The 72,089-nt window shown below is 44.0% G+C and overlaps 1 protein-coding gene across 2 annotated transcripts; it reads left to right on the plus strand.

The window, feature by feature from the left end:
- Window positions 1–15,865: 15,865 nt before the first annotated feature.
- YWHAZ (tyrosine 3-monooxygenase/tryptophan 5-monooxygenase activation protein zeta) lies at window positions 15,866–38,748 on the plus strand. 2 transcript variants are annotated; one of them, XM_035125206.2, is made up of 6 exons: window positions 15,866–16,023; window positions 18,936–19,239; window positions 30,476–30,599; window positions 37,070–37,233; window positions 37,321–37,416; window positions 37,704–38,748. In XM_035125206.2, the coding sequence occupies exons 2-6, from the start codon at window positions 18,946–18,948 to the stop codon at window positions 37,761–37,763; spliced, it is 738 nt and encodes a 245-aa protein (XP_034981097.1). In that variant the 5' UTR covers window positions 15,866–16,023; window positions 18,936–18,945; the 3' UTR covers window positions 37,764–38,748. The 2 variants fall into 2 exon arrangements, with proteins under 2 accessions (XP_034981097.1, XP_060133666.1); XM_060277683.1 differs by lacking the exon at window positions 15,866–16,023 and adding an exon at window positions 17,049–17,069.
- Window positions 38,749–72,089: the final 33,341 nt, after the last annotated feature.

The raw sequence follows: 72,089 nt of genomic DNA on the forward strand, positions 1-72,089 counted from the left end.
TTCCAACTCTACAGTTCCATGATTCTGTGATTCTATGACTCAACATGCTTACTGGCCAACAAATGTTGCATGGGATTGGGAAGAAAGAGGGAAATGGGGTGGAATGGAGTACTCTGGAAGATAGTTTGATTGGTAGCTGACACCCTAAAAAGGAGCACTTCACAGTGCAGGTATTATACAGTTGCCAACTGTGGGCTGGCCCTCATGCCAGAGCAAATCATAGGGAAGTCAGATCCCATGGGTGGTAGTAGGGTATCCAAGGTGGCACTGTGGTCCAAACCACTGAGCCTCTTGGGCTTGCCAATCGGAAGGTTGGCGGTTCAAAGCCCTATGACAGAGTGAGCTCCCGTTGCTCTGTCCCAGCTCCTGCCAACGTAGTTCGAAAGCACGCCAGTGCAAGTAGATAAATAGGTACTGCTGTGGCAGGAGGGTAAACGGCATTTCCGTGCACTCTGGTTTCCATCACAGTGTTTCCGTTGCGCCAGAAGTGGTTTAGTTATGCTGGCCATGTGACCCAGAAACCTGTCTGTGAACAAATGCCGGCTCCCTCAGCCTAAAAGCGAGATGAGCTCCACAACCCCATAGTCCAGGTATGTCCAAAGTCCATTTCCCGGGCCTAATCCAGCCTGCCGGATGGTTTAATCTGGTCCCTGTGTCAGTTTATTTCCTGGGGTAAAATCCTAAACAAGCCTCAACCACTTCAATCCTAAGAAAAGGTTAACGACTTTGGTTGGCCCTCACAGCCCTTCACTTCATCAAATCTGGCCCTCTTTGAAAAAAAGTTTGGACACCACTGTTCATTTGACTGGACTTAACCATCCAGGGGTCCTTTACCTTTTACCTTTTACCAACATATTGGCTGGGATATCTTGTGAGTGAAGGGGAAGAATTGAACTGTAACACCACAGTCTGGCAACTCTGGATCAAGCCACTGCAGGGCCCAAGATGCAAATGCTAACAGCATGCCCGGTTTGGCTTTGGGGGTGGGGAATAGGGTGCTGGATTGTACTATGGGATTGAAATATACTCGGAGTCAAGAGTGAATTTCATGCTCTTTATTCAGCTCACAGTCATCAAGGAGAAGAGGAGAAGAATGGCTCTTTTCCCAAAACCATCTGCTTATATACATTATTTACACAATGGGCCTTGCGTGATTGGCTACTTCAGGGCTACACCTGTGGGCCAATCAGGTTGTGGATTGACTTCTGCCTGCAGCCTGATTGGCTGCTCCTACAGGCCAATCAGGTTGCAGATTCACTTCTGCCAGCCGCCTGATTGGCTGCTCCTGCAGGCCAATCAGGTTGCGGATTCACTTCCACCTGGAGTTGGATTGGGTAGCTCCTGCAGACCAATCAGACTGCTGATTCTGAATCCTATTGTTCTAGGATTCAGCTCAGTACATAACAGGGATGTTCATGAGTTCATCCAATATGCCAAGGCTTTGAACTATTTCTAGTTCATCTTCAAGTTCATTCTCTTACATTTTTTTATGCTTTAAACTCTCCAGGCATTTAAGCTTCAAGAACATAATGATGTTGGAAAATAAATTACACAATATACATCTCTGCGTGTGTGAGATGCTTTCTTAATCTTCTTAAGTATATTCTATACTTCAGCACTGCAACTTGTAACATTATGAACGCTGGGAGGAAAATGCCAAGGAGCATTTGGATGAACTGTGAAAGGAACGTGAACCAAACTAAGCTCATTTTGTAAAAGGAGAAACCTGAACTGGAATTGCATCCTTTTGGGACACACCGAACTAGAACTAGTTCCCTTTTAAAATGAACTTTCCAAGCTCTGATACATAGTTTCTTTGTTTCCCTTTTCAAACCCCATTCCTCTCTTGGCCCTGATGCCCTTGGAAATCTTTAGGAATGAAATGTGCTGGATACTTATCAAGCGGAATACGTTTATTCTCTCGAGTCATGACTCGTTCAAAGGAGCAAAGCCTTCTTGAGCCTAAGCATTGGTGTGTGTGTGTGTGTGTGTGTGTGTGTGTGTGTGTGTGTGTGTTTCACCACCATCACTACGTTGCATTGTACACTTTGGGACAAGGAGCTTCTTTGATGATGAAGTGCCCTGATCGAGCTGGAAAAGTTGCCAGCCACTCTAAAGCCTCAGCAAGTGAGAAATGCTTCTCTCAATAGCTGCATTGAGAAGCATCAGCTGGCCAGCAAGCAAACACGCCTGCCAGAACAACCTGCAGCAGTCTGTCTTGATTAGAAACTACTTGTGCCATGAAATGGCTTTTGCGCAAGCTGCCCAGCCACGTGCCGCCACTTGGCATGCTCGCAGCCCGCGAAGGGTTCTACACAGTCGCTGCAGCCACAGGGTGTTTCTGCCCCTGTAAAGATCCTTTCACACTTAAGGCAATACGTTATTCCCACTGAGCCAGGAGCATCGGTTAGGTAGTTTAGAAGAGGACAATGGGGGCACGGGGCCCTGGAGCAAATTGGCATACGATCGATTCAGAGACCTGACAGGCCAGTAGTAATGGCTGCTTGGGTGGCTTTAAAAGAAGTTGAGACAAATGCCGGAGGATAAGACCATCATTGGCTGCTAGTCACCTTGAGTATCAGAGGTGATATTTTGCACTCATGATCTCATACCCTTCCTAAAGGTAAAGGTACCCCTGACCATTAGGTCCAGTCGTGACCGACTCTGGGGTTGCGCACTCATCTCGCTTTATTGGCCGAGGGAGCCGGCGTATAGCTTCCAGGTCATGTGGCCAGCATGACAAAGCCGCTTCTAGCGAACCAGAGCAGCACATGGAAATGCTATTTACCTTCCCGCTGTAGCGGTTCCTATTTATCTACTAGCATTTTGACGTGCTTTCGAACTGCTAGGTTGGCAGGAGCTGGGACCAAGCAACGGGAGCTCACCCCGTCACAGCGATTCGAACCGCCGACCTTCTGATCAGCAAGCCCTAGGCTCAGTGGTTTAACCCACAGCGCCACCTGGGTCCTATACCCTTCCTAGTGTCCCTATTTTCAAGGGATGGTCCCGGAATTACAAAAGTAATCCCAGCTTCTGATTTGATCCCAGAACATACATATTTTCCCCAACCAGTGCTGCCACTGCCAAGCTCAGGGGGGGAGATGAGCAGGCACTCATCTCAAGTAGCAGTGGTTGCTGTGGCCGCAAGGGAGCACCCCATTACTTCTCCATGGCCTCTTCATGGCTGCCACTGCCAGCCTCCTCCCTTAGGCAGCTCGTAGTGGCTGTTGGAGAAAAGGGTGAGGAGGAGGAAGAGAGATTACACAAGGTGTCTTGATTTTTTTTAAAAAAAATGCTTTGTGTGTCTATGTCTAACCTTGCCCCTTTCTAAAATTTATTTACTGGTATGTGTTTTTCTTTTTGTAAATCTACCAAAGAACAAAATTTAATAAAATCGGGATTAAGGAGTTTCCTTAGGATGGTGGACAGCGTGTGTCCTGTTGTTGTTGTTGTTGTGTCCTGTTGTGGTGGCGGCGTGACTTCTTCTGATAGGAAATGTTCAGGGGGAGGGGAAAATGGGGGGGTCAAGGAGGGTCAGTTGGTGAGGAGTGATAAACGTCCCTATTTTCATCTGAGCAATGTTGGAGGGTATGTGACCTCCTTGTGGGCTTTCGGTAGGCATCCGGTTGGCCAATGTGATACCAGGAAACTGGATTAGATTATCCTTTTGGTCTAATCTTCTTCTGTTCAGATTCGGGCCACAGACCACTGGTTCTCCTCCCTCCCTCCCTCCCCTAGAGAATTCTAGTAGCAAAGGTCCAGGAAGGTCCTCCTAGTTTTCCCGTCTCTGTATACCAAGGTGAATGTTTCTGTGCCCTGGGGTGAGAATACAGCTCCTCTGAGATGAGTTCCTTCCAGGAAGCAACCAGGTACGCTTTCCCACAAGGCTGTTATCTTACACCTATACCTTCATGCGCCTCTTGAAACAAATGCAGTGCCCCTTGATGCTCTTTCCCCCCATCCACTCAGAGAAGCATTTAATGCATTTTCCGATAAGAGTGCTACTCCTTGTTTGCTGCTATTATTCACACACTCCATGTGTGATCCCTGAAGGACTTATTAGCTAAGTTCTCTCAGCGCACCTTTGCCTCTTTCTGGGTCTCTATGGTTTCTGACTTGCCCTCTGCAAACACCTTACACACAATTCAGAGAGTGAGCAACTCACCAAAAGGCTCCATCAAGAAATGGAAATATTAGATGAGACACAAAAAGCTCAATATTTAAGATTGCTCATCTTTATTTCCCACGGGGCCCTTGCACAGCTTGGATCTTATGCGTCTTGTCAATTATTCCCGTACCCAGTTCTGCAATGCCAATTATTTGGTGCTGAATTTCTCCATAACGGGTCTGCACAGAGGAAAGGTTTCATTCCCCATGGCTTTGTGTTTGGGCTCCAAAACATGCAGCAGACTCAACATTGTTTGGAAGGCCATCGAGCCTGGAAGAGCAAGAAGCCAAACTTTCCTGAAGAAATGATAACATTTTCAACCTTCCCAGGAGCTGAGTGTGGTTTTTTGAGGTTAGATGAGTTTCAATGTTGTTAGCAGACTTGGCTGTTCGAGATATACAAGCACTAGAGATTTAAAAAACAAGTGAGTCCAGTGAACACCCCCTCACTCAGTTCTGCTTCTTACCCTACATTTTAAAAGTATGCACTATTTGGCATTCCACCTTTTACTTATTCTAGATTTCAGTGTTGATAGCCTTCGGGTTGTTTTTCCTTTATCCCCCACAACCTGACTTCGATTGCCACTGGCACTCTTCTAAGACTTTCTCGCTTCTTTCCCCTGTTCCTCCTTGAACCTCCTTACTGGAATTGACAAAAAGTAAAGGGGAGACCATCTAAACACATACTTGTGTTAGAGGCATTAGCAGAGGGATAGCAAGAAGCGTGTGGCCTTAGGAGCAATCGTAGCTGAACAAATTTCAGTGTTGGAAATGCATTAAACTACACTTCAATTGCATCTTGCATGGAGGTTCCAAGCGTTTTTCACGCATACACAAACCCCCATATTTTCAAACTGCCCCCTTAGAACTGCCCCCATACAAGCATCTGTAGTACAGTTGCAGAGTCAGCGTGCTGAGCAGGCCTTGCCAAATAAGCAAGGCAGAATGCTTAGGGAAGCTTTTAATGTTTGATGTTTTATCATGTTTTTAATATTCTGTTGGGAGCCACCCAGATTGGCTGGGGAAACCCAGCCAGATGGGCGGGGTATAAATAATAAACCCTTCTTCTTCTTCTTCTTCTTCTTCTTCTTCTTCTTCTTCTTCTTCTTCTTCTTCTTCTTCTTCTTCTTCTTCTTCTTCTTCTTCTTCTTCTTCTTAGCTCTTTCCACTCCAGGATAACCTTGCATGCATTTACCATAGTGCCATCAGCTTTCAACTGCAAATAGCTGAAATCACACAAATTAAATGGGCACACGACACAACTGTGCTGCATGTGCCTGTGTATACGCAATCCTATAGATGTCTACTCAGAAGCATGGGAGTAGCCTGGATTTATGTTAGGTGGGGACGAGACTCCCTCCTGTTCTCATCCTCTGGCTCTGTCTATTGCTCACTCAAGTTGTCATTTGTGCCATTAGAATGCACCACGACATCATCCAGGTGATGTCAGCGAGCATTTAAATTTCAAATATTCTGATTATTTCTACTTTTAGTTAAGTATTTTTGCTTACTTGATTGGGGAGGGGGACTATGCCCCCCCTACACCCATGCACAGAAGTCTCCATGACATTGAAAGGCAACCACCTAATTCTGAAGAATTCACAGGCATGATCCTTTCAATGGTTTCATATTTCATCAAGCATCTTTCTTTGGTGAGTGCTATTCTGTTCCCAGGACAGCCTTTGCCAACCTGGTGGTCTTGCGATGTGTTTGGACTACAACACACCTGAGGACAGTGGTTTACTCCACGGAGCTTCAATTCTCAGCACCCTTAACAAACTACCATGTCCAGGATCACGAAGGTCACGAAGAGTCGGACACGACTAAACGACTAAACAACAACAACAATGTCCAGGATTCTTTGGAGGGCGGTGAAGCCATGACTTTAAAAGTGAAATAAGAGTATTTTAAATGCATGGTGTGGATGTGACCTTAGATTTCTGAACCCTAAGGTAAATATGAATTAAATATCCCATGGCTAAGGCAAAATTTGGATGCAGATCAAGGCCAACGTAAGTGACTGTAATTTCTGGTGCATCTTATTATAGCCAAGCTATATTTTGAGTTCTCACAGGTGTCACATTATCTCACATTAATTTTTTTCCAGTCTGCAATTCACTGTTTTGTTTGTTTTCGGCATGTTATTGATGATGATTTCCCACCAACAACAGAAAAGAATAGCGTGGAATCACTTAACAATAATGCAGTTAATTAAGTTGTTTGATTTGGGCACAGTGAACAGCCAGTTCAATAAAGTTGTTTTTGCAGAATCTGAACTGCAGTAGAATGGAAACAGCACTGCTTGTAGCAGATACAGGGCAGAATGGAAAACGATGCCTTTAAAAAATCTGTACCAAGAATTACTTTGTGTTGCAATTTTATGTAGAGGCTGCATTTAAATTATATCTGATTATATCAGATCTGGTTGTGAGGGCACAAGTAGTGGTGATAAGTCACTGCAACTCCAAGCTAGCTTTAGCAAAAATAGCCAACTGTTCTTTAAGCCTTCTAGCTTCCTTGGGATCAACTATCTGCTCTGAACCTTGGTCTTTGCCCTGTGCTTAGCTCTGTTACCTTGTTACCTGTAAAAATTGCTTGTATTTGTATATGTGGCACGCTATTTGCTATGAATCATTAGGCAAACCCTTTGGTGTGAGCCTTATGCCACAACAGCTCCTCCACATACTTCAGACACTTCTCAATTATCGCCTGACAGCGTGAGAAGGATAATTCACGGTAAATTCAATAACATGTTTTCTGGTTGCATTGTCTGCTGCGTGCTACTACTCTTATCAGCAGAAGTGCATATATGTTAATTATCAATCTGTACGCTAATGATCATAGCTAGAATCCTGGCAGATTTATCAAGATTTCGGAACAATAAAATAAGTATAAATGTTTAACCAGCAAGTGAAACATTAACCATTTGATGGACGATAACTTTCGTTGCCACTTTTGGTCAAATTCCAGAACATGGGTGCCTTGAGAACAGTTTGTTTCAGTGGGATTTAAGTGTCCACAAGTGTGCAATCCTCCCCTTTAAAAAAAAATTGCGGCAAGAGTTAAAAAGAAAATGTTTTCTTTTACGAAACTCAGGAATTATTTGGTCCTCCGTAAGAGGAGAAAGGTGTAACAGCCACTTCAAACATCAGCATGGATCTTAATATGGACTGATCCACACATTTAAGCACATTAGATTCACATCTGAAGCACTTTCTTTCCGCCAAAGTGTTTTGGGAACTGTAGTTTTCCCCTCAAATAGCTACCATTTCTAGAACCCTTAACAAACTACAGTTCCCATGGGTTTAGGAGAAGGTCATGCTCTTTAAATGTGCATTGAATATGCTATAAATGTATAGCTTGGATCTGCCCAAAATTAGAGAAGGAAAATTTTCCATTCTTATCTCCCCTCGGAGGTCACCTGCATCTCAAAAGCTTCTCTGGAGGGTCGTGGCAGACTCCTGAGCAATATGGAAGGGGACACAGGGAGGTTGCACAACAGGAGAAAAGGGGATAGGAAACTTTGCTTCTGGCGTAGTCGAAACAAAATTTAAGAAACCCTTCCAGTAGCACCTTAGAGACCAACTAAGTTTGTCATTGGTATGAGCTTTTGTGTGAAATGTGCAAGCACACGAAAGCACATACCAATGACAAACTTAGTTGGTCTCTAAGGTGCTACTGGAAAGACTCATCTTAAGATCCAAGCCATTGGGTTTTATGGAAGCAATGGTTTATAAATGGTTAAGTGCGGGTCACTTTCATTTCTTTGGAAAATGCAGCAGGGATATACTGTATATTGGGAGTACAACTTACCTAAGTACTATTAATCCATTTGCAGGTGTGAGAATGACAAGGAGAGGTCCTGCACTGCATTTCTGTGTTTTCTGTATATACATAAATACATTGTTTTATTTGTATGCTGCCTTTCAGTTAGTAAGCCCGTCTAGGGAACTTCTACTAATTTATTAATCCTTTTTGGATTTGCTCACTAAACTTCTCCCTATCCCAGTCAGGTTTTTCCAAGTGACCAGACTGTTCATAGGCCTGGACTGAGTGTGGAGTGTGGTGGAGTCTCCTTCTTTGGAGGTCTTTAAGCAGAGGCTTGACAGGCATATGTCAAGAATGCTTTGATGGTGTTTCCTGCTTGGCAGGGGGTTGGACTGGATGGCCCTTGTGGTCTCTTCCAACTCTATGATTCTATGATTCTATGAGTCTGAAACAGACCATCTAGAAACCCTCTGAAAAGCTTCACTAGTTGGCAACTTGATTCTGCAGACAATACAAAATACTCTGGCAGAAGGAACTGAGAAGACCATCCTGTTGATTGCAAAGCATATTGTGAGGAACCCTTTATTGATGTTCAGTCCTTGCCAGAGCTTCCCCAAGAGGAATTTTTGGAGCTCAAATATGATTCAAATTGCCAAAGATGATATCAACCAATTCACTCCAGAAATGTTTTGGTTGAAATATCTCCCTGTATACTCCAGAACAGGAGAGCAGGTTCTGCACATTGTTATGCCATTGTCCTCCATATCCCTTTGCGAAACTGGTTTTTCTGCTATTCTGGCTATTCAAACAAAGCAGTGCAGCAGACTGGGGGTTGAAAGTGACCTAAGATTTCTTTAGTGATGCCAAACATCCAAAATCTTGTGACAAGCATGCAACATCAATGCTCACATTCAAAATGACTGAAGTAGACTCTTAGAATGTTTAAATTCAATGTGGATTTTTTGAAAATCTGAATACAGTATATATATTTAAAATTATAAATACATTGCTTCATTTTTATCCTCAAGCAAGTCACAATATCATTAAAAGTCACAATATTTCAAACCTATTGAAAATCCAAATAAAGTAATTTAGAGGGGCCAGGTTTGACAGGGGACGTGGGAATTTTACATCAGCTGAAATGGGTTTAAAAGATCAAGAAACACTGGCCTGATGTGTGGGACAAGATTTCAGCATCCTCTCTTGTCTCGTAAGAATCAATGGAGGAAGTGCACTCCATTGACTTGAATGAGACAAGAGTAAAATAATTTGTTAGTGGCATCAGAAATCCCAAGAGGCCTCAAGCAGGTACTAGGTGACCATAGGTTGTTTGATGTCTTCAACCCTGGAGATAAAGAAAAACAGTACAATCCTATACATTGTACCTAGGACTTACTCCTAGGTGGGTATAGAATTGCATCTAAAAATTCTTATCCCTTCCTGCAAGTGTAATGCAGAAGCTCTAGGAGGCATGATGCTATTTTTGGTGGAGAATTGTCTGCATTACTTCCTTGACCATGCTACTCACTAGATGACTGGCTATAGTTGGCAAATAGCTACTGACTGCTTTTTAACTGGGGATGTGTAAGGAGAGGAAGTTCAAGGAACCTCACATCAGTGACAGGGCATTGCACACAGGGAGCCCTAGGTCTAATCCCTTGCTTCTCCAGTTTAAAACAATCAGATAATAAGCAATGGGAGGGAATTCTGCCTGAACTGTTGCCAGTCAGAGTCTTCTTCTTCTTCTTTGGCGATCACTCGTGGCCAAGTAAGATTGTCTTCCATAAACACAATTTTAACAATGGGTCCGTGGCTGTGGAGGCCAATTCTGGATCCACACGTCCTTCCACAGTGGGGACATTGGTTTCCAGGCGGGAGTTGATCAGAGTGTGGATTTGCCAAGCGTGCCTTCCTCTTAGCATATTTCTCCCTTGCGTCCTGAGATCCAGTTTCTTCAAAGCCCATGACACCTTTGGTAAAGGCTGTTCTCCAACTGGAGCGCTCGCAGGCCAGTGTTTCCCAGTTGTCAGTGTTTATACTACATTTTTTAAGATTTGCATTGAGACAGTCTTTAAACCTCTTTTGTTGACCACCAGCAATACGCTTTCCATTTTTAAGTTCGGAATAGAGTAGTTGCTTTGGAAGACGATCATCAGGCATCCGCATAACATGACCAGTCCAACGAAGTTGATGTTGAAGAATCATTGCTTCAACACTGGTGGTCTTTGCTTCTTCCAGTACACTATTAGTTCGCCTGTCTTTCCAAGTGATGTGTAAAAATTTTCGGAGACACCGTTGATGGAATCTTTCAAGGAGTTGGAGTTGGAGCCAGTCAGAGTACATAATACTGGACTGGGTAGACAAATAGCCTGACCTCATATAAGGCTCCTATGTTCCTAACTTAGGCACACCTCCAAACTGAACAGTTCCTATGCCACATTTTCAGAGACTTGAAGAAGTGTTGTTGCAGGAGTCATCCCTCACTCTGCCCTCTCCAGCAACTACCTTAAAGATAAGTAGGACTGTATAGGAAAATATATTTAAGATATTGCTAGAATATTTCTCTTTTGAGGAAGCTGGCATGTTGTGCAGTAAAGAAAATACGGATTTTAAAAAATGCTGGAAGAAATGGTGGAGATAAGACAAAGAGGTAAGATTTACTTATAGTTTATTTTATTAAGTTTGCTAGTCACTTTATCTTGCCTAAGGCAGCCCAAAGCAACACACAGCCAACCAAAGGTTACTCGAAAGATTGCTGGCCCTTTCTAGTGGGAGCCAGAATCAAAATGGCAGTCAGTGAATGAATGGTGCTATTTCTTGGGGGAATCAGTATTTCCAATAAATTCAACAATGTGTACTAGGACCCAGGAAACCACCAAAGGGAGAAGAGTGCGCACACAAAAAGAAACTCACAGCATAGCAGAATTAAGGAATTCTTTCTTCAAAAAATTAAGGAAACCCCAAGTCGATTCAAGGAAGTGGTAAATTTGAAGAGTGCCCACGGTTTTTCAACCACTGGTGCTCTCTGGAGGCAATGAGCCTCATTTCCAATATATTTCAAAAGTATATTCTTGCCTTAGGTGCTTTTCCTATACCAGAACAAGAAACATGCATGAAATCCCTTTGTCTCTGAGGAAGGCGTATGGTTGGGCACTCTTTATAAAGGCTGTATATGCTTCAGACAATTAAAGCACATCTCCCTCTTCACTGCAAGACTCCTGTGAACTGTAGTTTAACCCAACAGAGCTACAACACCCAGCACCACGCTTAACAAAACTACACTTCCCAGCATTATTGTATGTGGGAAATGCACTTTAAATGTATGGTGTACATGCAGTACAGATAAACTAGAGTTTTCTAGCACCAGCATATGGACCACCTCTTCCTTTGCTTTGCTAGAAAATACAAGATCCCAGGAACAGAAGCACTTTTCCTGGCAAATACGTCTCAATTCCCTGCAACAAAGAACCACTGTGTGTTTCTCATGCAAAACAAACAAACAAGAGATAAGTCTGGAAAGCCTTTAGCGAAATATCATTTTGATGCTACCTACCTACTGCCAAACAAACTGTTCTGAGAAATTCAGCCTAGCGATCTGGTCCCAAATCTGACACACACACACACACACACACACACACACACACACACACACACACGTCTTATGTCAGTAGCAAAATCCACTGAATCAATGGGCTTTTCTTCCAAATAATTTGTTTAGGATTGAAGTGTTAATCGAGGAATCTGTGATCATTACATTCTAAATAATAAAAGGATGTTTAGTTCATAGAATCATAGAAATGAAGAGTTGGAAGGGACCCCAAGGGTCATCTAGTTCAACTCCCTACAATGCAGGAATCTCAACTAAAGCATCCAAGAAAGATGCCCATCCAAACTCTGCTTAAAAATCTCCAAGGAAGATGAGTCCACCACCTTCCGAGGGAATCTGTTTGTTCCACTGTCAAACAGCTCTTATTATAAGGTGGCACTTCCTGGTTTAGTTGGAATCTCCTTTCTTGTAAGGGTCCTGCGCTGCAGAGCAGGAAAAAAACAAGCTTTCTCCATTCTCTATGTCCTCAACCTTGTGGCCTCCAGATGTTTTTGGCCTACAACTCCCATGATCCCTAGCTAGCAGGACCAGTGGTCAGGGATGATGGGAACTGTAGTCTCAAAACATCTGGAGGCCCAAGGTTGAGGACCACTGCTCTATGTGACAGCCCTTAAGATATTTGAATATGGCTATTATATCTCCTCTCTACCAGGCTAAACATACCCTATTCTTCAACTGTTCCTCATAAGGCTTGGAAATACCTGTGAAATACAACTTCATATGTTAGTATATAAGGTGCAGTTATTTATAGACAGTGTTGGATCCAGCCCTTAAATAGGTGACAGAACCTTGTCTTCCATAGGATGGTGGGCATACTGGGATGGATCAAGACGTTGCCTGCCATCCGATACTCACTTAACTGGGAGTAAACACTATTGAGCTTAATGGGACTAATTTCTAAGTAGACATGTATAGGATTACACTGCAAGTTACATCCATTTAGGCCTCATTGAAATCAATGTGAAAAACTACTCAGGACTTAACAAGACCCACTGGGAACTAACCACAACTCATTCGCAGTGCATTCTTATGCATGTTTATTCAGAATTCACAGCATGTACCCCAAATTTCTGGAATTTGTGACTACTTTTGTTTTCAAGATATCATCCCCATTCACTGGAAGAGAACACATTAAGTACATTTATCTACCCAATCCCCAAAGACGGTTGCTGTTCAGTGCTATATAAGTTTTAAAAAGCCCGCTGCATGTCTAACCATAGTCACTGAAGAACAGTTTGCATAAAACAAAGTCAGTTGGGACAATGAGTTGGATTCAAATATGCCCCTCCATGCACAGAAAAGCTGCTTCCATGAACAAAAGGAGCTTGAGACCAATAAACAGGAGTTTTTGCTTATCTCCCCCCCCCCCCCAACTCATACCACCTACCATACTTTTCAAGGCCCACTACAACCCTCTGGAGGTTTTTGGAATATGCAAAAAGGGTGAGTCAAAACCTGAGAGCGAAATTCTACTTATGGAACTCTGGATCCAATCCAACATCTGCAAGATATTGACATTGTATCTGTTCATAAAATATCTACTAATATTGGTGCACATACTATGAAAACCTTGGAGGCAAGCTATTTCTGTGTGCTCTTTTACCTTGAGATAATTTGTGAGTCTTAGCATTCTTTCTGTATTTGTTGACCATTCAGAAAAAGTAGATTCTTTTGTAAATGATGGACTGCAAAAAATTAAAAAAACATCAACATGCTCATTCATTGGTGGTTGATTGATCAGTAGCGTAATACTGATCTTTCAACATCAGAAAATCCAGATGTTGCTTATAATAGTATGGATATGATAGGGCTATGGAACATGGAAGAAACCTTTGTCCTGCTTAATTTATGGTGAATATTGTCATATACAAGCAGTCAGGGTATTTCACTCGACAATTTCTTCCTTCTGAGTTTTCACACTGGCACAGATGAGATTTCCAAAACACACATTGATTATATTGACAGGCAAAGGTTATGTAATGTCCCCATAATTTAGTTCTGTTTTTCCATACATTGGAAGTCCCAAGTACACAGAGATTCCCTGCAGATCTCACTATACTTTCAGTTGGCTTATGACTGGTGTTTGCCCCCACAAACACCCAATAAACTGTGGTATGATAATCCATCATTTTTGACACAACGCATAATCATTTTCACCACAGCAAGCAGTACTTGGGGTAAAGATTTTATCTGACAATTCTTCTCAAATAGCCAATTAAAAGTGCTGATGAGGCCCACTATTTCATGTCTAATCTTTCTTGCAAACTGTTGCATCTTCATCCTAATCTTCTCTAAAAGCTTGTTTGTCATAAACCAATAAACACTGCCTTCCTCAAAATGTTACCACCATCAATGGAAAGTATACAATTCCTTCAGTCTGGAAATGTGTATATATAATATCCAATTCAGTAGTTGTATAAACCACGCTTTATTATTATTTTACATTTTATCCCACACTTCCTCAAACGAGGCTACATATGTAGTTCTTCTCCCTCACCCATTTTTCCCCACAACCCTGTGACGTAGATAAAGTGGGAGATTAGGACTACTGTAGTCCATAATCATCAAATGATCATGACAGCATGGCGTTTTGAACCTGGGTCTCTGTGGTTTTAGTCCAATGTTTGAAGCACCACACCTCATGTAAGCCTCCCACTTTGAATACTAAGTGTATTTCCCACCTTTCTTTTAAAAATGTATTCTATATATTAATTCAACAAAACCTGTCACCTTACAAAGCTGAACAATGCTAATCTTCTTACCAAGCTTACTTCTGTAATGTCAAACAAAAAAATGTTGCTTAGTTTCTAGTGCTATTTTGTCACGAGAACTTAGCTTGGAAAGTTACCTGCACCATGCTTGACATCGTATGTGACTTTACTCTATCACCAGAATTTAGCTTGCTGTTTTGTTGTTCAATTAAACATACATTGCAACATTAAATAATGAATCATGAGGTAGAACGTTTGCAGAATAGGCAATTTCTTTATTGTGTGTAGATTTCACTAAGGGTGGCTTGTTGAAATCAACTGTTTGAACTTCCTCTTTTGCCGTTTCCTTTTCTTTTCCATTATGGACTTTGCTACGGATAGCACTTAAAACTTTCCCATTTTCTGAGATTGTTGCCAAAGGTTACATGGCCTGCATTATGTGATCTCTCATTAGTGTGATTTGAAAAAGAGCACCCATCACTATTACTTGAATCTTGACACAAGACGAACCAGATGCTAAATTCTTTCTCAAGAGTTCTCCAGAGTTGATTTACTAACAAGTTTAGGACAGCATTCTTTGCCTCCAGTTTCCAGGACTATGCCATCCCCGATCACATCGGAAAACTATGAAACTTGCATGCTAAGAATATACATTTCACAAAGCTGAAGCATTTTTGTTTTTAAAACACCTCACTTTTACCTTCACAAGACATGATAGAAAGGAATATACACCTTTTTTTGTGCAGTCAGCACCTTACAGTGCCCTCTGTGCTTTTTTCCAAGATGGCTCCACGGCTGAACTTGAACGTGAAACCGACAGTAAGGCTTGTGGGGGCGGGGGCCACGTGTGCCCCTAATAAAATAAAAATAAAATAAAAAGCACGAGAAAATCGACCAAAGGAACCCGAAACAAAATCTACCCTCTGTGTAGCCTTGAATGACGGGGAGGCCGAGGGCTGGGAACCGGAAAAGCGATTCGGATTGTGGGCATGTGTCTGTGTGGGAGCGGGGGGAGGGCGCTACTTTGGCCCGCTCCGTCTGAAGAGATCTGTTGGAACGGTGGGCTTGCCCGTTGGCGTGTCTCATCCCCCTTGCCCCCACTCACCCGCCCACCCCGGTCGAGAAAGGCTGCATAGATGTGGGAAGGAGCAGCGGCCGGGCGCGCGCGTGCGCCGCCCTCCTCTTCCTCAGCCCCTTATGAGGATGTGGGGCAGAGGAACGGAAGCGTCGGGGTGGCGCGCAGCCTCACCCTGTGCTGCTCCCAATAGCCGAGCTGCTGGCTGCGCGCCGCCAAGGAGAGAGGCGCGGCTCTCCCGCATGCGCGAGCGAACATGCTCTGCAGTAGTGGGAGGGCGGCAAGGCGGCGCGCGTGCCCGTCGTCGGAAGGAGAGGGAGGGGGGACGGAGGGTGTAACAGCGGGGCTAAGGCGTGTCCACTGCCGCCGCCGCGCGGAGGCAGGAAAAGCAGCCGGGCGCGCGCTTTAGGCGGTTGATGCAGCCACCGGGTTGGTAAGGCTGAGTGAGAGAGAGACTGACTGAGGGGAGGGGGGAAGGAAAGTGTGGGCGCAAGCGCGTGCTCGCGCGCGGTTGCCATGGCGCCGCTTGACGTCACGGGCTCTGTGTTGCCCGTGCGTTGCGACGCGGTGATTGGCGGAGACCCCGTGTGTGGCGCTGGGAGAGCGAGAGCGAGGCTGCAGCGGAGCGAGCCGCGATATAGGCACAGTCCGCGCCGGTCACCCGCCTAGAGACTCCCGTCCCGTCGAGCCCGCAGGTAACGGCCTCGCTAGGCTTCGCCTCGCCGCCTTTTCTCCCCCCACTCCCGCATCTTCCCCTTCCTTTCCGGGTAGGCGCTCCGGCGGCGGGATCCGCTGCGGTTCAGGGGCGGCGGCAGAAGAGACCGGCGGGGGGGGGGGTGCGGCGGCGGCGGCTGCTGAAAGGGGAAGAGGAGCGGGCGAGGCGGCAGCGGCGGATTGGCGACCCCCTTCTTCCCCGCACAGAAGGGCGGCTCCTCCTTGCCGCGGTGCTGGGCTACACCCACTGCCGCGGCCTTGTGGAGGGGAAGCCATTCATTCCCTCCCTGCGGCGGCGGGTGTCTCTCCTCCTCCTCTCCCCCACCATCTCTGCGCGCCTTCAGCCCCCCCCCCAGGTGCGGCGGCCCCACCTGCTCAGGCAGTCGCTTCCCGCGCCTCGCCCTGCGAAAGGGGGCGAGAATGGAGGGAGGGGGAGGAGGGCAGAACTGGGCGGCGGCGCCCCTTTCTCTGCCTCGGGCGAGGCTACAGCAGGTGAAGGTCCGGGGCGGTGCCCCTTGGCTATTCGGACCGGGGGGAGCCGATTCCCCCCCCCAATCCTCGGGAGGCGAGCTCCTCTACCTGTGAGGCAGAAATGATTAAGGGGAAGGGTTGCCGCCGCCGACCTCCAGCCTCCCTTCCGTCACCCATATTCATATTATCTTTGTTGGGGTGGGAGCTGCTGCTGCTCCTCAAAATGCGGGGTGCCATGTGAGCGAGGGAAGAAGGAAGGAGGGGCGCCATGTTGGGGAGTAGGATGGCTCCCTTCTCTCTCCCCCCCCCTTCCCCATTCGCTCTCGCTCCTTTCCCTTCTTCCATCTCCGCCTCCCTCCTTTCCCGCGGCGGCCTTCTCTCTCCTCGGGAGCGGCCGTCGGGCGGCTGGTTAGGGTGTGGCCTCCTGCCGGGAGCGGCACATCCAGCCGGTGCGATCTGCCGCCACAGCCGCACCGGAGGGGGCCGCCTTGAAAAGGAGCGGGCGGGCAAAGGGAGCGGCAGAGAAGGAGGAAGCGAAGAAAGAAAAGGCGAGGGTGTGAGTGGGGGCTGCGGCCGCGGGGGCTCCCTCGGGGTGGGGGCGGCGGCGCTGCCGCCGCAGGGCGAGGGAAGAGGCGGCAGCGGAGGGGCAGGTGGGCGGGCGTGTCTCCTCTTCTTCTCCTTCCTTCCTTCCTTCCCTCGGCGAGGCGCCGTCTGAGCTTCCCCTTTTTTTCCTCCGGCCTGGGTCTGGGCGGAGGAGATGCAGCAATCTCCCCTCCCGGCGCGGGGCGGAGGTGGAGGGAGATCAGCGCGCACACAAGTGGGCTGGGCTCTGACTCGGATCCGCCATGACAAAGAGCCCAGACAAGGCGCTTCATGTCTCGGAGCCGGGCGGTTGCGGCGCTGGGAGGGGCGGTGGCAGCGGCAGACTTGTCCTCTTCCTCTTCCCTCGCCCGCCGGCCCCGCCATCCCTCTCCCCCGCACCTTTCTCCGGTTTCGCTTTTTGTACCCGCCCCAGCCATGTTTCTAAGCCGTGCCAGCTGCAGCGTGCCAGGGAGTGCACCGAGCAGCACCATTTTAGGCACCCGAGTCCTAGCCTACACTATGTACAGGAAATCACACAATCTTTCCTTTCGGGTCAAAAAGCAAGGTTCCTTCTCCGCAGTCTTCTCAGATGCCACCAGGTTTGCAAGGGGAGAGGTTGGCTCGCTAAGCAGCTAACAGTTCCCTAGCTTTATTTCCATATATTAAATTGCCATTCCTGAGTAGCGTCATGGTTGCATTAAATTGCTGTTCCTGAGTAGCAAAATGGTTCTTGACCAAGATGTTTCTTGGTCTTTATGAGGGTAAGGTAACAGAAGTAGACAACATAGTGCAAAACCTAGCTTGACAATTGCAGCTTGGCATCCTGATCCTAAACTAAGTTCTGTTAAAATAAATGACTTGCATCATGACCGTAACAGATGCACTTTGAATTAAGTTTCATTGATTAAGCTATGCAAGAGTTATTTGCTTCTAACCCTAATATTGATTGAGCTGTGTAGTAGCTAAATTCATTTGCTTTTGGGCCCAATGGCCCTGATACCAATCAGTATTTTTTAAACCATGTACAGTACAAGAATGTAGTTTGAGAAAAGAGAGTACAGAGGTATACTTGAGTAGCTTTTGAGAAAGGAAGGAATGGCTCTCACAACACATTGTGGTGAAATTCTTAAGATTGCAAACCTTCCAAACGGTTTGGTGTTTCTCAAAATAGCAATGTGCTGATAGTAGCCCCTTCAAACAAAAGGCAAGGAGCATCTAGGGGACAGATAGCAGAGGCATCTGGGGGAATAGTTCACATTCCATGCTTGAAAGGTTTTGTTTTTTTTAAGATTGCAGAGGCCATATCCTTCCCAAGATTTCATGAACTTAATAAAAATGAAGATTAATTTGACCAATATCTCAACAATAATATAGGACAGGCATGTCCAACCAGTAGATTGCGATCTACTGGTAGATCCTCGGCTGATCCTGGTAGATCGCAGGACCCTTATCGATCGTGGGATTAAATAAAGTTTACCAAAAGTTAACAAAAGCTGAAGAACTCTGGGCAATCCTACCCCAAAAAAGCCCAAAGACTGGGCAATCCGCAAAAAAGCTCAAGAACTCTGGGCAAGCCACCCAGTCCATGAATGCTCCTCCTACCTCCAATGACAATGGGTAGATCACTTCCAGTTTTTTATACTGGGAGTAGATCGCAGTCTCTTGGGTGTTGGACATGCCTGATATAGAACTTTGTAATGGGCCATTGAAATCAGTGGATTTTGCATCCAAGTAAATGTGTGTCAGTTGCAATGTGCTCTTTACATTGCTAAGAGATAGCTGAGTTACAAATGATTTTGCCTGATGTCTAAATAATTATTTGATATTTTTCATTCTCCAGAGAAATCAGCATGGATAAAAACGAGCTGGTGCAGAAGGCCAAACTGGCTGAGCAGGCTGAGAGATATGATGACATGGCAGCCTGCATGAAGTCTGTGACTGAGCAAGGAGCAGAATTGTCAAACGAGGAGAGGAATCTTCTCTCTGTCGCTTACAAAAATGTTGTAGGAGCACGTAGGTCATCTTGGAGGGTTGTGTCAAGCATTGAACAAAAGACGGAAGGTGCTGAGAAAAAGCAGCAAATGGCCCGAGAATACAGAGAGAAAATTGAGACTGAACTAAGGGACATCTGCAATGATGTGCTGGTGAGAATTGAGGCTCTAACTACTCCCCCCACCCCAAGTAAACCTTCAAGGGCAGATAACCCTCTAGTAACACTCAGTTTTGTTTAATCAAAGTATAAACCTGTTTATATAAAAATATCTAAATATCTTTCCCTGCCACCTTTAGAAAACCAAACAGTGGTCTTAACTTGCTTCTTCCTAAAACTTTGCAGCTGGATGCTTGCAGCGAAACACTTGTATGATAGTGACACAATCCACCCTATTGGCACTATCCATTAAGTTGTCACATAGACTCCACTTACCAGTTAGAAACTGGAAGGAGTAAAGGATTTTTCAGCCTAGTTTAATTAAAATAAGTGTGCTTTCTTTATAACCTAGAGGGTGCTGTGTGTGCTTTCTATGAGAAGTTGTAATTCTCACTATAGAAATCAGGCCCCTCCCTGAATAAGATGATGTAATGTTAGCTATGACTCACCCATGCAGAACACTCTGCAAGAGGGAGGAGGAGGTAGCAACAGTGCTATGGGCCTACCTTAAGCGAAGCCATAGCAACTTCAAAGCAAGGTGACTCTACACTTGTGCTGTTGGCAATAATTTTTTTTTTACCTCATAAGATCTTTTAAATGAAGAAAACACAGTTGTGTATTTCCCCCCCTCTTAGTAGCGTTACTATTTTATTGATGTACCACTCAACTAATTGTTAGTATTTGTTTTTGCTAAAGATGAAGACAATTTCATTTCAACAAGAACTTGAGAAAAAAATACTTTGATGCACTGAGTCAAGTCATATGAGCATAATTACCATGGTTTTTCCATCTATTTTGTAAAACCAGCTGTACAAATACCTTGGTGAGTTCAAAGGCCAGTATGTATAGTTGAGCTCAAATTTTAGATACACGTATTTGAAGGTCATTAGTTTATCTTGGATTATTGCCATATAAAAGCATTGAGGAAAGTAGAGGGATAATCAGATGCATGGTGTATATGAAATGCAGTTTTTGCTGATAACTACATAAACCTTCTTTCAGACTAGTCAAACACCATTATTCTGTCTGATACATGGGTGTGGGAAAGGAGCCCATACCTTATCTGTCACATCTTTCATTAATTATATATATATATGTATGTATTATATTTAAGAGACATGTGATAAATCAGATGTTTAAGTCCATTAATTTCATCAGATAAAAAGCTGATACTTACCTGACATTCTCGGTTGACATTGACCCCTTACAATATCAAATACTTGGCTCCATTTTCTTCGCAGTGTGTTTAACTAGGTTTTTCCCATCCAGAAGAGTTTCAAGCAACTCTGGTTAATGTTAGTAAATACTTTCTTTAAAGCCCATATGCAATGCATGTCTGAATGTTTTTTTAAAAAGCCTCATTGCATTCGTTACTGGAAAGCTAAAGATTTAAATCACTTTGTTTCAATTTCTGTCTTATATATATTGGATAAAATACCCTCTTGGTTCATACTAGTTGATGCCTAGACTTCAGGAGATTAAATCTATAGATTTATTTGTAAAACTTGAAACAGTGCTCATTTGGAGCTTTATATGTTGCTGTGGTAAAAGGGAAATACTCTATAAAATTAGGAAACCTAGAAAAGTAGCTTGTAACCCAGATGCAAAAAAATTCCTTGCTCCCTCGAGTTCTCTAATAGCATACTAAAAAGAATCTCAGCCAGAGGAGCTCCTATATTTTAAGAGACTGGTGGACTAGTGGTGCCTTTCTAATGATGGAAAGGAGGCAGGATTTGCCTTTACCTGAGTGGTGTGTCCAAATCAGACCTTTCTATTATATTCCTGTAGGTGTGTGAGCACTGGCTGTTGCGATAGAAACTGACTGGTATTGGGGGGGGAGATAAAAAGGGATACATAAAAACTTACTGTGTTAGAAAGCTACATTTAAATGGGTGGCTAGCATAGTGCCTTCCAGATGCTGTTAAACTACAACTCCCATCATCCCTGACCATTGGGCATGCTGGCTGAGGTGGAGAGGAGTTGGGAGTTCAACTTCTGGAGGTTATAACATTGGCTACCCCTCATCTAGATGATTGCAACCCATTTACTTCCTCGTTGACAAAGTAGTTTTTCCTGGTTTCTTTTTTGGACTTAACATGGCAAACAGAAGCCAGGAACAGGCCTTTTAATATAATGCAAACTTTGGGCTAGGAAAATTGAGAGGAGGGAAGAGAGTTTTAGCCCTTTTCCTCCAAGCTGCTGTGCATTCTCTCCCATTTCCCACCAAGCCCTTTGCTCAGAAGTATTTTCCAAGCCTAGTTCTGCGCTCTCTTCATCCAAGTCAGGCACAATTTCTAGGCTCTGAGTAAGGTGTAATAGTCTTGTCAAGCTGCAGTGTTTTGTTTTGTGTTTACAGGATAAGGTGTTAACATACTGCCCCTTTCTATTGGAATGGGGGACAGACAGGCAGTGTTGTCCCCAAGTATGGCACATTACTTCCTCATAAATGAATTACTATCACCTTCTAAAGGGAAAAATAAAATGTGCAGTCAAGTACATTGAGTGATGTGGATGAAGTCTACCCCACATGTTTTTTTAAAAAAATTGTTATATTAATATCCTGCTGTTTCTGCAACACATACTTTTGGCTTAAACAGTTGGACCATATCGTGTGCTCTAAAGCTATTATCTGGGCCAGGTTTTCCTCCTCTGTGCCCTAGTTTGCAGCCTGTTTGCAGTAGCAAAAATTCATACCCCATGTGTAAGCAGGCAGCTCTTATGCATACCCATAGAGAAGCAGGTGATATTTGGGCAGTCTCTGACTTGTGTGAATGTTCATTTCCTTTGGAAATGGGAAGAGCGGAAAATCCCTTGTGCGTGCATGGAACATAACTTATAGCACTTGGGATCTCATCACCCATGTTCAGAAGAGAAGCCATGTCATTGCAGAAATTGTACTTTGCCTATGTTTGAAGTTGCATTTTTATTATTTGAATTTTGCTCTGTAAACTTCTCTAGGATCTACTGGGTAGTTTAGAAGTTACCAGTAAATAAAATTTGTGACAGTTGCACGTATAGGCCTTGCATGCTGGCAAAATCCCTATTTTCCTCGACTATAAATTTGGAGCTGAGCAGAGGGCTGTCGTGCTCAAGGTAACTGCATTCCATTGATAGCATGGAAATAAGCCTCCTTGTGTTTAAATGAAGCACAAATGGAGTTGCCTTTATGGGGTCAAGATCTTTGTGGCCACCAATTTTGACCTGGCTGTCAAGGCATAGCTATAAAATGCAAATTTCACTAAAATTCCTCCAGAGGAAAGTAGTTGGGTAGATGGATTTTCCACACTGGGTGATTTAATCCATTTTAAATTGATATGAAATCTCATTTCCATTTTGATTCCTGGGCAAGCATAAATAATGTGTTTTACCTGTTTGTTTTACCTGTTATGGCAACTTATCAGTTTGCAGTGAAATAAATCTTTATGCCTACTATATTGGCCAATAATTGAGAACCTTTGGCCCTGTAGGCCACATTGCTTTGGATTATAAATTGTAAGTATACTGGTACTTAGGAATTGGAGCTGGTTGGGTTTCTGTTGGGCTGGGTTGGTGTATTTGAAAGGACATTTTTAGTTTGTATATCTTGCCCAGTGAAATAAAAAGTTTTAATATCTGTCTGAACTCAGTTGTGGACTAAGTGCCCACACCTACACAGGAGCAGGGGCTGATAATTACTGGGCAGAAGTGTTTTGGTCATGAGATGGAATGTGTTCAGGTTCAGTGGTTTAGGAATCAGAAGTAGTTATAATTTACCAGGATAAATCTGTGGTCTGCAGAGACATACCTGTAATTCTGTATTCATTAATCTTTTACATAGCAAAGTAGGCTCAAATCTGGTGTGTGTTAGAGTATTGAATGGTATTTAAATAGATAGATCTTGTTCTAAATCAGCATATTTTACGTACTAAAATATATTTTGGTTCTATAGGTAACTTTAATTCTGCTATTTATAAAATAAATCCCAGAACTGTTCACTTTTTTAAAAAATACCAGCAGCATAAAAGCAAACAAATTTAAATGACAGCCTGAAATACAGCTTTTTAAGTTTATTTTAAATATATATTCTTCTGAAAATAGTTATTTTCTGGGATTGTGAGAACAAGCAAGTTTGCATTCAAATGAAATTTTAAACCTAGGTTTTTCGACATGCTTTGAAACTCCCTTCATATATATTGGGGGTTTAGATGAACTCCCAATTGGATTGAAGACTATATTTTCTGTTAAGTGAAACATAAGCCTGTTGAAATAAAAGTGCCTCGGTTTCATACTTGGCTAACTTAATAGGTCTTTTTCTGGGTAATGTTTTAATAGGTTTAGGTCAGGATTCTAAACCCAAACTTTAAAATGGGTATGTTGGATAAAGGAGTGTTTTTACTGTTCACTGGTAGGTTTGTTCTATTCATCAATTAAAATGTATCCAAAAAATTCTATACTTATTTTAGGTGAGAACAAATTGTCTGCCTGTGTTGATTTCATCTCTTGGAAAGGGTTGAGATCTAGCCAGTTAGCTTTGAGTACCATTGTGCCAGGTTGCGTAAGTTGAGGTCAGGCTCTTTCCTTGAAAGTCATAAAGTCTACCGGTATAAGGTTTAGACTCTCTGCATGGAACCACTTTGGAATTTCTTGCACCTGCCCTTATGCTTATACTTTTGTTGCTTGCAGGCTACTATTTGCAAGGGAATTCATGTGAGTGAGTACTAGGACAGTGGTGGGGAACTGCTAGCCTCAGACCTAATTAGACCCATGAGGCCATTTCCCCCAACCTCTGCCCATCTGCCAAACACACTGAGTGTCTCTGATCAGCTGCACTTGGAACTCTGCACTTGGAACTTGAAGTGTTCATCTGCTGATAAGCACTGAGGGGACCTCCTTTGAAGATGCAGTACCAATCAGCTGAGAGCAAGCTCCTGTCAGCGCCATTGATTGGTGCTGACAGCACACCTTCAAAGGGGCTGCTCACAGCACCCATCAGCTGGTTGGCACCGAGCAGAGGAGCTCTTTTGATGATCTGTCAGCTCACTGGTGCTGTTGGCACACCTTCAAAGGAGCTGACTCTTGGTGCCAATCAGCTGATAAGCGTTAAGAGGGAGCCCCTTTGAAGTAGTCACCTGATGTCATAATGATGTCACATTTGGCTGGGGGGGGAGATGCCAAGTGTAATATATACTAAAACTAATGTACCAAGGCATCAGGGCTTTTTTTATTTGAGGCACACTGGTGTGACTGTTGGCACAGAGAATTAGTACTAGAAACAGCTTGAAAAATCTTTTGGTAAGCTGCAGTTTTGCCAAACCATAGTATGGTATGATAAGTATAGATTTTGTTTCTTGATATACTACAGGTGTGTTGCCTTACATCAGGCATCCCCAAACTTCGGCCCTCCAGATGTTTTGGACTACAATTCCCATCTTCCGCGACCACTGGTCCTGTTAGCTAGGGATCATGGGAGTTGTAGGGCCGAAGTTTGGGGATGCCTGCCTTATATAGTCTGTAAAATTAGTTATTCAAATCCCAATACACTTGGAACTTTTTCACACTACTGGCGTTTCTTGTAATAAAACTTGTTATTGCTAGCATGGTAACCCTGTATTGTGAACCAGAGAAAAAAAATTGCTTTATGAAAAATATAGCAGGTTTTTTTGCTAATAGAATATTTTTCCTGACTACTAAAGGCAGTTAGTTTGTTTTAAGTAAAATAAAGTGATTATGCATGGGTTCCAGGCTGCACAGATATGCTACATCTCTTTAATGTGAGTATATTCATGCTCCTCATTTTGTTGGCAGTAGGAAAGCATTACCTTGGCTATAGAAGTAATATTCTGTATCAGTTACTGATTGAGAAGTAATTGGCTGACACTTGATATTTTGTGATGGCCTTGCAGTTTCAAAACAACATACTTAAACTGTAATAAAATGCATAATAATAATAATAATAATAATAATAATAATAATAATCTTCTGTGGCAGGATGTGACTACAAGCTATGTGGCAACTGCTGTAGGTTCAAGCATTAGTTTTGTATGGTTCTGAGAAACATGTTTAGACATAAAAAAAATTGAGTTTGCCAGCAACCTTGTCTTGATTGTGGCATTACCCTGAGCTTTTGATGTGCTCAGTACACTTGTTAAGCCCAGTGTAACTGCAGAGGCAAGCCACCTGTGATTTAGCACAATGAATAGGAGCTGCTTCTTATGCCAAGGTTTAGAAGGCAGCAAGATGTGTCTAGAGAAGGTCAGTCGCTCTTGCCAAAACAAAGTGGTGAGCTCTCAAACATGTTTGTGACCTCTTAACTGCACATTTATAGGAACTGTAGATAACCATAGATGTCATACTTTTCCATCTCTTAACTTCCTGGTAGAAAAAATTTTAAACACTTTATTTCATTCAAAAATAATTCAGGTCAAGTGGAGCCCCCTCTTTTTCAGCATATCAAGAAATTAAAATATTTCAGCCAATTTACCAAATTATTGTTTTGATGTATTTGGAAGGAGCAGTAAGCTTTAAAGAACAAACCCATACATTTTTATTTTTGGCTGTATTGCTGTTAATGAGCATCTGATCTCTTGTGGGACAAGTGAACTGTTCCACTTTGTCAGAGGGGAAATAAAACATTAATACTTCAATTCACCAATAGTATAATTAACTGAAATCCCCAGGTAACTTCTCTTAATGCATTATCAGCATCTGCGTTTGGGAAATTGAATGCTGAATAGATTTTCATGTAGCTCCCTTCATTCTAACAGGCCAGTTAGTTTGGATACCCCTTACAGAAAGTTAGCTTGTTAGAAAAGGCTGTTTTCAACTGTACAGTACAGTATCTGCAGTGTATAGAGCTCTAGATCTGTAGCCCTATGATGAGCTACAGTATCTCAAATTTTGAATACCTATCTAAAGTTAGGGATGCAACTTAGTACATTGTGATTGGACAACACTTCTGCCTTTATGTTGTCTTTTCAGAATCCAGACTACTTAGTTATTGAGGGGAAACCATGAAGTCACTGACTGCAGTGACTGAGGAGTTATTTATGGTGTAGTTAGCATGAAGTTTAGGAGCTGAGAGTTCACACCTGCTAGGAGACTACGGTGTAAAAGCTTAGGGCTGTGAACCAAGATCCTTGGCTGTTTTAAAATTCCAAGTGTGCCAACAGATTGGATGTCAGGGGTAGGCTGCCTGTAGAAAGGCACTCCATTTCTCCATCATACTGAAGGTGACGTGCCACCTTTTAAAAGATGTGAAAGGGAAATGGGTCACTTCTGTAGTTGTCATGTTCACATGATTTTAGACTTCTTGGTGAGCTGGTCTGTAGTTCTTAAAACAAACATGTGTAAGGAGAAAAATGCTATAAAGCCTTTACAGTGGTACCTCTGGTTACGAACTTAATTCGTTCTGGAGGTCTGTTCTTAAGCTGAAATCGTTCTTATCCTGAGGCGCGCTTTGGCTAGCGGGGTGGCCTGCTGTATGTGTACACGCCTCCAACACACTATTTCTATTCACATCCTGGGGCAAAGTTCGCAACCAGGAGCAGCTACTTCGGGGTTAGTGGAGCTCATAACCTGAAGCATTCATAACCAGAACCTTCGTAACCAGAGGTACCACTGTATTTCTAGAAGGGAAATCCCATGTTACAGACATACACTCTTTCGTAGTTTGTTTCAGACTTAAGTTGGAGAATACTGGAAGATTACTGAGCTGCTGTCGTAAATAAAAGGGACAGGATTCAATCTGGCTTATTTAACAATCATGAACAGCCTATCCTGCTTGCTCATGGAAATGTGGCTCATCAGCTGAATCCACCCTGCAAGTGCATGTGTGCTTGCGTAGACTCATAAGAATGTAACTTAGGCAAGAGCTGAATATCTGGCAAGTGGAATTTCAAGCATGCAGCTCTAGGAGGGGGAGAGAAAAACCCCTCCCAATCCTACCACTTGCCTCTGCAACTGCTCTCCTTAGCTGCTATGCCTCAGACAGGGTTTGTTCACCTGTCATGTTAAAGGAAGCTGGCTCAAAAAAAGGTCGTAGAATAAAAGTGACATGCAAGCAAGAGGAGGGTTAATGTGTGCACAGCCATGCTCCTTCCTTTACAAATGCTGCTGCTGTTTCGTATATTAGTAATAAACATGGATGGGAATTTGATGCCTGCTGTGTAGTTCTTAATCTTGTCTTGTGGCTAGGCAAAGACTTGTGTGACATTTAATTTATTTTTTTGCAGTGACAGCAAACAGCATGGAGTGCTGTTCTCTAGTAGTTGGTGCTGATCCACTTAAATCTAGAAGCTCATCTACATAACAACCTCATGAGTTATGATGCTGTGACTAGGGTAATAAGGAAAAGCCTGTAGAACTGTTGTTGCTGATAATAATAGAGAGCATACCTGTGCAGTGCTTTGTCAGTGGTATGCATGCTGGGTTTCATTGTCAGTTCAATTACATAGCCCAGATTCCATTTGCCCCTTTCTACATACAACTTTTCCATCACTTTTAACTTTTGCTTGTTACTGATACAAAACTAACAAAACTTTGTTATCTGTCCCTACTGAACACTTTGACTTTATTCTGCTACGTTCTGGTGTTAAGAGATCCATGCAGTCAAAAATAGGATGAATATATAATTATATTGGCTTAAATCAGAAACCTGAATGAATGTGAATTACAAGTGGTGTGGTGTTTTGTGTTTTGCATCATCCATAGCTTTACTTAACTGAACAATTGTTTGATTGCTTTTGGTACCCACTTATGAATTTGGCACAAGTTGTCTGAACACTGTTGCATTTATATTGAGTGAAGTTTGCTATTCTGCTTTTTCATATGCTTGCTTTCAAATATCTCTATTTCATTAGGCTAATGTCACTTGCTCTTCAAGTAGCTGAAGAAGTTTTATTTTTAAGGCCACATATTTTATAAGATGTCGCATACACAGTTAACCCTGAATCTTCTATTTTTGCAAAAGGATAGAGTATAGCTTCTCATCTGTGTGATATTGAAGTAGTATCTAATAATAGGGACCATGGTCATCCTGGCAAATTACAAATACAGCTGGCTAAGAACAAACGTTGCAATTACTTGTCTTGGGAGGGAATGCAAGTTGAATAGGATTAGATTGCCTCACCTTAAAAGTGTGGCTGTCTCTTGAATGGAAGGTTGGTGATCGTATTAAAAGGATTAGTGGGTGTTACCAGGGCCAGACTTCATATAGAGAAACAGCTTTATTATCTGCTCCTTTTGCACCAGCAGCAGTTTCCCTTTCAGCAGTTTCTCCAGTTACAGCCCCTCAAACAGTTTGGAAGTTCCTCAGAGTAACTACTGAAATAAGTTTCTGGTTTGAGTGAAAATGCATTGGATTGCAGTTAGTAATAACTACACATCACATAATTTAGGATTGGACAGCCTTCTCTTACATCCACTGTATTACTCTGCCTTAATTAGATAAAGTAGTAAAATACAGAAGTATGAGAGAGGGTATTCTCTGTGGCAGCCCCTAAGCTTTGTAATTCCCTCCCCACAGAGGTGTGTCTTGTCACCTTCATAGTGTAGTTCTCCTTATATGCTGAAGATATACCTCTTCACCTGAAGTGTACATTTTAGGATCTAGCCTATAGTTAATTGTAACTTATTTTAATTTTGCGTTTTTAAATTGCACCCCACCCTGGGACCTCATAGTGAATTTTAAGTTTCATATCTTAAGGGGAAATGCTCCTGGCGTCACATGTTGAAAGCTGGCAATATGCATACTAGTTCTGACTCTTGATAGCCACCCATGAAATCTTAACTCAGTTCAGTTAAGGTAAAACATCTTCAAACATCATTATTGCAGTTTGTCATTGATGCTATAGGAACAAATTTAAATGTGAATTAGGTGAATATTTTAGTGCTTCCTGAATTTTTACCTTGGCTAGAACAGCGTTTCTCAACCGCTGTTCCGCGGCACACTAGACGCTGGCTGGTGTGCCGCAAAATGCGGCGACGAGAAGGGCGATTTGCATTGTCACGTGCCTGGCGGCCGCCAATAATCAACACTAACCCGCCGGAAAGCAATATTTCTCCTCCTCTTTCCCAAAGCTCAGTGCAAACAAGCCTGGCGGCCACCAATACACAACACTGACCCGCCGGAAAGCAATATTTGGCAAGTGTTTCTTACAGTCATAATTATAATATAGGGCGGCACAGAGTTAATTTTTTTAACTTTTTAAATGGTGGTGTGCCTCGTGATTTTTTTCACAGAACAAGTGTGCCGTGGCCCAAAAAAGGTTGAGAAACACTGGGCTAGAAGGGCATTTAAAGTTCTTCTCAGGAACAAATAGCTACTGTATCTACTTTTCCATGAGCAGCTCCCATGTGATTGGGTTACTTAAATATTGGCCCATTCACGTGGGAACCAGTCCTGGAAAAATAAAACAGGGCATTCTTAAAGGGCCCCCAAGTGGCTTCCTTCTGAGGGGTGAAATTTTCCTTATCCCAAACAATAGGACTGATAGGAGACTTGGAGAAGTAGCCCATGCGCTGTCACCTAAAGATAATGGGTAGAATAAAGCATTGCATGTACATGTGCCATAATACTTAAGTCTTCTTGGTTCTTTAACACAAAGGGAGTGGTGGGGTTTTTCTTGTGCACTAACCCTAACCCAGTTGGGTAAAAGCTTTTTAGGCCCAACCAAAATGCATAATACCATGATATTCCTTTCAGATACTTTCAGATTCTCCAGTGCAGTGATAAACTATTAAAGCATGTAGTAAACCCTGATCTTCTGCGGCATTAAAATCAGATGAAGCCAAGGTCCTCCTTACATGCACATCTGGCTGACACTAGCAGCTAAAGCAGCAGCATAGGATCAGACTGGCATGAGTTGCTGCCCATTCTGTTACTTCAAAAACTTGTGAAAGATAGACTTCCGCTTGTCTGTAGAGCTTGGTGTGTGGCACAACACCTGTGTAAAAACCTAATTTACTTATCTCCAGTTGCCTCTGGGCAATCCGGCAGGGAAGCATTACAGATAAGACTTCGTTTTTTTTAAGACTTTGGTGCGTATGGTTGACCAGATAGTAAAAAGACAATGGGGCTAGTAACTTTTTGTGGGTTTATTTTCAGTGATACAGTAATAGACCATTTACAGTTGCTTGATTTCTGATATTACCACTAATGGGGAAACTTCAATGGCCACAGGCCAACCAGTGTGTACAGTTTTCTAGTTGTCAATGTGTATAGCCTTCTGATTATTCTTTGTTTTCAATTGCAGTCTCTGTTGGAAAAGTTCTTGATTCCTAATGCTTCGCAAGCGGAAAGCAAAGTTTTCTATTTGAAAATGAAAGGCGACTACTACCGTTATTTGGCTGAAGTTGCTGCTGGTGATGACAAGAAAGGTACAGTGTGTTAGCTTCTTAGTGTCAAAAGTTCCCATGAAATTTTCCAAGTCGGGTATTTACTGCTGGAATGTTACACGTCACTAAAGGAAACAAGTTTGGAGTGTTGCAGTATTGTAATATTTTAAAGATGCTGATCTAAAGAATTGAATTTCAGAGTGACATGTGAATAAACGTAATCAGCAGTTTAAAAGCTTTCATAAGTGACTATTAATGTTAATCAACAGGGTCTCAAAATACATGCATTGGCCATTTTTGCTATTGTTCATGGCTTACTGCAGGAGAGCTCTTTTGACATTCTCTGTCCTCTGCCCGATAAGTATGTGTTAAAGTAGATTTTGCAAGGTAGAATTGGTAGTGAAAAAATGCAGCATTAATAGTTTACTCAAAGTGTGCCAGAACAGTTGGCATCTAATATTTCAAGGCTATTTACTGTTGGTGTTTAGTGTGGTTGTCCCCTCCCTGAAGGGACACAGTAGGGTCAGCTACAGGCTCTAATGCTCACTATTGAGGATCTGCAGGCCAGTCTTAGGAATGAGCAGTGATGAACAACTCGCCAGCAAGGATGAGGAAATAGAGCTGCAAAGTGGCTCATTTTTAAAGACCAGGTGTTAGGAGGGTGGGGTCTGGTGAGAAGACAGGATAAGAGGCAAGCTGGTCAGAAGAGAGTCAGAGAGGTACAACACAGAGAAGGGAAAGACCTAATGTTGGAAGAGCTGGAATGAACAAAGCTAGATCACAGTCATCAGTGCAGAGAGAAAGCTATAACTGAGAATGGCTGGAAGTAGAAAGAAGAGCATTTCAGAAGCTTCTGGCTGGAGGCCAAATTAGGGGATGATGGGTAAATATTTAAGCCATGCTTGGGACCCTGTGGTTGGAAGCTGGAGTTCATAGGAGGAACTGCCCCATATGGAAGGTATATTCCAGTGAATTGAGGTGGCAGGTGAAGATTCCAGACTCAGGCAAGTTGGTAAATAAAAAAAAGCCTCTTACAAAACCCTTAACTGAATGGGAGCAAAGGTCTCTTCCCCCGTGGGTACCAGGCAAAGGAGCTCCCTGCCTTAAGCCAGAATCTAAGCAGGTGCGCACAAATACATCTGAGTCATGGGTGTAATAAACCATTGGTGATTTCACAATGTCTCCATTTCTGCAGGGATGAAACACTGAGAGTTTGAGGTGCCACTCTTGGCTCAGCCAGTAGTGTGTGCTTAGAAAGTAAAGAATAGCCTATGCAACACCTTTTTTAAAACCATTCTTAAATTCTTGTTTATGGTGTGACAAAAAGTGTACAGTGGTACCTTGGTTTGAGAACAGCTTAGTTTATGAACAACTTGGATTAAGAACGCTGCAAACCCAGAAGTAGCTGTTTTGGTTTGTGAACTTTGCCTTGGAATAAGAACATGTTTCACTTCCTGTTGAGTGTGTTCCATTTGTAAATTGAGTCCCTCGCTGCTATGGGAAAGCATGCCTTGGTTTAAGAATGGACTTGCGGAATGGATTAAGTTCGTAAACCAAGGTACCACTGTACTCTAATACTACTCTAGGTAATTTTCCTTTAAAATACAAATCTGGACTGTTGCTATTTTGTTCTGATACCTTTTATGGCATAATGTTGTTCAGACATTTCTAGATTTCCATAAGTAATGTTGTTACTCAAATATTTTGAATTTTGAAAACCACTACTCTCTGCATGCAGCATGTAAAAATGAGAGACTTTTAATTCCAGTCTTGATGTGTTGAAGTTTTAACTAGTCAATCCCTTGCCCAATGACAGACCTTATACCTAAAACTTCCCTGACAGGTTGCCAATCAAATCCTCTCTTGAAAACCTCAACATTTCTGAAACTTCTAGGCAGCTTGTTTACTGAGCTACCATAATAGATGTATGGAAAGCTTTCAAACTATCCTTTATCTTCCTGTAGCTTTTTAAAAATTTGAAGACTGGATCACCACTCCTCCGCTCTAGTTGTCCTCCATTTGGGATAGTTGTCTTCAATTTAGAATAAAAACACCCAGGATTACCCTTTGTATCCTCACTACAGCTGGCTTCTGAATCTCCAAGTTTTGTAAAATGTGTGGAGTTGAAAAGTAGGTACTTCAAAGCAAACCAGTCTAGTACAATCTTAGGTTCCCTGCAAAGGTGTTCGGAAGCTTTTACTTCCTTTTTGATTAACCACAGCGTGCAGTGTCAGTTGAACCCAGACAAACTTGGTAATTTAATGCTTGTAATGTTCACTCCCTTATGCTAGTCATTCATTAAGAAAACTTCCTTACAGCAGTGGCTTCTGTAGTAATAAACAGATTTAGCTATTGTGTAAAAACCTGGTGTAGTTTCTAATGGCTTTTTATCTAGCTATCTGCTAAACTTGCTCTTGTATCAGAAAACAGGTAGTCTGGTGGATTATAGAGCAGTGATAACTTCGTAGTACAGGCGAAAACCATTTTAGGTGCATCTAGTTGACATGTGATCACTGATGCGTGGGTTCTTTTGGACCCAGGAGAGGGTGGGGCGGGGGGACACTTATACAAGCTCTGCCGATACGCACATGGGGGCCAGAAATAGAACCACCATGTGAAATGGTTGCTGTCTTTATTCATTTTTCTTCTAGGTGGTTGCACTGCATGTTTGTAAGTCAGTTCCCCCATTAAAAACCTGCAAATCTCTAGCTCATAGAATCGATTGAGGCTGCTTATTTCCTCCTTGACTGTCCCACAGACTCTCAGTCCTATGCTCCAGCTAAGATAGTTATTGCTACACCTATTACATGAGCATAAGTAGCTGGGATCCTGGGTCAAAAGCACAATTGCAGTGGAGAAAAGAAGCAGCATTGCCACAGTGCCAGTGGCTCCCACAGAGTGCCTAATAACTGCCATTCACCAATCCCAATGATTGCCTCCACAGTTTTTTAGTATTTAATTATATAGAATACTTACCCTACTTTATAGCTCCAAGAAGCTCTCGAAACAGCTTACAAAAAATCACATTCAAGTCATGTTTGGTGTAAAGAACAGAAATTAAATGATGTTTCTATGGTGCCAGGATCATGCCAGTAGCATTTTCTGTCCTCTGCCTTGCTACCCTTTGCTGTTTCCCTCTGTGAGGTTGGCAAAAAGCCTCCTGTTTGGACTGTCAAGAGAACTGAACTGAGCAGACCCCTGAAGTTGACTGACTCCAGATACAGGGTGTTGTCCTCTTAATTACTGAGCAATAGAATTAGTTTTGCTAGAGATTATTTTCCAGACTGTGTGCTTAGGCCATGTATGGGAGGAGTATGTAAAATATGCCAATGATTTCAGACTAAATGACTTGATTATGTCTCTGTGCCAAATGGTATTGTCCATGCATGAGTTGTCTCAATCATAGGTTGAGCAAGTTCCAGCTACTTAGCTACTTTTCTTTGCCTCGGAGGACCTCGGTGGGCTCTGCTGCCTACTAAGGCAGAGGTCAGTGGGTAGAAATGTCCTTTGCTTTCTGGACAGCACACTGCTATCCTTTAGACTAGGGGTCCCCAGACTACGGCCCACAGGCCAGATGCGGCCCAATTGGCCTCCCAATCCGGCCCGCCACAACCCCCACCGCCCGCACTTGCAGCGCGGCAGCGCACTTCCAGATTGGAAAAAAGTGCTGAAAATCGTTTCTGCGCATGCGTATGGGCCTCTCCCGACCCAGAAGAGGTCATTTCCAGTGCACCTCCAGGTCGAGGGAGGCCCATACGCATGCGCACAAACGATTTTCGGCGATTTTTCCGACCTGGAAGCGCGCCACCGCGCCAGTAAGTGTGTGTGTGCACGGGCACGCACTCCCCCGCCCTCCAGCCCACTGCGCGCGCACTCCCCTGCCCTCCAGCCCGCGGCGGACACTGGCCCAAAGGCGGGTAAGTCTGGGGACCCCTGCTTTAGACAAAGCTGCATATGGCTCCATTTGTAGTCGATTTGTTCCGGTGCATATCTTGTGGCTCTTGCTTTGCCTGGAATAATATGTCTTACTTCTCATTGAAGCGGGAAGCTTCTTCCAGGCTGTGCCATGGTAAAATATTTCTCAGTCCAACAAATAGGAAACTAACATGTCCAAAAAGGGAAGGGTCTACTAACCTTTTCTCTAACTTATTATTTTTATGTCTAGACATCCTTTTATTCATGAGGAATACTCAAAAACAAACAAAAAAGTGCTTTGTTGCCAATTTTGTGCCCCATGCTCTCTAAAACAGGGCAAAGAAATGTAGTTACATGTCTTTGGGGTCTCTGTTCCCTTGCTGGGGCTTACATACTCCTGGTATTTTGTCCTGATTTGGTTAGAGTAAGTTGGCATCTCATTCTCTTTCGTGGCAGATGTGGCGGGGCAGCTGTCATGGGCTCTACACGGATTCCTTTGAGGGAATATTCATTTGACCACTTTGCTGCTGCCAGGACATATAGTAGGTCCAAATAAACTGGGTGCGTGTATGGTTATCTCCCAACACTGTCCACTCACTTATACTTTCATAGCTAAATCTAGTGTCATAGATTCACTGAACAGCTTATAATGTTATGCTGACTAAAGGGGATTGAGGGCAATCTTACGCTCCAACTAAGCATAATTCAGGGGTAGAATTTCCAAAAAAAAACAACCAACATTCTAAGGCCTCTGTGTACAGATGTTCCTCCTTCAGAGATGCTTTTTACATGTTTTCATCATAATTCATAAGATCTTCAGAAAGGAATAGCTTAATTGGTCGTCTTTGTTCCACTTCTAAGTCCTTTGAATTAGTGGCAGGAAAGTCTGCACAGTATTTGAATTAACCTCAGTGCTTTTGTGCAGCATACCAATTCTTTCTGCCACTTCTGGAAACACCTCCATGTATTTCCCCAAAGTAAACTTCCCCTTTTTGCAAAAAGGAGTCATGAATGAAACTGTAATACAAATGCAAGATTATGCATTTAGAATTCTCTGTAGCTAAGGCATTCAACTTTTTGCAGAACGACTATTACTCCAGTTCATGAGGTCGGTCTGTCATTCCCAAATTAAACTTTGCTGAGTGCTGTTCAGTTGGGGTTTGTGCGCTTTCAGGAAATGAAAGAAAATACCCATCATTCTGGTTTTTGTTCTGAATATTGCAGGTTTTTGTAATGCTGTGAGTGGTTCTCCCAATGCTTCTGGTTTCTTTGCTTTAAATGATATGGGCAGGTTTGGGGATTAGTGCAGGCAGGAAGGGAAGTTCTTCTATGAGCAGCAAACAGAGTGACTGTTCTGAATGTTTGCAATATTAGTATTTTAATTACTGGCATTGGTAATAGCATCTTCTTAGTGCCTCTTAAAGAAAGGTGGTTGGATATATAGGTAGTCCATTCCAGCCATGCCCAGGATCAATTGTAGATAAATATCCAGCAAATGTGGCACGTTTTTAGTGTCTAGTCCACATACATCTTCTGTTGCCTGTGGCAGAAGGCTATTGCTGCTTTAGTTTTCTCTACAGACAGAGCTTCACTTTTAAAAATTTCACCTTTGTTTCCCCACCATTATGCCATCCTCTGAAATACTGAATTACTATTGCCAGCTCTCTCTGACTTAGGCTAGATATGCCTGTTTTGAAAAGGTGTGTTTAAACTTCTTACTAACCTTGCTGCAGGTCACCCAAACACATTCTCATATCAGTGGGCATCTTTCTCTAGCTAATGGACAGAAGCATTAGTACTTGTGGTTTGGATGCTATCTTCCTCTTGATGAATTACAGTATAGTGTTCCACTTGTTTGCAGTAGCATGGCTGTCATTCAAATCCTCTTCAGCAGTACTGTTGCTGGCCAATTTACCTTTATGCACTTCAGTGTTACAGGTCACATTTGTCTTAAATTTTGTAAACTAAATGCAATGCTTACCATTATCCATGTTGCTTAAAAACATTGCTGTTGTGAAGGCAAGATTCAGCTGCTAGGAGATCTTTTACTAGTCAGAATTTGTGGGAGAGTGGGATTTTTAGCATTCTACAGTTCGGCTAGGATTGTTGTTACTCTTTGAAAGCTGCTCATCAGTCAGTTGGATAGCTAGTGTAGCTCTTTCTGGCCAAGATTTGAACCTGAAAACTGTGTGATATGCTAGAAATCTTAATTGAATCTAGAGTGTATGGAAAGACAAAACCCCATCAAATTGGCCTTTAATTTGTTTGTATAACAGAGTGCAATCCTGGGAGTAAACCACACTGAATTCAGTGGGTTTTGCTTCTGAGTATTCATGGCTAGGACTGAGTAGACACGGTTAGCATTGAGTATAAGCTTTTATAGGACAGGTTCTACTGGATACCTGGATTCAGTACACAAGGGCGTATACTTCCTTATTTCTAATTATTGTTTATAGATTTTATTAACAGCTTCAAAAATGCTACTTTCTGAAACTGTACAATTCTTGTCCTATATATTACGGCATCTAGTCTATATTTGTTTTAACATACTCCAAAGTGCAATTGCTAACTTTGTGTTTACTTCTTTGGTTTTAAAGGGATAGTGGAGCAGTCGCAACAGGCATATCAGGAAGCTTTCGAAATCAGCAAAAAAGAGATGCAGCCAACACATCCTATCAGATTAGGTCTGGCTCTAAACTTCTCCGTGTTCTATTATGAGATCCTGAATTCTCCGGAGAAAGCCTGTTCCCTTGCAAAGACTGTGAGTTAATAGTCTAATTACTGCACTAAATATTATATTTTTGCCAATGTTGCATGTACAAATGTACTTTTTTCCTTTCTTACATAGGCTTTTGATGAAGCCATTGCTGAACTTGATACGTTAAGCGAAGAATCATACAAAGACAGCACACTAATAATGCAGTTACTGAGAGACAATTTGACAGTAAGTACTTGTACAGCTTTTATTAAGCCAAGTTATGTACAAACAAGGAGAAAACAGTCTTGTGGGTCTGCTAAATCACCAAGTAGCCAAGGGTTTTTTTAAAAAAAAAATCTAATTATGGAATGAAATACATAATACGAATGCTTTGCTCAGTTGTGCAGCTCTTGGAAAGAGTACCTTCTTAAAGATGAGGAGTAGCTTTCTTGGAGATTATCCTGATGAGTGCTTTCTTATTCACACTACTGATGCTTTAATCAGTAACACATGACTGCATTTTTCTTAAACAGTTGTGGACATCGGATACCCAAGGAGATGAAGCTGAAGCAGGAGAAGGAGGGGAGAATTAACCAGCCTTCCAATTTTTGTCTGCCTCATTCTAAAATTTACACAGTAGACCATTTGTCATCCATGCTGTCCCACAAATAGTTTTTGTTTACGATTTATGACAGGTTTATGTTACTTCTATTTGGATTTCTATATTTCCCATGTGGTTTTATGTTTAATATTAGGGGAATAGAGCCAGTTAACATTTGGGGAATTTTTGTTCATCCAAGGTGGCCAATATAGGGATGTGGAATTTTTATAAAAGTTTTACATGTTTGGCATAGTACTCTTGGTACTTTGTGGCTTCCCACAAAAGCCAATGTTAAACAGCTTCCTATGTTGAGCAAAGAAAAAACTGCTTGCATATTGGTCTGTCACAGTGGTAAAAAAGGGATGATTGGTTGCAACCACGCAGGTGTAGAGAATGTGGGTACTTCAAAGGTGGAACACATAGCCGAGGAAAATTAATGTCCCATGGATATTACATGTCAATCATGTGAATCTGTGGAATCTACAGTCCAAGTATACATCTCTGATTGCATCTGAAAAGTGTTCCTTAAGGTGGTTTGCTAACCCAATGAACTTTCTCTAGGGAAGGGCAGAAACGGTTCACATTCCATTACTTGTAAAGTTACCTGCTGTTGCTTTCATTATTTTTGCTACACAATTTATTTGTATTTAAATGGTTTAGGCAACCTAAGAACAAATGTACAAGTAAAGATGCAGTAAAAATGAAATGCTTGATATCCATAATTACACTGTATATCGAGCACAGCAGTAAAACAAAAACCCATGTATTTAACTTTTTTAGGGTTTTGCTTTTGTGATTTTTTTTTGATACTTTGCCTAACATGCATGTGCTGTAAAAATAGTTAACAGGGAAATAACTTGAGATGATGGCTAGCTTTGTTTAATGTCTCCTGAAAATTTTCATGAACAATCTAAGCATAACTGTTAAGAACATGTGTATTAAGTTGATGTAAGTGGAATAAAAGTTTTATGAATGGACTTTTCAACTACCTTCTCTGTAGCTTTCCTGTACATCTGGACTCCTTTTCAAAATATCTTGCTGTATTAGAATTCATAGTGTAAGATTATTTCTGAAGTTGTCTGTATCCAGTGTCTCCCCCCCCCCAAAAAAAACTATCGTCCCACATGCCAAGCAAGCAACAACCAGACAAACTGGCCCATGCACATTCCTTCCATTGGGTGATTAGCATAATTATTAAAATAGTTCCTTTTTAGCGACTACAATTATTTGATCAATAAACTCATAAGAAGTATAGAGTACTGGCCTGAAATGCAATAGGATTTAATAGGTATTAAATAGATGAAACAGCTGTCCGCTTCCCCTTTTCCTTTGAGCCACCCAGAAGGGCATGAAGCATATTGAGGAGGAGACAGAATATAATCAATTCCATCTTTAAGGCAGCTTTGACTAGGGAGTTCACCTTTTCCTGAGCAAATTAGCCTGAAAATGCTAGCCCTGTTCTCCAAGCAGTTGCCATCCAATCCAAAACAGTGCACCAATACACTGCTTTTCTCCAGCCAGAAGTACCTCTTTAAGTTTTTTGGTTGTAAGGCCATCAGCTACCGTAGATGGCTGAAAGTAGCATGCTGCTGTGGCAACTCTCAGCACTGCCTCTTAAGCAACTGTGTTTGACTAGGGCTTGCCGGTGCCAAGATCTGCATGCACAGTGTGCCATTTCTTACCCACAATATGCTTCCCCATGGGAAATGAGAGATCACAATCTATAGTAACCTCTCATTCCCCCTTGGGTGGTTTCCTGTGAGATGAGAAGAGCTAAATGCATGTGCAAAGCCTATCTATTTGGCAAATTAGCAATAGTGATCAGTGTGTGTCGTCCGTCCGTCCCCCCCAAAATGGTCATTTTTCTTTGTAATTAGAAATGGCTCTGGCACTGAATATTATAGAATATGAGAGGCACTAAATGTGTCACCTTTGTCAACATTTTTTGAATTTTGCACATCTGATTGTGATTGGAGATGCCATAACCCCATGGCAATATGTTCTGCACCTCCACTGTTAGAATGCTTAACCTCTAACCTAAATACTTCCAGCTGCAATTTGAGCCTGTTCACATTTATACTGTAAGAGAGCAAGCAGCAAAGGCTAATTCTGGGTGGAAGCCGCTCAAGGGTCAAATATTTGATAACGTAGCTAGAGGTGAACTCTCCAGAGTTGCCAGTTCTGACACTGCTTTTGGGGAGAGAATGGGATCTATTGTACTCCTTTTCTTTTTTGCCTGCAAGCCTTAAAAGAAGAAACTCCCCCCCCCCTGCTTTTTACCTCTTCTCACCCATGCCATCCTTTCCTAGTGATACTACAGGTGAAACTCGGAAAATTAGAATATCGTCAAAAAGTGCATTTATTTCAGTAATGCAACTTATTATTTTTTATTTTTTATTTTAATTTTTACAAATGCCTTCTTTTGGAAATTCCACAGTAATAAAACAAATTGTTACAATAATACAAAACATCGCTATTACATTTCATTAATTACATTCCATTTATCATTGACCCGCCTAATTACAATTACAACAAATAAAGGCTTGACATATCTTGCTTTGCATGTCATGCATCTCTCTCATATTGGTTTCACCTTTTAAGTTGCATTACTGAAATAAATGCACTTTTTGACGATATTCTAATTTTCCGAGTTTCACCTGTAGATGGGAAAGGGATAAGTTGGAGGATTTTACCTCAGGGCCCATCGGCCACCTTGGTCCTTGATACCTATTTATTGTCTTTCAGGTGTAAGGCCCAGTAATGTTGCTGTCTGTTTTCTCCTTGGTACAAATCCCTCCTATGAGCTCAGATCAGATCCAGTGAAGGAAGGGTGTAGTACTCATTATTTTGCCACTTCTGAAGCCAAGAGTTTAATCCACAACTTCCTAGTTTGCGGTAAGGCCATCCAGGCCTGCTCTGAAGGTCTGGGAGAATCAGGTCACACTTAAGGCTCAAGGATTCACTGTTTCTAGCCTGAGCAAATGAGATTCTGCTTTCCATCGACTAGTCAAGTGGACTGGCTTAGCTGCTTGAAAGTTAAGATTAAGGAGAGTAGGCTTTCCACACTGAACTTTTCAACATGATTATGAACAGACTCTTCATGATTGTGGGAGTGTCTGGTCACTGACCTTGTGCATCTTTGAACACCTGCATCAAGAACCAGAGACCAGCAGTGGTGTTTTTTTTCCTGGGGGCACGCATACCCCAAAACATTTTGTGAATCTTTGTACTTTTGTCCATTTACTGTATTTATTTTCCCCGATTTGAACTATAAAGTGGTGGTTTTCTTGAGTCAAAATTGAGAGTAAACATTTATTAAGGGAAAGAAGCACTGGAGACCAACCAATTCCATCAGTTCAATGGTTAAAAAAATGTTCTTTCTCCTCTGGGTCTTGTGCAAGGTGAGGTATTTTGAGACTGAGGTGATTGTAACGGCTTGATGCTAGCCACAGAGATGGTACTTCCCAGTTTTACAGAGCTCTGTGTCAACAAAGGCTGGCCTCTTCTTCCCAGAGTTGACCTGTTACTCATCCAGATCCATCATAGCTACAGTTGCACACCTGGAGATTGAACAGCAGCTGGTGGAAACAGACATTTCCCACAATGGAACAAAAGAAATAAGTGTCACCTTCCTTCGTCTCAAAGGTTCCAACACACTGCTCTTGGATCAGCCCTGAGCAACATCCTGAAGGATACTTCCAAAAAGCCTTTGGGCTGTGTTCAACTTAAGTTCTACTCAGACCCTTTGATGAACCTAAGTTAGTCATAACCATTAATATAAATGGGTCTGCACTTGAGTAGAGCTAACATTGTATGCATCTAATCTGAATTTTCACATCCCTTCCTCACTGGCAAATATAGTATGTTTATGCAAAGGAATCTGTTGGCATAAAGTCTCAGACACCACCTCTAAGGAACCTGGAGTGTCTCAAATCCTTTGTAGACATAAAATGACGTGGACACAGGGCTTGCTACGCACTTTAAAAGGGGAAATAATTACAGTACATTAAAAGAGTAAAACTGCTTCAATAAGGAGGGGTAAGCAAGACACACTTGCAGGCCACTTGTAAAATCAGCTGAACAAAGGCCAAAAGGTGATCTAGTTACAGGTAGGTAGCCGCGTTGGTCTGACGTCAAAATAAAATAAAAATCCTTCCAGTAGCACCTTAGAGACCAACTAAGTTTGTCATAGGTATGAGCTTTCGTGTGCATGCACACTTCTTCAGATACACTGAAACAGAAGTCACCAGACCCTTAAGTATAGTCAGAGGGTGGGGAGGGGTATTACTCAGAAGGGTGGTGGGAATCGGTGATTGGCTGATAGGAGTGGTAAACCTGTTGATGACTGTTAACGACTGATCTGGTATACTTTGATCCGGTATACTTTTGGAGTTGGTGATCCGGTATACTTTTGGAGTTGGGAGAGGGTGGAGATGGGGAATGGTGTGGTGAGCATTATATTGTTGGCTTAAGGAAAGACTTACCTTTGAGTGTATCTCAGAAACATTTTTGTAAACTTACAGTGATGCTTCATTTGTAGCAGAGCCTACAAGCTCAAGGAATGTACAAGTGTCAAAGAAAAAACACTGTTACTTCCAACTTAAGACACCACAGCCTGCATCTAGGTCAAATAGTCTCAAGGGAGTGAAAACCACATGGGTGCACATCTTGGATGTGGGTAAGTATACATTTTAACAAGGGTGATGTCATATATTTTTAACCCAGTTAGAACAGTACAGCTACCTTTCAAACAAAGTGTTCTGTACAGTAAGCCCATGATTTACGAACATTTAATTTGTGCACGTTCAGCTTTACGTACTTTGCAGAAAAAAATAAAAAGCAGAAAGGGAATGAGCGTCTTGTTGGGGGGGGGGGGGAATACTTGGTCAATCCACCTGCTGTTGCACCCAGTGTGTTTTAAACTAAATGCAATTTTGGCTTTTAGGCGTGATCCCTGGAACCTAACCCTGCATAAGTTGCAGTCTTGCTGTATAAAAGACAATGGGATAGGTCCTGCATGTTAAGTAGCATCTGCAGCCAGGAAAAGTTTCCATGATAGGTTTGGCTCTGTGGCGTTTACTCTCTGCTCTTGGCAGGAAGAGCTGATAAAAGGCAGGTTGTGTCCTGATGTGGCCCCTATGTTTGCTTAGTCCCTTCTGTACTGCCCCATGGCGTTTCATGATCATACAAGTAGGAATGGGTTTGCATGTAAATCCAGATTAGCAGTAGCAGACAGCATTGTGGGGTGGTGCCGCTCCCCTAACCTCCAGCTGGTCATGGCGCTGCTGCTTACTGAGAGTAGGGGGGGGGGAATGAGGCAGAACAAGGTCAACGTAGTGCAAATGCCTTTGTGAAGCCAAGGCAACATTCCCATTGGTGCATTTGGTTAGCGCCAACCTGTCCCCTCCCCCATCTACCCATAAGCAGCAATGCAACCAGCCAGAGGTCATCTGAGCGCTGCCACCCCGCAACACCATCCGCTGATGATCTGGTGCAATTTTGTACAGGACTCCTGTTCTTAGGGCCTTTCAGAGCTCCGTTTATTACACAGCAGTTGTCCAGTTACAGTAATTTTTCTTTCATAAGAGCTCTAAATGCCGTCTGCGATGAATGGTAGCATCTCAAGTCCTGGGGAAATACAGTATTTCCGGGCAAACGGCAATAGTTTCGCAACTGCAAAAATGCATTTGCTTGCCAGCTGTCCTATCCACTGCAGTGGCCTGCTAGTTAGGCGCCTATGACTTGGCAAGTGCTGAGTGATATAATCTGCCCCACCATACTGTTTTATAAACATTTACATTTCATAAACTTTACAAAAAAAAGACTGCTACCTTGTACCAGCGTCCTTGTAATTTATTTATACCATCCCCCCACAGCAGTGAAACAGCCATTTGCCGCCAGCAAGGCACGTTTCCAACTCTCTTACACGGGAGGAATATAAAATGCTAACAAAATGTGTAATCTCCAAGCCAATTCCTCATAATTTTCCCCTTGGTTTTGCACTCTGATTCGATCATCGTAAGGGGATGGGGGAAGAAAATATGGTGACCTAATTGGCTTTGTTAAGAGGCTAATAAAAGATGTAAGGAAACAGGATGGAGTCAAGGATAACAGTCCTGGGGTTAGCACAATTACACCAAAGCAAGTGTCCAAGGAAGGGGGATCATCTGAAAAGGCTTGACACCTGCTATTGGCTTCCCTGTTGCATCTCCCTTCATCACTATGCAACAGTGGGAGAAGCTTCACGTGCCAAGTTTTCTCTACTGAACATAGAAAATCACAGCTGTCCTGGCCACACTGGGTTTTGACACCAAGGGTGGCCCGATTGTGAAGTAGGCTTCAGGTTCCAGCTGTGGCAATTAATTTGGAGCTCATTTTAAGAAGCAGCAGATTTTGGACAAGCCTGGGCTGCCAGCATCATTCATATGATCTAGATTGATGTGAATTTCCCGTGTTGTTGTCTGAAAGTCATTTCGGACAAGACAATGGTGTAGCTCTGAAGGCAGAATTCCTGGACTAGATGGGGCACAGGCCTGATTCAGGTGGATGGAAGTCTGCTTGTGGCATTTTTCTTGCACATATCTTGTCTTCGATATGCATGCAATTTATATTTGCCATTACATTGTCAGATGGATACCACAGTCACTACCATGTCTTTAAAAGAGATGAGGCAACCCTACTCTTAGGTCAGTTCACATAACCACTCTGCATGTCTCCTCCATCTGCCCCCAGTCCAGATTACTTCATTAATGTGACAAACCATCTGCAAATGTCCAGGGAATTACTTTAATGTGAGGGCAAGGGCTATTAAAATGTGCAATAACCTATAGTCTGCTGTAGAGAAAGGACTGTATCATCTACTCTTGCATTTCTGAAGTGGTTCCAAGCATTCTTCACAAATAATGCTTTGAAAATGGGGAGGTTGAGATAATAGTTTAATTTTCCTGTTCTTAATATAATGTTAAGGGGCATTTTAAATCTGTTGTTAGCTGTCTCAGGAGGGTTGAAAACTTCAGCTTGTATCCCCCATGCAGCTTCATACAACCCAGTTTACGCTTACTGCTTTCACAGACCATTTGGTTGAAAGAAATGGTACTGTCTTTGCAACAAGTCCTGCTTGGAGCTAATGTTTAGGGAAAACTAAGGCTGCAATTCTACCAGAGAGTGAGCCCCAATTAAAATGAGACTTACTTCTGAGTAGACATGTACAGGATTGCATTTTTACTCCACTGAAAGTCTGCATAATTGTTTGGTTCAAAAGGCAAATATTCACTTCTATATTCATACTAAAAATAGTAGCTGGTGTTCAGTTCCTTCCAGCAATTAAGAGTTACATAATTGTTCCTCAATAGCTCTGAGCAATACTATGTTTTGGTATTTCCATCAAGCCTCACAAATGTTTCATTAGGTAATTTGACAAGGCTTGTCCAGTCCTTATATGCACATTGGAAACTGTTAGCCATAAGTGAAGCTGGATTTGAGAGGGAAGGAGTGAAAGAAATATACAATACTTTTGCATGGTTAGGTTATTGTGAATTCCATGGCATCCGTTAATTTTCTGACAACAGATTCAGAGAATTTGAAGTGGGTACCTCCACCCTAAGAGCTGGTCTATATAAACAGCAGCTTACACAGGAAAAGCTATTCCTGGTCTGTACCACTTTAGACAGCTGGGGGGAATCACATGATTGAATGTCCCCTCCTTATTAAAGGCATACCTGCACATGGAAAGTTTGCATGTCAGGCAATAAGAATTATTCTACGGTCTTCTTTCTGACATGCTGGTTGTCTCTGCATAGGGAGATGTTGAGAAGAGCATTCAAGTGAGCAAAATAAAACTCCCTCCTTGAGTGGTATAATCTAGGAACAATTTAGGGCACCTACTGGGTGGGGAAAGGCTTTGTCCCATTCCACAGTATGTCCACTCCTTTACTGAAAGAAATGAAATTGCTTGCCTCCTACAGTCCAAAGTGGTGAGGCCTATTCTACCTCCAGGAAGCCAGGGAAATACAGTGGTACCTCGATTTACGAACGACTTGACAACCGAATTTTTCGACTTACGAATGGGGCAAATGGCCACACGCTTATGAATTTCTCGACATCCGAACGGAAACCGCGGCGGTTTTAGATAGGGTTGCTTCGACTTATGAATTTTTAGATGGAGTTGCTTCGACTTATGAATTTTTTTATATTTCCAATGCATTCCTATGGGAAATTGCGTTTCCAATGGCACTTTTCGACTTATGAATTTTTCGACCTACGAAGGTGCCTTCGGAACAGATAAAATTCGTAAGTCGAGGCACCACTGTAATAAGCAAACCACAGCTGATACTTGCAACTCATGGTGATCTAGGAGCCCATCATTCTGCCCAAACTATGAACAATTATCTCATGAGAATAAACCAATTCTCCATCTGAATCCAGATCAAGGCTCCCACCACTTGAAATGACAATTTAAATACATTTTCTGCTTTGACCCTACAATCCAGATAGGAACAGTTTTCTCTCTGCCTGTGTCCATCAATTTAAAATTCCAAATTTACTTTGTGCATGCATTCACATCCAGCAGCACTCTACTGGTCTGAGAGACCCCACTCCGCAAAACTCTGCCACAACTGTTAAGGAACATTGGCAGCCTTTTGCCAAAAGGCTCAGACTACTCATCCACAACATCGCACCAGCAAAATTCCTGACAGTGGTTGGTCATACACAGGACCATTGAAATAAATGAACACAGTAAGTCTGACTTAATTGTTTCAATTGACCTTGAGTATGACTTGGGTATCACTCAGTAGGCAAGACAGGCAATATCCGCCTAGAGTGGCAAAGCAGCATGAAAGGTTCAGTACAAATTATTGCATACATATGGGAAGGTTGGCGCAAAGTAAGCTGTGTCAAAAGTACATCTACCTCTTTGCCTTCCGCACAGAACATACTTGGTGTGAAGATATCCTGGAATTGGCAACCATGCCCTGCTGGACCAGACCAAAGACCTATCTAGGCCAATATCCTGTTTCCCAGAGTGGTCCACCTGATGCCTAAGGAATGCCCACCAGAGCCAACACTAGTTCAAAAGCATTCTCAGCATCCGGTTAACTGTAAAGCCCTCTCAGGCTTAAAGCTCTAATTGTTTCTTCCTCCTCCCAACCACACGGCTTTCTGCATGTAGCCCACATGTAGCCACACACCCAAAGTGATTTGCCCTCAAATCTACGAGCGGGCAGGCTTACGCTGCCTTTCATAGATAGCATATTTGTTTTTTTGCTGTGCTCTACTTGGATATGTGTGAGTGAGCAGATATTACAAAGGTCTCTTATCTCAAGGAAACGGGTCATTGATTGTGTAGCTCAAATCCACTTGGCCAAGTGGAAACTGGACTGGTTCTTGTGAGAAAGGAGGTTTTGTAACAGAATTCACAAGAACCCTGAACACTTCAGGAGGCAAAACAATGGCATAAAGTGGATTGTGAATGGTAAGGATGAAAATACAGTGGACGCTCGGGTTGCGAATGTGATCCATGCAGGAGGCATGTTCACAACTCGCAGTGCTCGCAACCTGCAGTGCCACGTCTGCGCATGCACAGATCGCAATTTGGCACTTATGCGCATGAGTGAGGGCCGAAACTCGAGTAACCCATTAGGGTACTTCCAGGTTCGCGCGGTGCACAACCCAAAAAGACGCAACCTGAAGTGTATGTAACCCGAGGTATGACTGTACAAGCAAAGTATTTATTTAGTAGGTGTGTCCCACAAGTACCCACCACACACATACAATGTCACTCCTCCCTTTTTTATCCCAACTCCTAGCGTGGAGATCAGTGCTACTTTTCTAGAAAAAGGTGCTGGAATTCACCCCGAATTCCTTCCTTGTTCTCTCATAATAGCAATGGCATCCACTTGAGAGGTGCCAAAACTGAGTTCTGGTGAGTTCCGGCTGGAAAAAAAAGTCCTGGTTGGTGTGCAATTACACCCATCCCTTTTCAGACTTCCTAAATGAAAAGGCCTCCATGAGTCATGTATGAACTAAATCCAGCACGCTACTGCTAACACTTATGTAAGTTACCTCCTTTGAAAGAAGCAGGAGAGGGACCCAATATGTCCTTGACAGTTGCAGCTAATTGTTAGAACAATTTCACCCAAAATTCTGGCTAGCACCCAAGAGCTAATACGATTACCATTGCTTAGCATGTTCCTGATACTAAGAGAGCTTTCAGATTTGGGAAGCAAAATGCTGTCTCTTTTCTTTTATTCTGCAGCCTTTACACCTTTTTCCAGCTTCCTGCACATAATTTTAAGAAAGTTTGGAAAAGAAACCTTCCAGATTTATTTAACGTGTTTTCTGTACCCCCTCCCCCTGACAAAAAAAGGAAAAGCTGCTTTTTCTTTCTTTATTTTTTATTTTTTATTGGCTTTGCATGTCACACCCAAACTCCAGTGCTAAATTACAGCTGTTAGAAAGGAATCTTTGTTATTCAGCTTTGCCCCCATACTGTGCCTGAACTATTAGCATTTCCATTTCTGTACCCTGACGTGTGCCATGCCACAGTCTGCAGCCTCCCCACTCCCAAATTTTCAAAGCGCCGCACAGCTTTGGGCGCATGGCTTCCATTAAAGAAAATCAGCAGGAGACAGAAAAATAAAATTCCAGGCTCCTCCGCCCCTCACTGCCTACAAGAAGCCCACAGGGAAATAACAGGAAATTCTCCTGTTGGAGATGCCCTGACACTCGTTCACTGCTGAGTCAGATACTTTATTCCCTTTCCACTAAGATGCTCCCATCATCTGCCATGACCACCAGAAAAGGGACATATTACTATGAAGGGCCCAAATGAGTCTCAGAGGGTTGTAGTTGATGCCGGTTCTTCTCAGAGCAGACCCACCAATACTAATGACCATGATGACCTTGGGTTCATTCATTTCAATGGGTCTACTCTTGAGTAGGACCAGCATTGGTCCCAACCCTAGGCCACATACACACCACACATTTAAAGTGTGCGTGCAAACCCCCCCAAAAAATAAAAATAATGGGAACTGTAACTGTAACTGTGGTGGGGGACTCCCTGGTCCTGAATGGGATATGTGTGCCCCTGAGGGACCAGGTGCGCAGCCTGGGAGTCATTTTGGACTCGCAGCTGTCCATGGAGGCGCAGGTTAATTCTGTGTCCAGGGCGGCTGTCTACCAGCTCCATCTGGTACGCAGGCTGAGACCCTACCTGCCTGCAGACTGTCTCACCAGAGTAGTGCATGCTCTGGTTATCTCCTGCTTGGACTACTGCAATGCGCTCTACGTGGGGCTACCCTTGAAGGTGACCCGGAAACTGCAATTAATCCAGAAAGCGGCAGCCAGACTGGTGACTAGGAGCAGCTGCCAGGACCACATAACACCGGTCCTGAGAGATCTACATTGGCTCCCAGTACATTTCCGAGCACAATTCAAAGTGTTGGTGCTGACCTTTAAAGCCCTAAACGGCCTTGGTCCTGTATACCTGAAGGAGTGTCTCCACCCCCACCGTTCAGCCCGGACACTGAGATCCAGCGCCGAGGGCCTTCTGGCGTTTCCCTCACTGCGAGAAGCAAAGCTACAGGGAACCAGGCAGAGGGCCTTCTCGGGAGTGGCACCCGCCCTGTGGAACGCCCTCCCATCAGAGGTCAGAGAGATACACAACTACCTGACATTTAAATACTTAAAGGCAGCCCTGTTTAGGGAAGTTTTTAATCTGTAATATTTTAATGTGTTTTAATGTGTGTTGGAAGCCACCCAGAGTGGGGGGGGGGCTGGCCAGATGGGCGGGGTAAAAATAATTATTTATTTATTATTATTATTATTATTATTATTATTATTATTATTATTATTATTATTCCCAGCACTGTTAGCAAACTAAAGCTCCCAGGATTTTTTTATTTGGGAGAGCTACTTTAAATGTATGGTGTGTACAGCCCTCGTCTCCTCCTTTTCCACGGCAATCAAGTTAGGACCCCGAATCTGTTTTTTAACAGAGGGTTTCCTTGCCCTTTACTTGCACCTTGACTGCCCCCCCCTGTCCTTTTTGGCTGAGGTCTAGTCTGAGGTTGCACAACACTGAAGGCTGGTTTGAATGGACTCTACGACTTGAGACTGCAGGTGTGTGTGGGGTTATATTTTTGAACGCTTCCCCATAAATAAGCTCTCTCAACAAGCAGAAATCTGCCACATCAAGGAGGAAGTCTCTGGCCCAGCCCTCTCCTCAGGGTGCTGGTTGTTGTTTAAACTGACAGGAAGTTGTTGGGGTTTTTTAAGAGAGCCCTCAGAAATTGAATTTGCAGCCCCACCCACAATCTTGAAGTGGTGCAGTTAAGCGCCTTAGGAGCCTGCTGTGTCTGTTTGCCCCACATGAACAAGCAATCTGGCTCCCCCACTGCCTTTTCATTTAATTTCATTTTTAACTTCTCCGATCACTCGATTCTGAGACCTTGGCTCGCCAAGCCAAGTGATTGATAGTTTAATTGCACTCGATTGCACCCACTCATTTTACCACCACCGTCTGGAGCAGAGTGCCAGCACACATTCTAGTGGTGGTGAAGAACGAATACCACCATGCGTCAACATGCTTTAAAAGTTTTCAGAACCCTTTTTCTTAGCAGAGGACTGTGTTCTCAGAATGCGGTCAATGGAGGTGGGAACAATACTTATATTCTTCAAAAAGAGACAGCCACCATTAGGGCGGCTCTCCGCTGAGGAAAATAAAAGAGGACCCCAAATCACCCATACCCTCCAAGTGTCTATTAAATAAGACATCCTTATTTTCATCAGAGAAATATTGGAGGGTATGCATGACAAGGCTGGCAGAACATATTTTGAAGGGACATAATGCAATTACCATCTGAAGCAGGGGCAGGGAGATCTTACGCCATTAATTCCAGAGTCTGAAGAAGGTGGGGGGGGAAGCTCTGGCCCTCCAGTTGCTGCTGAACTGTTGGGTCCCATCAGCCCCAGCAAGTGCAGCTAGTGGCTAGAATTGATGGGAGTTGGAGGAACAAAGGTTCTCCACACCTGGTCTAAAGTTACCTCGCTGCATAACCAACCCAACATTGACATCTGCATGGAAAGCTTAATTCCAGAAATGTGTTGGCAAAAGCTTCCGTTCCTCACTGATGAGACGAAAGGCACTCACTGTATGTTCTCACTGGTACTATTTTTCTTTGATGGCCATATCTTTAAAAGAAGAGGTGAGGTCATAGAAGGGAGTGATGAAGCTATGGCCGTAGTCAAAAGTGTGTGTGTGTGTGTGTGTGTGTGTGTGTGTGTGTGTGTGTGTGTGACATTTATTTATTTGTTTTTACAGATTGATCAGCCAAAAGCTATCGAAGCAGTGTGCCATAAGGTAAAGCACAAAAGATACAGACACTCAGAATAGTAAAACTATTTGTACAATTACATAGTCAACATTCCATAAAATAACTGGGTCATGCTTCAGGGAAAGCCTTAGACAAAAACTTATTTAGCAGCTGCCTAAATATCAAGATATGAGGTGCTTGTCTAATTTGTGTTGGCGACTGATTCCAGAGTGCCGGAGCCCTCTGTTTTTAGAAAGACCAGACAATACCTTCAGGAGATTCCCTCTCCCAACTTTATGCCGTGTACTACATTATAGCTACATTATAGCTTACAGCTTACAGCTATATTTTTCCATGAGCCTATGGGTTAGGGAGCTGATCCTCTCTGGTGCTCCCGTTTCATTACTCGCTTGTGCTTCTCTATCCAATCAGCATCTTCTTTTCCTCCCCTCAAGTCATGCATACTCCCACCTGAAGCTGAGTGACCAGCACTCAGCACCTCAGGAAGGATGTGATGGTTGGTGACATCCTGTCAGCTCTATAGCCATGCTTTCGCATCAAAACCAGCAGCAATAATCTTCAGCCTCAGTCACTGCGCATCTATTGCCTTCATCATTCATATATATGTGTGGATATGTATGCTGGATGGCTTACAAACTTATTTAAAAAATGCAAAATGCAATCCTTTTTTTTAACAGTATAAATCAAAGCAGCACAAAAGATCCCATTCTAAAAGCCAGAATATGGACCAGCAGTATACAATCACTATAAAAACCAGCAAGAAGGAACGAAATTCATGCAAGAATTGATAAAAGCGCGCACACAAATATCTGTTATAAAAAGTAAAAGGGCTGGTGTATACAAAGACACACAACCCAGCAAAAAAAACCAATGGAGCTGCTCTTTAGTTCTGAATTAAATGTCAGTCTGACCCTGCTCCAGGGTCACAGTCACAACTTGTGACCCACCAAGCCAAACATGGTCTCTCTATGGTCCGCCTCTAGGGGTTGGTTGGTTGGTTGTTTTTTTGCCTGCCAGGAATTGCAATAGTGGGGCCCATCAAACATCTAGCAAGCTAGACTGTCAGTCTGCATTGGGCTTGATGGATCACAAGTTGCTTTAGCACAACAACTTGCCTGCCTACCAGTTTTTTTGTGAGAGAGTTTTCCCTCTTGGCAGATACATCCGCAGAATGCCTAAACTGCTTTAAATTCTCCTAGGTCTATCTGTCTATAACACTCGCTTCTTGCATTTCCTCCAAAGGAGACTCAAAGAGGCCTGGGTGAGGTTTTTGTTTATCTTCACAGCAAACTTGTGAGGCAGGGTGGACTGAGCTACAGGGGTGTGCTGAGAATTGCCAAGGAAGTTTCATAGCTGAGTGAAGATTTTGTATCCTCATTTCCTTGAGTTGAAAACTGTCCATGACAGCAAGAAGAGGTTCAGGATGTTGTAATGAGAGCTGTTGGAAGAGGATATTAAGGATGCGGACTACTGCTAATGTATCATTTTTTAAAAGCCAAAAAGGTTCCTACATATCTACTTCAGTCTAAGGCACGGATGCAGAACCTGTGGCCCTGCAGATGTTGTTGGGGCTACCAACTCTTCTCATTCCTGGCTACTGAACTGCTTTGCATATCTCTTCCCTCACTTGCTGGGCACAACGTCAAATGAAGGTTTGCATATGTGAAAATACCACAGGCAAAATTGCTTTTCAGAAGAGTCATTTCAATTCACACATTTGGCAGTGAATCGTCAATTCATGTGAAACTGAATGGTACATATGAGTGTACTATGAGTGTAAAGGTGCCCATTGGAATTGCTAAGCACAAGACTGAGCCTGTTGGGTGACAGCCACATAATTGCTGGTTATGATACGATATATAGGGACTAGGGATAGAATAATCTGTCAGTTTTGGTTATCTCGGTTTCTCCTTCTTCCGGTCTTAAATTCAGCTCTGCACCTTTCTGAAGCAATATGCAATTTTTTAAAAAAATCCGAATGAAATTGATTGGCAATGTATTGATAATTTCTCCAAGTACAATAAAAAAATTCCTTCCAGTAGCACCTTAGAGACTAAGTTTGTCATTGGTATGAGCTTTTGTGTGCATGCACACTTCTTCAGATACCATGCACATGAAAGCTCATACCAATGACAAACTTAGTTGGTCTCTAAGGTGCTACAGGAAGGAATTTTTTTTAATTTTGTTTTGACTACGGAACACCAACACGGCTACCTATCTGTAACTTCTCCAAGTAAACACATGTTTGTATGCAGTTTTGACCAAAGTACACATTTTTGCAAGACATTTCCCCTAATATAATGTGCTTTTTACAGGTAGGTAGCCGTGTTGGTCTGACGCAGTCAAAAAAAAAATTCCTTCCAGTAGCACCTTAGAGACCAACTAAGTTTGTCATAGGTATGAGCTTTCGTGTGCATGCACACTTCTTCAGATACTTCTTCAGATTCAGGTATCTAAAGAAGTGTGCATGCACACGAAAGCCTCATATCTATGACAAACTTAGTTGGTCTCCTGACCTGGAAGCTGTACGCCGGCTCCCTCGGCCAATAATGCGAGATGAGCGCGCAACCCCAGAGTCGGTCACGACTGGACCTAATGGTCAGGGGTCCCTTTACCTTTACCTTTAAGGTGCTACTGGAAGGTTTTTTGGGTTTTTTATAATGTGCTTTTGTATGCTATCTTCACTAAAATACTCATTTTTATGCACACTTTCCGCTAATATGTGCATTTTTATAAACACTGGTTGGTTGATGAACTGCATCGCAAAATTCAGATAAGAGCAAAGTTCAAACGATGGCTGCGTTTCAGTTCTCACATTGTTTCAGAAAGCACAGACTTGATAAATTTGCCTTTAAATGTGAACCGAATCAAATTTCTCACCCATCACTAATTGGGACTAACAGGGTTGTATCAAATGCTGCCACTGTGCAATTCTGCTTGCTCAGTGGGGCTTCCCTTTTCTCCCTCTCCCCAAGTGTTAGGGGGGGGGCTTCTGGAGCAGGTGGGGGGGCACAGAGAACAGGGGAGGAAAGGGAGGGGATTCCTGTTGTCTAAGCAGAATGCCTCTTGCATTGCACTGCATACAACCCAACGTGCAACTGCAGTTGCTCTCTAGTTCACTTAGAAAAATTTCCCACTTAACAACCTAACTCACAATCGTTTCCTAGCCATCACCCCCTTTTGTTATATAACTAAAGGCTTTGTTTTTTAAAAAAGAAATGAATACATGTTAATGATTTATTTGTTTTACATTTGCATGCTGCCCACATGACTCAGGTCTCTCTGGACAGTTAAAAAATACAAAACCCAATCCAAAATTTAAGCAATTAAAAAAACTAAAACCACTAAAGCCAATTAAAAATTGGGAAACAATTACCCCACAGCAGAAGAGGGGGAGGAGGGATATTAGCTTTGCATAGCCAAACAGCAATGCTATTATCTCATCAGCATAGCACAGGCTGAGGCAGAATTATAAATAGCAGCAGCAGTAACGCTTGGGAGTTGCAACTTGGCAGTGCCGCTGCCGGCCACTTCGCTCTGGCTCTTGTTCAAGGAGCTGTAAAAAAGGGCTGGGATCACACCAGCCAGCCAGCCAGCCAGCAATGGAAAATATCCATCAGTTCATTGATTCTCTGCTCCTGTCGGGACGGCATGCAGGCTGGCGAGCATCACACCTAAAACGAACAATCCGATGGACTGGGGATCAGCTAATATACTTGTTCTTTTGCATTGCTTTCTAAAGAAAGCATAAGGAAGATGAGGACATGGAATATAAATTGCAAAGGGCGAGAGCAGCAGTGGGAAACCTGTAGCCTTCCAGATGCCGTTGAACTCCAACTCTCGTCAGCCCCAGCCAGCAGAGACATTTGTTGTGGGTGATGGGATTCGAAGGCCAAAGACGTCTGAGAGGCCACAGGTCCCCCACCTCTGGGTTAGATCAATCTGTCTGCAGATCAATCAAAGGGCTCCCTGTGCAGAATGAGACCTTTTACCATCAGCAGGCCTCTCAGTCTATCTGCAGCTCCTCTCCTATCCTGGAGGCAAGAGCCAGAAACCAAGGCTGGGCTGCCAATGTTCTTTGTACATTGTACCATTTTGTCTGCACTTTGAACTGAAAAGGGAAGGGATTAACAAAGGAAGAGCCCATGTACCCTAAACAATACATAAAGGAGGCAAAAGGTAAATCATTGTCAAATTGATTGGTCCCTAAAGCGTCATCTCATTTGCCCAAAGTTGTGGAGCTTTTTATCCCAAAATCTCCAACAAAAAAGGAAACTTTTGAGCTTTTTAAAGGAAAATTGCCAAAAAAATCAACACTTCTGATATGGGCTACCACTTCCGATATGGGCTTTCCTAAACATTTTAACCAGTTAAAGGAATTTCTGCCCAGGCACTGTTTTCGACAGACAAATCCCAGATATATCTGGGAAATTCCAGATGGTAGCCCTGCCTAGACTCTATTTCTGCACTGGAGTGACAGGAATAAGACTGCAGAGATTCCTATTCAACCATGAAGCTCACTGGGTAATCTTGGGTCAGTCACTTTCAGCCTTACCTACCTCACAAGGTCGTTGTAAGAATATAATGTGTGTGTACTGGGGGGGGGCAGAATCTTGTATGTGGCCTCAAGCTCTCTCAGTGAAAGATACAAATGTAATAAATAAATGTTGGCTTTTTGTAATAGCAGACCCCCAAATGTCCCTATTTTTGAGGGACAGTCCTGGATTCACAGAAGTCGTCTTAGTTTCTGACTCAGTTCTGGATTGTCCCACTTTCCTTAGGACGTGCCTATTTTCTTCTGTGAAATGTTAGAGGGTATGGAGTTACGCGACCCCCTAGCCAAGGAGATAAGTAACGATTAAATATTTACAAGACATCTGAAGGCAGCCCTGTATAGGGGAGGGTTTTTTTAATGTTTAGTGTTTTATTATGTTTTTATACATGTTGGAAGCTGTTCTAAGTGGCTGTGGCAACTCAGTCAGATAGTAAAAAAAAGAAAAGTAAAAATTGTTGTTGTTGTTGTTGTTATTGAATAGAACGCCCCTATTTTCATTGGAGAAATGTTGGAAGGTATGTCATATTTGGTTTATTTCTGTGTATATAATAAAAATGCCAGAATGTCGTCGTATAGCCCCCATTGGAGGATTTGTGGTGCCGCATCACAGTCCTGGATTTGCACGAAGCCAGGGGAGAAAAAGCAAAGGCAGGTTAAACAACAGCCTAATGCATTGAATGGAGAAGGAGGAAGCATGAGAGGGGAAAGTGGTGGTTTAAAACCATGGCAGAGTAAAGCAGGGAAGGGGAAAACTGAGAGAAAAATAGCGTCTTTAAACAACAGCAGAGGTCTGAGTAAAGCAGCACACATAAAGCAGTCTGTTTCCTTAGCAGCAGAGGAAAGGTGTGTCACTCTCCAAACTTTGATAGCTCACCCATTCAAATACTCAAGAGAGATCTGCCGACTATTGCCTAACCATTAGCTCCAGTTGAGAAAGCAAACTACCATTCATCAGTAGTTTGCATAACGAAAAGAATAGTTTGCCAACAGCCATGGAAGCTCAGGGGAAGATGCAGCACATCAAACAAGTGCCCCCACTTTTATTGCTTGTTGTTGTTTAGTCGTTTAGTCGTGTCCGACTATTCATGACCCCATGGACCATAGCACGCCAGGCACTCCTGTCTTCCACTGTCTCCCGCAGTTTGGTCAAACTCATGTTCGTAGCTTCGGGAACACTGTCCAACCATCTCGTCCTCTGTCGTCCCCTTCTCCTAGTGCCCTCAATCTTTCCCAACATCAGGGTCTTTTCCAGGGAGTCTTCTCTTCTCATGAGGTGGCCAAAGTATTGGAGCCTCAGCTTCGCGATCTGTCCTTCCAGTGAGCACTCGGGGCTGATTTCCTTCAGAATGGATAGGTTTGATCTTCTTGCAGTCTATGGGACTCTCAAGAGTCTCCTCCAGCACCATAATTCAAAAGCATCAATTCTTCAGCGATCAGCCTTCTTTATGGTCCAGCTCTCACTTCCATACATCACTACTGGGAAAACCATAGCTTTTATTGCTAAATTCAGGCTAAGTGATCCTGTGAGGTTAGGCTAACAATAGCTGTCCCCAAGGCACCCTGGGTTTTTCATGGCACTACAGTTCATGAGGGCTAGGACCTTGTGTTTGTCTGCTGCAAATCTTGGGTGTTTCGAGGCAGAGCAGGGATTTTAACTCAGAATTCTCTACTCCAAATCCAGCACTCTGGCTATTCCACACACCAGTTGCTACATGCTTCCTTGCTTGATTTAACAGCATGGTCCAGACTAAAAGCTTGTTTTTACTGTCACTTGTAAAAATGTTAAAGTTCCCTGCTGGAAAGGAAAGGGACAGCAAGATACGATCTTCAGAATGTCACAGTTAGATAAGCAGCAGGCAAGAGGTTAAAATCTAAGGTGTTCTTTATGGGAGCCACCTGTATAAATGCATTAAGAAAACAAGCTGTTGTATGTATTTATGATGGATTTTGGCCCTTAGAATGACAGAGCCCTGCTATTGCTTTGATCAGAGCCCTGAATAAATCTGGATGATATATTTTTTTACAAGTTTTTACAAATTATTTTTCTCTGATAAGCACAGTCTAGTTATTTATTTACTTTTATTTCATAAAAAATACTCCACGAGTGTAAAAAACCTCGAAGCGTCTAACAGAGGGAAGGAAACAATAAAATTAGCGGTAAAAACAGTTAAAAGCAACGATTTAAAACATATTTTTAAAAAAAAATCAGCAGTAAACTAAAAACGAATTAAAACACATATCAGCATTCTACATATCTGGGGAGGACTGTCTAAACAAAAATGTTTTAAGCAGGTGCTGAAAACAGTACAGCGAAGGCACCTGCTTTCTGTCATCAGACAGGGAGTTCCAGAGTTTATGTGCTGCCATACTAAAAGATTGCTTTGTCTCAAATGCAGAATGGGTATTATGTGGCACCTGTGATGGTCTGTCGTGCTCTTGCAAAAATAAAAAATAAAAATGGGAAGATGGCATCCTGGAAGACAGTGTCCCAGATTTTGGCTACAAAATGTTGGCAGGTATACCCCCAGAGAACGCTTTTTCCTAGGTCACACACATTTTTCCTAGGTACTCCAAATCTCTGAAAATGATGGAAGAAAGAAGAGGGCCCCCTATGCTGATCTGAAGATTTTGCTTTGTCTCTACATTGGACGTACATCTTTTTACTTGTAAAAGTGTGGAGTCCTGCAGTTCAGGGGGTGAGGGGGAAACCCTATAGCTATCAAGACGTTTTTGAAGAATTGCCCCAGTGGGCCTTTCTGGTCTGTAAGGCGTGCCCTGCAGAAGAAAACCGCACAGGTATTTCTTCAAGCCAATGCAGAAAAGACAGCCATCCCAGTGACTTAATGGCTCTAAATAGCCTTTGGCTTGAAATGCAGTAGTTAACTTTGGCAGCTAGTCAAGAAAAACATAGCCCAATAAGAAGAATATTTTAGCAGGCTGCCTAGGGAGAGGGTTTTTCCAAAATGCAAGCGGAACGGTCTGGTTTCATGAACAGGAGAAAAGAGGGCTGCCTGTTGATATGTACAGAGCAGAGCAGTTGATAATAATAAAAAAAAAACATGGAGAAGGTTCCTAATCAATTCTTTTTTAACGGAATAAATTACAGGGGATGTCACACAAAGAGCAGAGCACGATTCTAGAGTCCCGCTCGTCTCTGCACTCAAATGTACAGGAGATGTAATGTTTAAACAGAAGTGCTTAATGTTCAAGGCATTATTCGGTGAATTATGTAGTCCTCACAGATCCCCCTGCGGGACTGGCAACAAGAGAACAGTCTGAGAATTCGAGGAATGACAACATTTTATTTTGCTGCTTTACTTCTTTGTGTTCATCAGCTCTGAACTAGAGGGCTGCTCTCTGGTGGCCAAGTGAGGGATGTGCAACCTTAACAGTGGGGGGCCGTGCGTTGGGGAAGGAGGTTTGGTTTTAAACTTCCTCTTAGCCTCACCACAGAAAGCTAAAGGCCTGCAAGCAGCCAGAGACTGGGTTTGTTACCTCGTATGAAATGCCTTCTTTTGCAGATCCTAGCACGGTGCCCCTTTCTGCTCCTAGAATCCTCCTTTCGGCTTCCTCGTTCCTCCACAAACCCTCCAATGTGGAAACAGGACAGCCAAATGCAAAATAGGTTAGGGCTCCTACACCTTTGGTTGTTTTCTTCATAACTATTAAAGGTGCAGAAGCCCCTGTCCTCTTTTTCACTTGAAATACATGTGGCTCTGTCATCGCTATCATTATGTTTAAAAAGAAAACCACCTTTTTGACATTTCTATTTCAGCCCGGATGTTACTAATTGCGGTGCTATAGGTTAATTGGTACCATTCGTTTTCAATAAGTGCTGTCATGAATTAAACGCATCCTGCATTTTTAAACATGCTTTTGGTAAGTCTGCAACCCCAATAAAGAAGAAACGCTCGAACTTACTTCATCCTCACAGGCCCCTTATATGTTAATTTAACATGCCAGAATAGAACTAATTATTACAGCCTCCTGAATGTGTGGACCATACAGTGTGAATGCTCATTCAGTGTCATGTGCGAACAGGTCTTTTAATCTCCTCCTTTCTGAGGATCCTGCTATATCTGCCCCACTTTCTACCCAGGGGTGCCAACTTAAATAAAATATTACGGGGCCTCACCCCACATAATCGCTCACAAAACACAGCACGCATGCACACACCATTTGAATGGCAATGCCCATCAACTTGGGGGGTGGCAGCCCCCTCAAATATTTTATTAGGGCCCCCGAAAACACCTCAGCTCCTAGGAGTTGGCTCCTATGTTCCTACCCCTCTCTTAGGGCTAGCCTTACCACTAGGTAACAAAAGGCAGCTCTCTTAGGGGGCAGGTGGTGAGGGAAGAAGTGCCAAATGACACAGGCCCTCCACATCTCCAAAGCTAGGCTGCTGCTCTGAGGTATGATGGAGGATGCTGTCCTGTTGCCAGGATTTTAAGGAAGGTCCTATCTTCACTATGTGTACATTTAATGCAGTGACATACCAGTCATGGCTTCCCCCAATGAATCCTGGTAACTGTAGTTTGCTAAGGGTGATGAGAGTTGTTAATAGACCTCAATTCCCTTTCAGTGAGCTACAATTCCCAGAGTTCCATGGGAAGAGGGATTTATCGTTATACCACTCTGGGAATTGTTGCTCTCCGAGTGAGGCGACATAGGCCAGACACAAAAGGAAAAGAGAATGGGGAGGGAAGCAAGCATTCATACATTTAAAGAAGAAGAAGAAGATTTGGGATTTGATATCCCACTTTATCACTACCCTAAGGAGTCTCAAAGCAGTAAACATTCTCCTTTCCCTTCCTCTGCCACAACAAACACTCTGTGAGGTGAGCAGGTCTGAGAGACTTCAGAGAAGTGACTAGCCCAAGGTCACCCAGCAGCTGAATGTGGAGAAGAAGAAGAAGAAGAAGAAGAAGAAGAAGAAGAAGAAGAAGAAGAAGAAGAAGAAGAAGAAGAAGAAGAAGAAGAAGAAGAAGAAGAAGAAGAAGAGAAGAGTTTGGATTTGATATCCCGCTTTATCACTACCCGAAGGAGTCTCAAAGCGGCTAACAATCTCCTTTCCGCTCCTCCCCCACAACAGACACCCTGTGAGGTGGGTGGGGCTGAGAGACTTCAGAGAAGTGTGACTAGCCCAAGGTCACCCAGCAGCTGCATGTGGAGGAGCAGAGACGTGAATCCAGTTCCCCAGATTACGAGTCTACCGCTCTTAACCACTACCGTACACCACACTGGCACATTCCCCCTCTCCAAAGCATTCTAAGAACTGTAGTTTACCCTTTACAGAGCTACAATTCCCAGGATGCTTAAACTACAGTTCACATGGTAGACTCTGCTTTAAATGTATGGCATAAGCAGCTGACGAGTAAAGTCCTTTGTGCATTAGAGAAGGAAATTCTCTGCAGCGGCTGTTTCTCTGGCCAACGCATTGGACTAGGCTGGTTTTTCCCTTGTCTACTATGTTCTCGGTGGGAGGCAGGGGGGCAGCTTAAGAGGTGCATGACTCACTTGCCTGCTTAACTTTTTCACCATGACACTTTTGTCAGCTGAAACTCCCTGAGGGTTCATAGAGTGCATTACGGTAATCCACTCTAGGTGGGTTAACACTGAACTGAAAGTTTAATCTTGAAGCCGCCCCACAAAAAAACCAAGGATGTTGGGAACGAAAGGGAGGGGGAAAATGTCAAATATTTTATGGGGAAGGTAAAAAAAACTGAGAAATGTACAGGGGGGTTATTGAGGCAGTTTTTCTTTTAAAGGGTCGCTTGGCGGCTGCTCTGAGCAGCGGCAGCCGTACATATCAGTAGTCCAGCCATGTTCTCCCCCAGCGCCTTGTGTACAGTGATACTCCTCATCCATTCCTGCTCTAAAAGCTGTAAAGTTGTGCAAGCAGAAGGTTTCACTAACTGAGTGATTCCAGGCCAATTCAGCATGATGCTGCAATGATGTAGTTTCTGCAATGTTGCATCACTGTAATAAAATTTCAAGTGCTGACGCAACATTGCAAGGCTATACATGGTGCATACATGAAATGTGAACATACAAAAGTTGAACACTGGAAGGAACTTTTTGATTTTTTTTCGACTATGGCAGACCAACACGGCTACCCGCCTGTAACTAAAACATGAAGTTGTGTAAGTGCTGTCTCAGTCTGTTGGTCCATCCAACCTAGTCCTGCCAGCTCCAGTTGGCTCCGTTGTCCATTTTTTGGGCAGTGGTCCTTCCCAGTCCAGCTCCCAGAAATTCCTTAGCTAGAGATGTGATGGACTAAACTGGAGACCTTCTGAATGCCAAGCATACATTTAATAATAATAATAATAATAATAATTTATTTATACCCCACCCATCTGGCTGGGTTTCCCCAGCCACTCTGGGTGGCTTACAACAGAAAAATGAAATAAAATAATCTATTAAACATTAAAAGCCTCCCTAAACAGGGCTGCCTTCAGATGTCTTCTAAAAATCTGGTAGCTGTTTTTTTTTTTGACATCTGATGGGAGGGCGTTCCACAGGGCGGGCGCCACCACCAAGAAGGCCCTCTGCCTGGTTCCCTGCAACTTGGCTTCTTGCAACGACGGAACCGCCAGAAGGCCCTCGGTGCTGGACCTCAGTGTCCGGGCAGAACGATGAGGGTGGAGACGCTCCTTCAGGTATACTGGACCAAGGCCATTTGCAAAGAGCAAAATCTGTTTGCTGATAACCGTGAAGATTTTCACAGCAAACCATCAAGCCCTACGGCAGACATCTACATGTTTAAGCCTGGGAATTCTCCCTTCCATATTGAAATTTCCTTCCTTATGTTGACATCCTTCCCTCTTCCGATGACGCAACAGACATTAGCACATCTACACACAAGCAGCCAATAGGCTGCAGCTACAGGGCAAGGCATTTCTTAAATTGGTGGTGGCAGGAAACTCACAGCCCCACAGGCCTGATTAGGCTTCCCAAGGCCTCCCCACTTGGCCCTCAAGACAATTTTGGTGAAGCCACGCCTACCTGCCCTACTTATGACATCAATATGGTGTCACCTGACATCATATATGCCGTCGGTGGCAGGGCTGCCAAATTGAATAAAATAATGTATTGTGGGGGGGGCACACAATCGATCACATGATCCAGTGCCCATCAACTTAGTGGGGGCCTCCCCAAAAATATGTTATTGTGGGAGCCAAAGCTTCCACGGTCCTAGGAGTTGGCTCCTATGATCAGTGGTGCCAGCAAAACACTGGCAATCAGCTTGATCAGTGGGCCTTACAAAGTATCATGTCTGATTCCAAGCCTGGCAGACAAAACCAGGTCATGTGACATCAGGAGATTGGCGGGGGGGGCCCTCGCCAGCCTGACTCAGTTCCCCAGTCGTGTCTTAAGTGTGGAGAAAAAGTTGAAAAGAATACTGATCTCCTAGCCTCTTGTAGCTTGTGATTAGTGTGCATCCTTCCAGAGGCGGAGCTAGCCTTTGGTGAGCGTCCCGGGGGGGTGCCGCCCACTGCACCCCCCTTCCTCCACCAGTGCATCCTTCTTCCCTAGACAGGGACTTCCTTCAGGGGAGCAGAGGCATTTGTTTAGCTCAGATCTTTGCCATGACACACCTGTCACTGTTCACCTTCCAAAATTTAATGCTATATATAGAACCCAATTCCAAAGAAGGGCAGTGCCAAAGAATGCTCTAACTACCGCACAATTGCGCTCATTTCACACGCTAGCAAGGTTATGCTTAAAATTCTACAAGGCAGGCTTAGGCAGTATGTGGACCGAGAACTCCCAGAAGTGCAAGCTGGATTTCGAAAGGGCAGAGGAACCAGAGACCAAATAGCAAACATGCGCTGGATTATGGAGAAAGCTAGAGAGTTCCAGAAAAACGTCTACTTCTGCTTCATTGACTATGCAAAAGCCTTTGACTGTGTCAACCACAGCAAACTATGGCAAGTTCTTAAAGAAATGGGAGTGCCTGATCACCTCATCTGTCTCCTGAGAAATCTCTATGTGGGACAAGAAGCTACAGTTAGAACTGGATATGGAACAACTGATTGGTTCAAAATTGGGAAAGGAGTACGACAAGGTTGTATATTGTCTCCCTGCTTATTTAACTTATATGCAGAATTCATCATGCGAAAGGCTGGACTAGATGAATCCCAAGCCGGAATTAAGATTGCCGGAAGAAATATCAACAACCTCAGATATGCAGATGACACAACCTTGATGGCAGAAAGCGAGGAGGAATTAAAGAACCTTTTAATGAGGGTGAAAGAGGAGAGCGCAAAATATGGTCTGAAGCTCAACATCAAAAAAACCAAGATCATGGCCACTGGTCCCATCACCTCCTGGCAAATAGAAGGGGAAGAAATGGAGGCAGTGAGAGATTTTACTTTCTTGGGCTCCTTGATCACTGCAGATGGTGACAGCAGTCACGAAATTAAAAGACGCCTGCTTCTTGGGAGAAAAGCAATGACAAACCTAGACAGCATCTTAAAAAGCAGAGACATCACTTTGCCGACAAAGGTCCGTATAGTTAAAGCTATGGTTTTCCCAGTAGTGATGTATGGAAGTGAGAGCTGGACCATAAAGAAGGCTGATCGCCGAAGAATTGATGCTTTTGAATTGTGGTGCTGGAGGAGACTCTTGAGAGTCCCATGGACTGCTAGAAGATCAAACCTATCTGAAATGTACTCGGAGTCGAGAGTGAATTTCATGCTCGTTCCGAGGCTGCTGGCTGTGCCGGGGCTGTCTGGTCTGGCGCCACTGAACCACTAGGTTGTGGCTCTGGTTCCGGTGTCCTTCCAGTCTCGGGGCGCCCCTCTGTGCCTACTGCTTCTGCTTCTGCTTCCCCTGCCCACCCCTCTCGCTCTACAGGCCTCACTGCCCTGCTGTCCCCTTGGGACCCCTCTGTCCCGCTCTCCTCCCGGGTTCCTCCTGGGAATCGTCGCCGTAGCTGGTCGCAGTGGCGGCGCCAACATTGCCCCCCTTCCGTTAGTACCTCGTACGACACGGGACCGGTCACCTTGGTGACTGTGGCGGGTACCCATGCTGGGCCTGCCCCAAAATTCTTTGCGTACACTGCGTCCTGGGCCACAAATGTCCGGGGGTTCCTGCCTTTCCCCACCACTACCTCATCCTGAGCTCTGTCGGGGTGAAGTCGGTCCAGTCTAGTTGCAAGGCGCCGGCCCATTAGTAGTTCAGCTGGGCTCCGGCCCGTCGTTGTGCTTGGGGTGCTGTGCTGTGCTAGAAGAAATGCGGCAAGGCGGTATTCCCAGTCCCCTTGTGTCATGCGGCGGAGGCTGTCCTTGGTGGTCCGCACCATGTGCTCCGCTTGGCCATTGGTGGCAGGGTGGAATGGTGCTGAGCGGATGTGGCGGATGGCGTTCTGCGCTGTGAAGGTCTGGAACTCCTCTGACGTGAATGCGGTTCCATTGTCCGAGACGAGGGTGTCAGGGAGCCCGTGGGTTGCAAAAAGCTTACGTAGTACCCGGATGGCTGCCGCCGTAGAAGTGGACGGTACCAGTGCGACCTCCAGCCATTTGGTGTAGGAATCCACCACTATGAAGAATGTTTTTCCCTGGAAGGGTCCAGCGAAGTCCACGTGCAAGCGTGACCATGGATGTCGGGCGGACTCCCAGGGCTGGACTGGGGCCCTTGGGGGATCCGGGCGGGATTCTTGGCAGGTCTGGCAGTGTTGGACCCAGGCCTCTATCTCTCTGTCAATCCCCGGCCACCACACATAACTCCTGGCAAGGGCCTTCATCCTCACTACCCCTGGGTGTGTCTCGTGTAGGGCTGTGAGGACCCTTTTGCGGAGGGGCTGGGGAACAACAACCCTGCTTCCCCATAACAGGCACCCCTTGTGGGCCGACAGTTCATGTTTGCGGTTTGTGTAGCCAGCGAATTCTGGCCCGGGGCTGCTGCTGGGCCATCCTCGCCACACCCAGTCCAGGACCCGGGAGATGACCCTATCTTTTGTGGAATGGTGCGCGACTTCTTGTGCCTGAATGGGTCGGTCGGGAAGCAGCTCCAGGGTCATAACCTCTTGCGCAGGCGCTGGGTCGGGGCCTGTTTCTGGTAGTGGTAGCCTGCTGAGGGCGTCTGCGTGGCCCATCGCCTTCCCAGGGCGGTGGATTAGTGCATACTGGTAGCCGGCAAGGAAAATTGACCACCTGAGGACACGTGGAGACAACACTTGGGGGGTCTGCTTCTCGGGGGCAAACAGGCCAAGCAACGGCTTGTGGTCAGTCACTATGGTAAAGGGCCGCCCGTACAAGAAATCATGGAATTTTTTTACGCCCTTCACGATTGCCAGACCCTCCTTGTCAATCTGTGAGTAGTTTCGTTCGGCTGCAGCAAGCGTCTGGGAGAAGTATGCCACCGGCACCTCTCTTCCATCCGGGAGTTGGTGTCCCAGGACAGCGCCGATGCCATAGGGAGAGGCGTCGCATGCCAGCACCACTGGCAGCCTCTCGTCGAAGTGTGCCAAGACCGAGTTCGAGACGAGCAAGTCCTTGACTGCCTGGAATGCGGCCCTTTGTTGCTGGCCCCACACCCAAGGGGCCCTTTTATCTAGGAGTCTGTGTAGGGGCTCCGCTACCGCTGCCTTATGCGGAAGAAAGGCATGGTAAAAGTTCAATAGTCCCAAGAATGACTGAAGTTCGGGCTTGCTCTTGGGCGCTGGGGCCTCACAAATGGCCCGTACCTTGTCACCGGTTGGATGGACCCCTTCTGCGTCCACCTTAAATCCCAGAAAGTCCACCTGCGGCACTCCCAGTAAACACTTTTCCCGCTTCACCTTGAGGCCCGCCGTCTGGAAACGGTGCAGGACGGAGCGGAGGCGGTCCTCAAATTCCTCTGGTGTGGGCCCGGCGATCAGTACATCATCGAAGAAGGGGGTGACGCCAGGAATCCCTTTAAGGAGAGAGTCCATTAGATTCTGGAATATGCCTGGTGCCACGCTAACGCCAAATTGCAGCCGCTTTACTCTGAATGCCCCTCTGTGCGTCACAATCGTCTGAGCCTCTGCTGTGGCTTCGTCCACAGGCAACTGTTGATACGCTTGGGCCAAGTCCAGTTTGCCAAAGATTTTTGACCCAGCCAGGGTGGCGAGGACATGGCTGACCACTGGCACTGGGTATGCATGGGCCGTGAGAGCCTTGTTTATGGTGCATTTGTAGTCTGCACAGATGCGGACCGAACCGTTAGGCTTGACGGGTGTGACAATTGGAGTTTCCCAGGGGGCGTTGGGCACCGGCTCCAGCACTCCTTGCTCCACGAGTCGGTCCAATTCCTCGTCTATGCGGGGTTTCAGGGCGAACGGGACCCGGCGGGCCTTGTGCCTGATGGGTCGTACAGCGGGGTCTAGCTGTAGGGCAATGGGGGGTCCTGTATATCGTCCCAATGCCCCATCGAAAACCCCTGGAAACTCTTTGCATATGGCGTCCACGTCCACTTGTAAGCTAGTGCGGTTCACCCCGGTAACGGCTAGCCCCAGAGGTCCAAACCATGCCAGTCCCAGTAAGCTAACGTAGGGGCCCTTAACTACCAGCAAGTCCAATTGTTGCTTTCGCCCTCGATATTGCACCCTGAAGGTCCCCACCCCCATTGTGGGGACCTTACGTTTCTGGAAGTCCCGGAGGGTGAATGGGGCCGGCCTTAGTTTGGGACCCCCATTAGGGCACAGTTCCCTTAATGTTCGGGCCGAGATTATGGATAGAGTTGAACCCGTGTCCAGCTCCATGCGGCATGGGGCTCCCTCTATCTGTACCTCTATATAAATTTTCTCTGTGCTGGGATGGGGCAACTGGAATACCTGGTAGTCCGTGATCTCCGTCGAGTTGCCTTGGTGCATGGTGCCGTGTGACCTGGGGCTCCTGGGTCGGTCATCTGATGCTTGTCGACGGGTGAGTCGAGCCCGACACACCCGGGCGATGTGTCCCAATTTTCTGCACTGCCTGCACTCTGCATTGCGGAAACGACAGGTCCTCCTCTCGTGGTTCTCCCCGCAGCTTGCACAGTTCCCTCCTTCTCGTCGAGGCTGCTGTGGTGTGTGTGCTGCTTGAGTGCGCCGCTGTACTCGGTGTACTTCCTCCCTGTCAGATTCGGATTCGCCGGTGAGGTCTTCGTGGTAGACCCTCGGTTGGGATGGCGGGGCCGGTCGTGCCTCTTGCGTTGACCTCTCGGCGGCTTCGGTTGCCAGGGCTTCCTCCAGAGCAATCTGGAACGTGAGGTCTTTTTTGGCGTAGAGGCGTCGTTGCAACATCTCGTCCCTCAGGCCACCGACGAGGCGGTCACGAAGCATGTTCTCCAACTCTGAGAAGTTGCATAGCCGGGCGGCTTGGCGGAGGGAGGTCACAAACCCAGTTATGGTTTCCCCCGGGGCTTGCCGCTTTGCGTAGAAGGCATTTCGGCAAGCTACCACCGAGGGCTGTGGTGAGAAGTGCTCCTTCAGCCGTTCCATTATTGTTTGGTACGAGACGGTAGCGACATCTCTAGGTGCAAGAAGAGCCCGGGCGATTTCAAACGTCTCCTCTCCACAGACGCTGAAGAATGTCGCCCTCTTCATGGCATCGTTGGTGACTTCTTTCGCTTGCAGGAGGAAGTTGAAACGGGCAGCGTACCCTTCCCAGTCTCCTGATGCTGGTTTGAATGGCGAGAAGCTGCTGTCGGTTGCCATTCTGGGTTCCTTGGGTCCTGGAGCTGAAGCCTGGATGCACGGTGCGATGCAGCGATGCAGCGGTGCAGCAGGTGGCGGTGCTGCGGTGCAGTGCGTGGTGGCGGTCAGCTCAGCAGGATCCCACCTTCGTCGCCAGTGAAATGTACTCGGAGTCGAGAGTGAATTTCATGCTCTTTATTCAGCTCATAGTCATCAAGGAGAAGAGGAGAAGAAGAATGGCTCTTTTCCCAAAACCATCTGCTTATATACATTATTTACACAATGGGCCTTGCGTGATTGGCTACTTCAGGGCTACACCTGTGGGCCAATTATATTGTGGATTGACTTCTGCCTGCAGCCTGATTGGCTGCTCCTACAGGCCAATCAGGTAGCAGATTCACTTCTGCCCGCCGCCTGATTGGCTGCTCCAGCAGGCCAATCAGGTTGCGGATTCACTTCCACCTGGAGTTGGATTGGGTAGCTCCCGCTGTTTCTGAATCCTATTGTTCTAGGATTCAGCTCAGTACATAACACTATCCATTCTTAAGGAAATCAGCCCTGAGTGCTCCCTGGAAGGACAGATCGTGAAGCTGAGGCTCCAATACTTTGGCCACCTCATGAGAAGAGAAGAATCCTTGGAAAAGACCCTGATGTTGGGAAAGATTGAGGGCACTAGGAGAAGGGGACGACAGAGGACAAGATGGTTGGACAGTGTTCTCGAAGCTACGAACATGAGTTTGACCAAACTGCGGGAGGCAGTGCAAGACAGGAGTGCCTGGCGTGCTATGGTCCATGGGGTCACGAAGAGTCGGACACGACTAAACGACTAAACAACAACATAGAACCAAAAGATCGTAAGTTATTCCTGTATGCAACAACTGGGGCAAGACTGCTGCTAGCCAAAATGTGGAAACAACAACAAATGCCGACGGTAGAAGAGTGGCAACAAAAAACACTGGAATACATGGAGATAGCTAGATTGATGGGGAAAATAAGATGCCAAAGGAATGAAACCTTTCTGAAAGAATGGGGGAAATTTATGGTATACATTGGAAAATTTTATTGAAAAGATAAATACTGGGAACAATGAGAAAAACCTAATACTGGTAGCATAAATATGCGAAACAACATTGATATGGGCTTGGATACAGTTTATTGGAAAAAATAGTGAAAAACATTAAAAGACGGTCATTAAAGTTTGAAAAACAGATATAAGCAAGATAGAAAAATACAAGGTAGAGATAAATAAAATAAAATATTGAACATGATGTTGTAAACTGTATATAAAAGTGTGTGTGTGTGTGTGTGTGTGTGTGTGTGTGTAGAATAGATAAGATGTGAGACTAAAATAGGAAGATGAAAGATGATTTGTTGTTTAGTCGTTTAGTCGTGTCCGACTCTTTGTGATCCCATGGACCATAGCATGCCAGGCACTCCTGTCTTGCACTGCCTCCCGCAGTTTGGTCAAACTCATGTTCGTACCTTCGAGAACACTGTCCAACCATCTTGTCCTCTGTCGTCCCCTTCTCAAGAGTCTCCTCCAGCACCATAATTCAAAAGCATCAATTCTTCGGCGATCAGCCTTCTTTATGGTCCAGCTCTCACTTCCATACATCACTACTGGGAAAACCATAGCTTTAACTATACGGACCTTTGTCGGCAAGGTGATGTCTCTGCTTTTTAAGATGCTGTCTAGGTTTGTCATTGCTTTTCTCCCAAGAAGCAGGCGTCTTTTAATTTCGTGACTGCTGTCACCATCTGCAGTGATCAAGGAGCCCAAGAAAGTAAAATCTCTCACTGCCTCCATTTCTTCCCCTTCTATTTGCCAGGAGGTGATGGGACCAGTGGCCATGATCTTGGTTTTTTTGATGTTGAGCTTCAGACCATATTTTGCGCTCTCCTCTTTCACCCTCATTAAAAGGTTCTTTAATTCCTCCTCACTTTCTGCCATCAAGGTTGTGTCATCTGCATATCTGAGGTTGTTGATATTTCTTCCGGCAATTCCTGCTTGGGATTCATCTAGTCCAGCCTTTCGCATGATGAATTCTGCATATAAGTTAAATAAGCAGGGAGACAATATACAACCTTGTCGTACTCCTTTCCCAATTTTGAACCAATCAGTTGTTCCATATCCAGTTCTAACTGTAGCTTCTTGTCCCACATAGAGATTTCTCAGGAGACAGATGAGGTGATCAGGCACTCCCATTTCTTTAAGAACTTGCCATAGTTTGCTGTGGTTGACACAGTCAAAGGCTTTTGCATAGTCAATGAAGCAGAAGTAGACGTTTTTCTGGAACTCTCTAGCTTTCTCCATAATCCAGCGCATGTTTGCTATTTGGTCTCTGGTTCCTCTGCCCCTTTGAAATCCAGCTTGCACTTCTGGGAGTTCTCGGTCCACATACTGCCTAAGCCTGCCTTGTAGAATTTTAAGCATAACCTTGCTAGTGTGTGAAATGAGCGCAATTCTGCGGTAGTTGGAAATGTTCCTTTCATATCTCCAATTTTCTTGAACAGATCTCTGGTTTTCCCCATTCTATTGTTTTCCTCTATTTCTTTGCATTGCTCATTTAAGAAGACCCTCTTGTCTCTCCTTGCTATTTTTTGGAAATCTGCATTCAGTTTCCTGTATCTTTCCCTATCTCCCTTGCATTTTGCTTGCCTCCTCTCCTCTGCTATTTGTAAGGCCTCGTTGCACAGCCATTTTGCTTTCTTGCATTTCCTTTTCCTTGGGATGGTTTTCGTTGCTGCCTCCTGTATAATGTTACGAGCCTCCATCCATAGTTCTTCAGGCATTCTGTCCACCAAATCTAAATCCTTAAACCTGTTCCTCACTTCCACTGTGTATTCATAAGGGATTTGATTTAGATTGTATCTTACTGGCCCAGTGGTTTTTCCTACTTTCTTCAGTTTAAGCTGGAATTTTGCTATAAGAAGCTGATGATCTGAGTTACAGTCAGCTCCAGGTCTTGTTTTTGCTGACATGAAAGATGATAGAAGAATGCAAAAGATAAAGATGATGGAAGGAAACAGAGGAAATAAGAATGGAAGTCAACTCTTAGGAGTAAAGAGAAAGAAGATTTAAAAAAAACAATTTGAGATGTAATGGAATGTGTATATGATGGAAAATCAAAAATATATATATTCAAAAAAACACAAAATTTAATTACAGGTAGGTAGCCGTGTTGGTCTGAGGGTCTGAGTCGAAACAAAATAAAAAAAATTCCTTCAGTAGCACATTAAAGACCAACTAAGTTTTAATTTTGGTATGAGCTTTTGTGTGCATGCACACTTCATCAGATACACTGAAACAGAAGTAACCAGACCCTTATGTATATTCAGAGGGTGGGGTGGAGGTGATGGGAATGGGTGATGGGCTGATAGGAGTGGTAAACCTGTAGATGACTGTTAACAACTGTTAATGACTGCAATTGGTCTTGCGGGGGGGAAAGCAAGGGCTGAGGTGCTAAGGAAAGCTTGATCATGTATAATGAGATAAGAATCCTATGTCTCTGTTCATTCCAGGTGGCTCCATGGTTTTAAGCTTGCTAATGAGTTGCAATTCAGCAACTTCTCTTTCCAGTCTGTTTCTGAATTTTTTCTGTAATAAAACAGCTGCTTTGAGATCTTGTATAGAATGTCCTGCTGTGATCACAGAGGCAGTGGGGGGGGAACCCACTTTGTTCTAACGTAACATGGAAGCTGGCCCTCTTAAAAAAAAAAAGAGAGGATCCCTGGACATGTCAGTGATTGTCGCCGCTTGCTGGCTCACTTTACAAAGGCTGGCTT

The sequence above is a fragment of the Zootoca vivipara genome, chromosome 8 (assembly GCF_963506605.1).
Source record: "Zootoca vivipara chromosome 8, rZooViv1.1, whole genome shotgun sequence".
Taxonomy (NCBI): Eukaryota; Metazoa; Chordata; class Lepidosauria; order Squamata; family Lacertidae; genus Zootoca; species Zootoca vivipara.

Coding starts and splice junctions, on each gene's coding strand:
- YWHAZ (XM_035125206.2), top strand. CDS start 18,946: ATGGATAAAAACGAGCTGGTGCAGAAGGCCAAACTGGCTGAGCAGGCT. Junction 37,234..37,320: donor CCTGTTCCCTTGCAAAGACT/GTGAGTTAATAG, acceptor TTTCTTACATAG/GCTTTTGATGAAGCCATTGC. Junction 37,417..37,703: donor TACTGAGAGACAATTTGACA/GTAAGTACTTGT, acceptor TTTCTTAAACAG/TTGTGGACATCGGATACCCA.